This window comes from Cavia porcellus, unplaced genomic scaffold, assembly GCF_034190915.1.
Source record: "Cavia porcellus strain 051 isolate PalLab524CR breed Dunkin Hartley unplaced genomic scaffold, mCavPor4.1 scaffold_18, whole genome shotgun sequence".
NCBI lineage: Eukaryota > Metazoa > Chordata > Mammalia > Rodentia > Caviidae > Cavia > Cavia porcellus.
The window spans coordinates 50,409,178-50,481,266 of record NW_026947501.1 but is presented as its reverse complement, the minus strand read 5'-3'; the positions used below and the strand labels follow the sequence as shown (position 1 = coordinate 50,481,266).

Sequence of the window (72,089 nt, the reverse complement as noted above, 5' to 3'; positions counted from 1 at the left end):
ACATGAGCATCCAAGCTACTAAACATTGGGCAAAACAAACTTTGTGGGTTATGACAACAATCGTGAAGTCACACTCAAGAGTCCAGGGTAGCAGATTTAACAGAAGAGGATGTAAGCACAATCTTCAATCAAACAAGAATTTTTGTGTGTGGTGATCCTGAGCACCCCCTAGAAAGCTAGGCTAAAAGATAAGACAAGGAAAAAAGATAAAAACAAGGGAAAAAAACTGATGAAAGGATGTTAGAGGTGGAACATAGTAAGGAAGTAGACTTCACAGAATTGGTTGAGACAACTGACTAAACAAATATGCCAGTGTCCAAGCCAACAGTAAGACAGTGTCAGCTCATATAAAGGGGGCACAGCATCACTGTCTCAAGTCACTATAGTCCACTATCAAACATAACAAGTTTTCAACAAAATCATTATGAGGCATATAAGAGGTTTAAGAATTTCCAAGGAGGACAATATGACCCATGATCAGGAATAAAAATAGTCAATAAAAACTATAAAGAAAAATCAGTCAATAAATCTGTGAGGAATAAAAGTGGTCAATAAAACTATCTAGACCAAGATTTTACATCAGTGAGTATAAATATGTTCAGAGAAATACAGGAAATCCTGTCTAAATTATTAAAGGAGACTGTGACAATAGTGGCTCACTAAAAAGAGTATAGCAATAAGGAACTAACTTATTTTTAAAATGGAAACTGTATCACTTTCCACCCCATCCAGAAACTGCACCTGAGAGAGACATGCAATAGTTTGTTGAAGACAGAGCTTGGCCCTTTGTGATGATAGTGCATTATCTCCTAGGATACAGTGTACACTCGAAAGCCATTGCTTTCGGGTATCTTTGTATATCGAGTATCTTTCGAGTATCTTTGTATATCACCGTGTCCCCAACAGATATAACATATGACAGGAAGCCGAGAAGGTGGCCATGAGAATATCCTCACTGGGAGAATTCGTGCATCCCATCCAGGCAGATCTGAACTATGTGGCCTTAGTTGCTAAGAGGGAAAACTGTCACGGACAAACAGGGACAGATCTGTTGAGCTATAAGTAACAACTCCTGGAGCAAATTGGATTTCTTTTATCAAGAGCTCATCAGGAAGGAAGAGGGGTAATTTTTAAAAAAGAAATTCTGAAGCTGGGAAAGTTTGATAACCAAAATAAGAGACCTATGGGAAGGGTCCAACACTATTTCCAGTTGACTGAAGAAAAAATTGATGAGTATGAAATAGACCAATAGAAATTATACAATAAGCAGATAGACAGGGAGAAAGAATGCAGAGACAAGCAGTGGCCTCAGAGAAGGTAGGACACAATGAGGTGTATCAACACTTGTGTAAAGGGAATCTCTGCATGGAAGTGAGACAAAATATATTGGAAGACACAATGCTTGAAGTTGTCCAGAATTATAAAATCATTAATCTACATGTGCATGAATCTTCATAAATCCAAAATATACTAAACACAAAGAAACATGCCCCCAGACACAAAGCCAACACTCAGAAGTTCAAAGACAGAATTGAAAGAAGTGAAAGAAAAATGATTTGTCACATTCATGGGCTCATCCATTAGGATGGACAGCTGATTTCTCATCACCAGCCACAGAGGCCAGAAGGTACTGCGCAAAAGGAAAAATGACTATTGATCAAGAACATTATATCTAGTCAGACTCCCTTTCAGAAATGAAGGGAAAATAAAAGTATTCCAGGATAAACAAAAAACCAGAAAGTCCTTCCTAGAAGATTTACCTTATAAGAAATACTAATGAACAACTCTCAAGCTGGAATTAAATAATACCTATTAATAATTCTAATACACACACAAATAAAGAACGATTTATATACTATGTAGTAGTAACATAGAGGATTATAAAAGATAAAATGATTGTATGTTTCTTCTCTTAACTGATTTAAGAGCAATTGTGCAAAATGATATACATATATGATATTAGACTTACAACCTGTAGAAGTGTGACATTCTGTAGTTGATGATAAAAGTGTAAAGTAAGTGGGCAGAAACAAAACTATTGGAATAAGGAAATGATACAAGATGATTAAGTTAGGTGTCAAATCCACTGAAGGAAATGAAAGACTCAAACATAATAAATAAGAATATGATGTAGTAAAATAAATCCATAATGACTCTCTATTCTTCTTTTAACCTCAGCAAAAGATAGGTATGATATATACTGTAATACAGATAGGAAAAGATATACCATGCAAACAACAGTCATAAGATGGTAGAAGTTGCTATAATTATATCAGGAAAAATATGATTTTTAAAATAATTACTAAAGATAAAGAAAAAATTCATAATTAAAAAGAGTCAATTCACAAAGAAAACACCAAAATCATTAATATGTATCTACATAACAGTAGAGTGTCCATATACTCTTGTGTGAAACCCATACAAGAGAACTGAAGGAAGAAAGAGATAGCTCAAAAATATTAAAGATTCACAGAGCCTATTTCCCATAATGGATCAAACAAATAGAAGACCAACAAGGAACTATAAAATATGAACAGCACCATTATCCAGGTAAAACTAGCAGATACCTGTAGAATATTCCATCCAACAACAGCAGAACTGTTCCCCATCATACACAGAACACTCTCCAATGTAGACCATAAGTGGGGCCTTCAGACTATATTTAATACATTTTAAATCATTTCTACAGTGGAATTAAACTAGAAATCAACAACAGAATGACATTAGAAAATGCATAAATATGTGGAAATTAAACTAAATATCCCTAAATAACCAATAGGTCAAGAAAATCACAAAGGAAATAAACAAATTCTGTGAGATGACTTAAAACAGAAACAGAACATACCAAAACGTATAGGCTGCAGCTAACGCATGGGGTAAAATTAACAAGTGTAAATGTCTATATTAAAACAGAAAGAATATAGCTTAAATTAATACTTTAACTTTCTACCTTAAGAAACCAGAAAACAAGATCCATAAAGATTGGAGTAGAAGCATATTAAATTAAAAATAGAGAAACTATAGAGCAAATCAAGATAATTTGCAAACTTTTGGCTAGACTGAACAGAGGGAAATGAGAGAAAATTCATATTATTAGTACCAAGAATGAAAGAGGGGACATTATCGCTGACTTTACAGAAACAAAATATTTTAGGAGCAAATATTCTGATCAGTTGAAAAACAACAATTTAAATAACTTTTAAACATTGTTGAGATAAATTTGCAAATAATAAAAACATAACTAACGTTAATGAAATAATCTGAAGATTTAATATTTTTAAGACTTCATCCCAATATGCGCATAAAAATTCCATTCATTTTGTTTTGTTCTTTTTTAGCAATAAATGTTACTCCTAAAATTTACCTGGACTGGCAAGGGACTCAGAATAGCCAAAAAACATGAAAAAAGAACAAATTTACATGAGCCATGTTCTTTTATTTCAAAACTTATGATAAACAGGATGGGGTGGCACATGCCTGTAATCCCAGCTCTTAAGAAGCAGAGGCAGGAGGATTGATGCAAGTTCCAGGCCAACCTGGGCTACACAGTGAGTTCAAGGCCAACCTGAACTGCATAGTGAGACCCTGTCTCAGAAAAAGAACAAAACAAAACCAAAAAACCCTACTATAACAATACAATAATCAAAACAGTGTAGTATTGGCTTAAGAGGGGGCAAAAGATCAAAGGAATAGAACTAAATAAACTTCATGTTTATAGGCAATTGAAAGAATGCCAAAACCATGTCATGATAAAAGAATAGTCTCCTCAGCAAATGTGCTGGATGCCCATAAGCAAATAGTGAAGTGAGACCTTTACCTCACACCATAGACAGAAATTCACTGGAGATGTATCTTAGATCAAATGTAAGAGCTAAAAGTCAAACCCTCTTGTCTTGGTTGCTTTTCTCTCATTGCTGAGACAAAATACCTGACACCCAAAATGAAGGAGGAAAGGTTTCTTTACTCACAGTTTGTGGAGGTTTCAGTCCATAATCAGCTGGCTCCAAGGCAGAGCGGCATGGCACTGGGGCAACACTTCAAGGCAGCAGAAGGCAGCAAAACAACAAAGCAAAAAGTGGAGAAATAAACCTCTTCTCCTCCCTTATATGGAGGCAGGCCACTCCCATCCACACCCCACCTACCCCTCCCACCCCTGACCCAGGGCGAGTGTGCCCTCCTCTTGCACTGGCTCAAAATGTTTACAAAGTAAGGATCCTGGCTCCTTGCTGAGTCTCTTAGTTCAATTTCTAAATTTCTCAAGTTGACACAGTGTATCAACCATGACACCTCAGAAGAACACAAAGGATTAAATCTTGGGATCTTGAATTAGACTATACTTAGCTGGGAGTCCCCGGAACCTCTGTTATCCTGCCGGTCAGTAAATACTGTGCAGCTTAGCAGCCTAGACTTTCAAGCAAAGAAGCTGCAATCAGTAATTGTTCATTTTAGTTGTCGCTTTGACTGGACTGAGGATTGGTAAAAGGTTCTTATGGTTCAGATCTATGAAGTCCCCCCCAAAATCTCGTGTTTGCTTTGGGATTTTGGAAGGTGATTGGACCGTGTGATCCTAAACACTCGTCAGCAGATTAAGCCACAGAAGAGATGTGGGATAATGTGGGATATATGGTTGGGAGGTGGGGCTTGCTCACTGAGGGTGGGGCCTGGAAGGGTGCATCTCCCACCCAGGCTCCTCTCCCTTGGCTCTCGGCTTCCTGGCTGCCGTGATGTGAGCAGGTTTCCTCTGCCTGACCCTTCTACTGTGCCTTTCCTGCCTTTGAACCTGCCAGCCAGCTATGCGCTGAAGCCTCTAAAATCAGTGAGCCAAAGCAAAGCCCCCCTCCTTCAAGTTCTGAGCATTGGTTTCTGGTCCCAGTGATGAGAAAGAGGTTAAGGCAAGCTCACTCTGAGGGTGCCTACAAGGGCGTTTCCGGAGAAAACTGGTGTGTGAATGAGGGACCCGAGCGCGGAAGACAGTCCCTGTACGTGGGCAGCTCTATCCAATAGCTGGACCTGGTGGAATGAGGAAGTAGAGGGGGAAATTTGCACACACACCCTCGACTTATCATGGGCAGGGGAGATTTTTGCTGTTTCACGGCCATCAGACTCCAGATTCCTCAATCTTTGACACACACTCAAATCTGCTGCCCTCCAGGGCCCTTCCAGGCTGCATCCTTGGTGCCTCTGGTCCTGAGACTTCCAGTGTCTTGGACTGAGCTGGCTCTGCAGCCATGTCATGGCTGTGGGACCAGGTGAGCCAATCTAAAGTCCGCTGTTGGAATTACGTATTCATTCTGCTGAGGCCGTTCCTGCTTAGAACCCTGACTAAACCAAAGCCAGGGGGCTGTGAAAACTCAGCCTTACAAGGACAGAAGGATGGACTCCTGCTTCCAAGGGGAGTGCTAAGGGTCAGCGGCGACCCTCCTCCCTCCAGTTCCTACAGTGTCACCTTAATCCCAAGCACCTCTTCGTGGGGCCCAATATGGAGATGGGGTCTTTGGAAAAATAATCCAGTTAAACTGAGGTCGTGAAGATGGGGTCTGACCCAGGATGACTGGTGTTCTTACTGAGAGGGAGTCTGGATACAGGAACTCACCATATGACACGAAGATACTGTCCATAAGTCCAAACGAGAGAGGCCTGGAACATATCTCTTCCTTAGGAGAAATCAACCTCGCCAGCACCTTAACTGGGGACTTCTGGATTCTAAAGTTGTGAGAGAATAAATTTCTGTTGTCTGAGCTGCTCATTTGTGGTGCTTTGCTACAGGAGACCCCAGGTATGCATATCATCTACCGTCTGTTCTGAAAGGCCGGAAGATTCCTGACACGGGAGCCATTTTCCCTCAGGCTTGGCCTGGCCATGTTGGCTAGGCCTTCCCAGAGTCCTTCCCTCAGCAAGACCCCTGTGGGCTGAGGCGGGCTTCTGAAGTAGGTTCCTCTCCACAGACTTTAAAATCCTAGTTATGGGGTAACCAGACTGAGGTGAATAGAGTAGCCAAGACCCTCACCCAGTTCAGCTGCTTCTTCCTTAGACCAATCCCTTTTGGCATCCAGGCTTTTCCTAGCTTGATTCCCTTTCTCGGAGAATCTCTAAGATTCTGCTTTACGTTTCTTAATGTTTGGACCCTGAGGCCAAGGAGCGCTCCTAACCGCACTGCTGTCCACACAGTGGGCCCTTCCATACCCCAGCCTTATCCTGCCTGGGGACCTGATCTCCCAAGGCCTCTTCCCTCCACCTTAGCTGCCCGAATGGATTTCATGCTTACCAGGAGCTTCTCCTGGCCTGGCCTGTGCTTCCTTACCATGGCCTTGTAGCCCTCTGGCTCCCCTGTGAACCTGTCCTTACCACCTTCATTCCTCTCACACTGCTAAACCAGCATCTTACAGAATGGAAGTCCTCTGAAGTCCACTTTAAAATTCTGAGTCCTAATTCCCTGGTGGCCACGGCTTCTCACCCATCATCCTGGTCCACGTCCACCAGGACCCCGTGCCACTCGGTCCTGCGTACCTCTCACCCTGCAAGGACACCACAGATTCAGCTTGTGTGGTTTGACTTTGACCCTCTGACCACTCAATTTTGCCTGCTCCTGGAGGCTCACTTCCTCCCAACCCTGCTCACCGGTCTCTACTTGGCCCAGGCCCAGCCCTGTCCATCCACACAGCCACCTTCTTTTAATGTGTGGGATCAGTAACTCTGCTCTCTCATGTCCTTCAGACCCCCTCGCACACTATGAGCTCTACCCTCCTCGCACTACCCTGAGCTGATTTAGTTTCCCACACACCCTAATGCAGCTCTGGCCTCGATCTGCTCCATGAGGACAGAGCCTCGCCTCCTTCCCAGCTGAGGGGGGCATGCATGTGCCTCCTTAGCGGCCTTTCTGAGAGTTGGAGGGTGACAGACTTCTGAGCAGGAAAAGCAAGACAACAGGGACCTGCAACGGCTGTTCCCACCAGGGGGGTCCTTCCCGGACCAGCAATTTGGGTGTCCACTCACCTCTTGAGCCTCTGCTGCAGGAAATAGAAGTGCAGGAATCCAGAACTCACCCGAGAGCATGAAATCTCGACAGGAAAACAGAAACTGTCGGAGTTAGAAAAGAGAAAGGTGGGCATCAGGCCAGCCATGTGGCACTTCAGGAACCATAAATCCCCAAGGGGACATGCGGAAATGCATGTGGGATCTGCCTTAGCATTGCTCGCCTCCGGGGTCAGAACCATGTCCCAAGGGCTGTGGACAGCTGGTGACATTCCACATGGCCTCAAGGAGAGGACCATTTGCCCCACTTGTGATCAGATCTCAGCTCTTCTGGTCCCAGAGGGAGGAGGCTCAAGGTCATTATTGTCACCCTCACTACGCCTGCCCAAGTGGCCAGAGTGGTATCATCATGCCCAGAGACAGAGAGCAAGACAGTAATGGTCACCACTGCAGCTGTGGTCCCCGGTCCCCTCCTCCTGTTTCACAGGCTCCTGCCCTGTTCAACCCTCCAGGCCCACTTCCAGGGTTTCAGCCTTGTTTGAGGACATCCCCTCGAGCTGCCAGGTCTCCTCTATGGCAGCGCTGAGTCCCAGGAGACCTTTACAGGTGGGTCCAGAGCATGGGAATTAGGGCAAGGGTCAGGCATAATGGGATAGAGTTAGTTCTTGAGAGCAGGTTGTTATAAAGTGAGCCACTGCATGCTCCTGGCCCCTTCTCTGGATTTTGTCCCTTTCTGCTTGGCTGTCACCTTGTGATATAGCTTAGGAACTTTGGCCAGCCTTTCTAGGCTATCTGGGCATTTCAGCTATCAGAAGTACTAGCTGAATAAACCTCTCTGCTTTATAAAGTACCCAATCTTAAGAAACTTTATTATAGCAACAGAAAATATTCTAAGACACTCATGCACCAACACACATGCACACTTACACTTCCACACAGCCTGGACAGGCTCCTCTTCCATCAGTCACCACCCTCTTCTCATCTCTCCACACCCCCCACCCCGGCTGTGTTGCCTCCCTCGGCACAGAGCCAGGGCACAACCACCTGTCAGTATTGCCTTCCCAAGGGACCGACAGCCCTCCCCACACCTCCCTCTCTCCCACACAGGCAGGATTCTGACCCCACGTGGTGCCCTAGGCCGCACCCTGGCAAAATCATAGCCAAGCCAGGTCCTCACATCCACGATGCCCCCTGGCCTGAATCCGAATCCTCATCTGACTGGGTCTTGCAACTCCAGCCCCCTTACTCTCCACAGGACTCTGTGTTCTCTTTCTCTCACTGTGGTGACCTGCAGTGACACGGCCTCCCCAAATCTCACCCCTCTCTGCCCTTCTCCTTTCTGCCAAGGTGTCTCCTCCTCCTGAAGCTTGAAGTATGAACAGAAACCCCACTTATTTATTTCAGGGCTTACGGGTCAGAACGCCAACCACAGACAAGTCACAGGTGACATCTCACTCGGGTGACACTGCTCTAACATCCGTGTGGAGAAGTGGGTGGTTTGATTTCTTGCTCCTGTTAGGGAAGTAGGGAGGTAGAAATGTATTCTCTTACACATCTTAATGCCTCCAGCAAAAACCAGCGTAACAACAAAGGAAATTCATTTCCTCGCCCCACTTGGTGTGTGATCTGTTTATTCACGGAGAGACATGCATGCTAGATTGAATATAAAAAGTGAAAGCCTGCAACAGGATTTAAAAATGGTGTTTACAGTCTTATTAATGTTCAGTCTCAGCAGGAAAGCAAAATCATAAAAGTACATAGTGCATTTTAGAGATAATAGAGCTGCCACTGAGTGAATGAAAGATGGGAACTTTCTGAGGGCTTGGGGAGAGGAAATACAGACATTTAGGGAGGAGGGGTGAGCAGGAAAAGAGACCGGGGCTGCTGACCTGGGCTCCTTTGGTGTGTGTGTGTCCCCCAGAGGATCATCTTCTGAAACCCTGGTCCAAGTGTGAAAACTGAGGCAGTGGACCCTCTAAGGGCTGGAATGTAGTGGGAAGCAGTTGGGTCACTGTGGGAGAATTAATGCCAGTCTCAGACAGTGAATTAGTTCCCTCAAGAATGAGCTGTTACAAGAGTGAGCCTGGCCTCCCAGTCTCCCTGGAGACTGGTCATGTGATGCGTCCTCTCTCATGTGATCTCTTCCTCCTGTGCACATCCCTGCCATGATGCTCTCTGCCATTTTGTAATGCAGCTGGGGCTCCTCACCAGAAGCCACCATGATGTGTCCACCCTCTCTTGTACTTTCAGCTCCTAAAACTCTAAGCTGAGTAAACATTTTTTCTTTATAAAACACTCAGCCTTAGGCATTTTGTGATAGCAACAAAAAAGTTGAATGAAATACCCTTTGTGTGTACTTTCCTGACATGGATACAAACATTTCAAGATCTACTATTTTTTTCAGAGAGTCTTAAACCTCATGACCAGGACTAAGAAGAACTGAGCCAGGGAAGGATTCACTTTATGAAATAAGGGTTGTGATGGACGTAAAATAAACCCTCTAAAACCTGGCAGGTTGGGAGGCTGAGGCAGGAGAATCAAGCTTCAAATCTTGCCTGAATGACTTAGCAATTTAGTGAGACTGTCTCAAAATAAAAAATAAGACTTGGCTGGCTGTGAAGCTCAATGCAAAGGCCTTGGACTCCATCCCTAACACCATGCAGAAGAAAAAAAACTCCAAATGGTTAGTTGCCACATCCATGGTCAGCTAACCTGGACACCTCCTGGGGATGGGCCAGGGAGCATGTCAGTGCTCAAAGGAAACACATTTGTAACATTCAGTAACTACCAGAAAGTGTCTCTAAGGCAACAGTCACTCTTCGAACTGGGAAAACTTTAGGCCTAACTAATACGAAAGAGGTGATGTTCCGGCAAACTGAAGCCCTTAGCTGAGCCCAGAGAGCAGGGAACCTCATGCTCACTGTGGTTGGGGGCCTGGGAGCTGCTCTGGTCACCACCTGCATCTGGTATTGGGATCCCGGGTTCAGTTCCTAGCTCCGTCATAACCGCTTAGCAGGTCTGAGTAGGCACACACCGCTCTGGGCCTTTCCCCGCTCCTCTGGGGCTGAGGAGGATTTGGAAGGCGAGAGGGAACACAGCTGGTATGAGGAGGAAGCCAGACTGTGTCAACCTGATTGACTTGGGGTCACTCAGAAGAGTGGACACGCTTCTGGGTGTGCCAGGGTGGGGAACAGAGGAGTGGCCTTGGGTATTATATCTGGCTCCTGGCTTTCCTCTCTGTTCTCCTGCTCTGCTTCCCAGCTGTCATAAACAGAGCAGTTTTGCCCCACTGTGCCTTCCACCGTGATGCTCCTGGGAGCCTTGGAGCCAGCTGAGTGTGGACGGAATGCCCTGCAGCTGTAAGCTGACTGCGCTCAGTCATGTCATAGGTGCCGGTGTTGTCACCGGGAGAGTTGATGAATACTGGTTATGAGATTATTAGTAGCATTTTAAAATAGTATGTGGGAAGAGCTTGTCTAAAAGTGCCTGGGATGTACATAACCACCCAAGTGCTGAGGAAAGTTGGCACGTTTCCTGTGGCTATGACCCTCCAGTTCCCGGCACAGACTACAACTCAGTTTCTGCCTGTTTTCCATGACAGATCCCTCCCACCATAAGTGGCCTCACCTTATCCCATCCCAGGGTCATGGACCTGCTCCACCTGGCCAATCAGCTCATCTCTCCTGCAGCAGCATAGACATGAGTAGGGGAGCACACAGCTGTCTTCAGTGATACTCCTCTCTCAGGAATTACTCAGTGTATGATGATATTTGGGGGTCACCTCTGCCTCTTCCCTAGAGAAAATCTTCCTGTGATCAAATCCCATGGAAGAAATAACTGAGAATGGAGAGAATCATGATGGCCCCTCTGAAGTCCTAGGGTCTAGTCAAGCCAGGAGCAGTGCTCCTATTATAGAAGCTAGCAGGTCTTCCCTCTAGCTAAGGTAACTTTAAATTGGATTTCTGTGCCTTACCACTAACATGCTAATCTACGTAGGGTGGAGAACATAAGTAGTTCCCATCAACCATGATGGGCAGAGTCAGGCCTAACCGTGACCCCAAATCACCTACCAGGCCTTAAGACACATACAGCTGATGCCCCAACTCTGCGGGTTCTGATTCAATATAACTGGAGGGAGCTGGGTTTGCTTCTCTTTCAAACAATAAAGAATGGGAAGCCAGGTGCTTCCAGGAAACCCAGGACATCTCAGTTACTGTGGGAAGAGGAGACTCGGTGTTGTCAGGCCGAAATTGCAATGAAGCACATCAGAGTCCTGCGAAGACGCTGGAGAAGAGCTGCAATATTGTTCAACGTGGGAGGAAAGGACTCTTTCTGGAAGTCAGTGTGACCTTCCTGAGATCACTCTGCATCTGCCAGTAGTTACCGCCTGCTACTGGTGTGGCCACCGGCACAACCCACAAGTAGCTCTTAGGTGTTCTGTCCCATGCCCAGTCCTGGAAGGATCTGGCCAGCCATACAGAGCCACAATGTGTTGGTGTCTTTCTCCACCCGATGGAGTCTTTCCCCAACTCCTCTGGGCTTTTCTTGTCTTTGTTTAGCAAGACTTTTCCCTGTCTGAAGGGGAAAAAGTGATGTCATCTTTGCTGTGACCCAGTGTGGGATGGGAAAGGCAGGCATCTTACTATTCAATTTGGGGTCTGTTTAACCAGTGCCCTCTGCTAATGGCCACAGTCGTCCAGCCTGCAGGCCTCAACCTCCAACCAGGTTCCTGCCCTCTGGATTCCACAGCCTTGCCCTGCGTTACCTCTCAGCATCCAGTCCTGCGGATGCTGCCTCCTTGTTCCCCACATCTCCTCTGCACTCATAAGTCACAAGTTCCCTTTGTGGGTACACTGGCATGAGACAGCCCAGACTCTTAGAAATAGTTGGTTCAGGGCGGGGAGTCCCATCTAGATTCCTAAGCTTCTCTCTGACTGATGGAATCAGACCGTGGAGCTGGGACAGGATTTCACTCAGGCCCTGCAACATTCGGGACACTCTCACGTCTGTGGCTCTCTGAGCAGGGAGCCGAGCCCTAAGCAAGGCCCAGGGAGGACGCTGGCTCTACCACATTTCTGTGTTGTGTCCCCTTCACAGGTCATCTGTCTGGGGATCACCACGCAAAAAGAGGAAAATGAGTCCTTCTAGGGTGCATTTTAGAAAACTGTTCAGACACCCTGGATTTTGAGGCCTGAGAATAGTGCTTTTGTCCTCCTTACCTTCTTCCCCTATTTAAAGCATAATCACTGTCAGAAGAAAACCAGCTATCCACATCCCTGCCACAACCTTGCACAACAGACACTAAAAATAGGGCTCTGCTGTGAGCTCACGAGGTTCTCCAAGACGACAAAATATACCCGCACCTGTGACTGGAGGTCCATACTGGCTTGTCTACCGACATCCGTTTTTGCCTTGTCTTCACCCCAAAAAGCCGTGCATGCTTCTCTTAATGACCTTTTTTTCTGAGGGACACAGACTCCGAACACTGGTCAGGGAGCAAAGTTGGCTGGCCCCCAATTCAGCCTCACTCCTTGGCTTTTCTATTTTGACTCACAATTCCGCCACCTCTGGAGACAGGAGAGATCCAGAACCTTCTTGGCAAATGTCAAGATGGGATGACATCATCCCCTTCCCACCCACACCTGGCATTAACCCAGCATGTAAAAAGCACTCAGCTCAGAGAGCAGGGACAGCCAGCCCAGGTGGGAGATGCTGTTGCCAGAGCATCCTGCCCGGGGACATTGGAAAAGCCATGGAGGAGACCCCAGCCTGGCTTCTCACGAAGCTCCTTGGCTCCTGGAGAGTGAGGGGATGTGGCACAGAGGTGACAGGAAAGGGATTTCTCATGGGGAGACATATTGCTGCCTTGGCATGACAGCAAACCCTCGCACCCTAAATAGCACAGCTTCTTTCTAAATCCCTCCTGGCATCTGCCCAGAGCACCCACACCCAGGAAATGGTGGGCTGGGTCTGTTTGCACCCACTGTGGTGAGCTAGAACAATTTCACTCACTGGAGAGAAGAATGTACACACAGGAAGTGACTGCGAAGCAGAGAAGGGCCCAGCTCTCATGGAAACGTTCCATCCTCTCGGGCTTTGCCTTCTGTGGTGCAGCCCGGCTGAGGCTGCTGCCTGTGCTGCTGGTGGGTGTATTCACGTCAGCCGTGTGAAACCCCCTCCACCAGCTGCTTAGCCATAGCCATAGCCTCACCTGCTGTCTGGAGACCAACATGTCCCTGAAATGCTGCAGGCTTCCTCTGGGGCCAGAGCTCTGACCTTCTGCAGCTACCTGGAATGGGCCTGGCTTTCTTCTCGCTTCAAGGCTGCCCTGAGTGATTCATTTAGGCACAGAGCACAGGTTTGGCAGGTAGGGTCGACTCTACCATGGAGCTTCATAGCCTGATAAGATCAACCTGGATTACCTTTCGTCAACTAAGGCCTTCCCTATGTCCCCTTTCCGGGTATCACTGAGTACGCCATCCGTCTCTTGGATAGCTGCCTCCACGTGATAGAAACACTCCAGTAAAGTTATGAGTCTGTTGTCTCCCTAGAATCTGAAGCATTGTTTAAATCTAGTCTTGTGCTGAAAGCAAATACTTAATGTCTATAGAAGTTTTGTTTTCATGGCAAATTCTCACCTGTGGTTCACCTGCACTGACTCTCCAGAGAGACCACACAGTCATTCCTGTGGGCTCTGGGTTGTTGACTCCTGTATAAGAAAACCCTGCCTGTTTGCTTGCATGGAATTAGCATTTACTCTGCAGGTGTGATGGACTGAGGTGGCCTCAGCAGGAAGCTTCTTCTGCTGGTGTGGAGTGGTCCATGGACCTGCAATCAGGTGACTGGGAGCTCCCGGATGACTCCATTCATATAACTGATACCTTGCAGGTGGATGGAAAGTTGGGCCCCTTGTTCTTTTCACATGGTCTCTTCACCTGAGCAATTCTCCAACATGGTGGCTAGCCCTGGGAACAAGCATTCCTAAGCACCAGTCCCACTGTGCAACTGCTAATCAAGCCTCTGCTTGCCATCCTCTTGCTAAGGTCCCTTTGCCCAAAGCCAGGTATGTGACCAACCCCAGAGACAGAAATAATTTTATGATGTCTGGAATGTGCCTCAAAATTATGGGGGGAGGGGCTATGGGACACATCTGGGTTTTTTGTGACTTTTCAGATGTAACAGTACCTCAACACCAATCATTCCATGAAAGCAGCCCACTTAGGGACAGCCAAGTCTGGTGCATATTATCTCTATGTTCTAGTTACCTTTTTGTTGCCAGAATAAAATGCTCAGTAACTACAAGTTAAAGGAGGAAAGGTTTATTTTAGTTCACAAGTTATAAAGATTTTAGTTTCTATCTGGCTGGTTCCAAAGTAGGGAAGAATGGCAGGAGGGAATCACAGAGGAGAAACAGTCCATGGCAGGGCAAGCAGGAAGAAGCATGCTATCAAGGCAGGATAAGTATGTACACACCCTTGCAAGCCATGCTCATACTGACCCGTCTCTTCCCAGCAGGGTCCACCTCCCAGCATCACACCCAGCCACACATCCATCATGACTAATCCAGTATTACCCACCCAATGGTCCAATCCCTTTCCAAAAGCCCTACCTATGAATGCATTAGGCTTTGGGTGGATATGTAGGTATAAGCTATAACACCCTATAAGCAAGTGTTGGTGTCACATTTTTTCAAGGAAGACACTCGGGTGGACATATTCAGTATAACAGAGAGAGCTGACCAAGTTTCTTTAAAACCAAAGTTTCATTAGCACCAAAGGAAGTCTGAGTAAAATTTTGGTTCTGTTTCTTCTTGTTTGGATTTTACTAATACTTTACTACTTTTTTAATTAAAAAGTAAGGCACACCTAGTTCACTGTTTACATTCTTCATATCCCTGAATTCGATTGACAGTAACCAATTACATGACCCTGTCACCCCCTCACCCTCCCTTCCAGACCACCAAGTTCAAAAGTGAATTCGTTGGCTTCCTGCAAATACGTCGCCATCAGAGGAACTTTCACCATCAGAAGTCTTACAAAGAGCACCTGGTCAGTGCACAGCCCCTTCATTAGGCATGGATATTTATGATGCCCAGCAACTGAATTTTTAGAAGCTTAAAATCAAATGGAGGCTTTCTTTTGTTTCCCTTTTAAATAGAATCAACCCATTATTCTAGTGTCCCATAAAAAATAGGGGTTTGAAATCCTCAAAGAGTAACTCTGAAGGCAATTATTTTGAGCAGCAGTAGGTGCGAATTAAGAATTCAAGACAAACCATACAACAACGTGTTAAAACAGCGTAAGAGGAGCATGGTGGAGCAGAAGATTTTGAAGAGGTTTTTCCTATAGAAAGTTTCCTATAGAAAATTTGAAACATTTATGTAAATAAGTAGTCAAAACAGTATAATAACTCTTACGTCTGCAATCCAGCTTCAGTGTAGTAATTACCAATTACATCCAACGACAGTTTATCTTTAATTCCGCCCACACACTCCCCCCCCCCGTAATTTTGAGGCACATTCCAGACATCATAAAATTATATCTGTAAATATTGCAATGAATCTCAAAATAATGAGGCTGAGTGAAAGGAGCTAGACAAAAAGAATATATGTTTATGACTATTTATTCTAGAACATGCAAACTAGTCTATAGTTACAGGAAAAGTGGATCTGAGATTGTCTGGGGAGAGGACTGGGAGAGACAAGAGCGAGGGGGTTGCAGGAGCACAGGAGCAGGTCTGGGGGTGTCATGGGGCCGTGCATCCCTCGATGCCCGGACAGGTCCACAGGTGGCCCCACGGTCACCTTCACCAGGGCAGTTCACTGAACATCGCTCTGCCTCCACATGCCGATTTCAAAACAGTACACTAAGAGTAACAAAGGCTTTAGAAGTTGAGACAGATGCTTCTTTTATCCCTCCTGTCTTACTGACAAACATCTGAGGATCTTCATTCATCTTGAAGTGCGGCTGCTGGTCTGCCACATGTTTTTCCACTGCCACAGTTTTCTGAACTCTTTCCCTGTCTCCCAGTTTCTCTTTTCTGACCTAGCAATTATTTAAGAGAAAGTTATTTTGTTGAACCATGTTTTTAGTCAGAAGGTACTTTTTCTGTTTCTTAATTCTGTTATCAAGGCCTAACTTGTCAGATGATCAAGGAGTTTGGCTTGAATTATTTGGACATTGGGAAATTTGTGAAATTCTCATTATGGATGTAATCAGTTTGCACGGAGATTTCAAAGACTCTTGCAGAGAAGGCAGCTTCTCCATTTTCCAGATAAAGGTTTTGACATCTATCAATCAGACCAACTTTCTTAGTTTCTACTTTTTTATGTACTCTCATATGAATTAACAGCTTGGAAAGTTTCTCCCTATGTTTCTATTCCTCCTTCTATTGTCTGTAATTTCTACTTTATGAATTTTGTTGCTATGTGACTCCACGCCTATTCACTGACATTATTATAGAATGCATTCTTCAGCATAATAATGTTCTCTTCTTTGTCTTTTTAAATTCATTTCTGCCTTGGATTTATTTTTCCCCACTAAACTGGCACTCTTCTTCGCTCGCTTCGGTCTGTGCTTGCCTGATACGCCTCTGTTCAATCTTTTTGTATTCAACCTTTACAGCTCGCTTGTTTTAGAAACATCTTTTTTAAATCACTTAGAGTTGGATGTTGCTTTACGTTACCATATGAAAATCACTTGTCTTAATGGATGAGTTCTCCTTTTGTGTTTATTGATATGGAAGATGAATTGATTTTAGATCTGTCATGCTTCTGTTCTCAGCTACACTTACTTAACTTCCTTTGGTACAAGGCCCACTTACTTCCTGGAGGTGGGTGGGCTGAGAAAGAGAAGATGGTGGAGGAGAGGAGGAAGAGAACAGACCAAAAGGAAAAATCCTCAGGAGAAGAGAAAAGAGAAAGAATCAAGTCCTGGTGTGCAGGAGGGTTTGGAGTGCTGTTCTCATCATTATAATTATATTGTCACACAACACTCTGGTTTTTCAAGGGTTTGCGACCCTTTTTCAGCACTGCTGGGCAACTGCACGGTTAGCATTTTATTTCTCATCTCCTATCTCTGCTCTGCTTTCCAATTTAGATCAGTAATGGTGTCTTTGTTAATTTCTACTTTGAATTTTCAACTATATTAATGTTTTGCTACATGGCAGGTGTGTCTTGTCCCCAAGGATTCACGTGTTGGAAGCTTGGTCCCGGTGTGGTGATGTAAACAGAAGGTGGGAATTTTAAGAGTAGAGCCTGCTGGGAAGTCACAAGCCCCTCCTTGGTTTCCTGTCCTGCAGTGTGATTTCTCCCCTTCAGCTCCGTGTGTTAGTTACTACTACGCCATGTCCTCTCACCAGAGCCAAGCCAAGCTGGCTGGAACCACGCCCTTGAATCCCCGGAACTGTAAACTAAGTAAATCTTTTTCCTTTGTAATTTACCCAGCCTCCAGGACTCTATTAGAGTAACAGAAAGTGGACACTTACCTATGTCTACTATTTGATTATTTTATTTGGCTTCCTAATTTTATCAATTTTATGTACTTCTTGCCATCTTTATCCCTTTTCTCATTCCAATTTCTGTTAGCTAAGTTTTTTGCTAGTTAATTGTTTCTATGCTGCCAGGGTACATGAGGTTTATATTCTGTCACCACTTTACATTTAGTCTGAGATCAGAGCCTAAATATAATCACTGCTGACAGTCATGCTGCTGGCTAAAGTTTCCTTAGCCGACTCTCAGTTGATCAAAGTTCATCTTGTGGTTGTTTCCTCAGAAGGATTCAGAAGAACTATACTTTCTGAGTTCTTGTACGTTTAAAGCATTTTTTTTCTGTAGCCTTTATAATTTTTGAACAGCTTGTATGATATAAAATTCTTGGTTTGCACTTTCCTTAAATATCTCCTAAATGTTTCTCTATCCTCTTCGAACATTAAATGTTGTTTTGGTGAAGTCTGAGCTCAACCTGATTTTTTCCCCCTCCTTGTACATGACTTAGGTTTTGGTGCTTTATTGCCCAAGGGAGACTCCTAAGCCTCATACTTTACTAGACGGACCTAAATCAGCTCTTCCCCTGAAAGTGCTGTGTAAACATTCAATAAGTTTTTGATTCCAGGACATGTTTTAAGATACATTTTTAAACATTTGTTCCCTTCTATTGTTTTGGTTTCTTTGGAGCCTCCAATTCTGCGTATGTTGGCTCTCCTTTGTCTCCCAGCCATCTCTGTTGCATACCCTCTGATCTTAACTCCTCTCTGGTACCTGGATTTTTTTATTTCCACCCCCATCTTTTCTTCTCTCACAGTGTTTCTGAATGGACTTCACTTCCTATGTCCTGCTTCTCTCCAGTCTGTCACAGTTCATATCTAGATGTCCACCCAAAGCTTATAGATGGGGCTTTCTGGTGCCTGGATCATCCATGCGTGAACTTGAATGAAGGCTGTGTGGTCATTACATTAGTCCACTGATCAGTTTATCATAGTCTTGGACATGGACAACAGGAAGCCCCACTCCATGTGGGTGGCACTGCCCAACAGGTTTGTAGGGAGGCTTGTTGCTACTCCACCTCACTGCCTTCTGTCTGTCACCCCATGAACTGTTATTCTCTGTGATGTCCCTATGCAATGCCACCCACCCTTGGAGCCAGCTGACAATAACTGAAACCTCTAAAACCTGTAAAATAAGCCTTTCCTCCTTTGACTTGTGGGCATCAGGGGTATTGTGCCCCAGAAAGAGAAAATAATCAAGACAGATTCATCTCACCAACCTCTTCTTACCTTGCCATCTTTCATTTCCTGGGTCTGTATTTTGTGACTGCCCTAAATAGATAGAATTATCATGATAAAGTGGTTCCTTTTGTTTCTGATTCATGTTAGATCAGACCATGTTAGCTTTATCTGGTACATGCACTTCTATTGATGTGATTTATTGCTCATTGTATCTCGGTATGTTTATATCAAGAATATTTGGTCTCCTTTTGAATTATTTCTAGATCCTATGAGTTGAGCTTTTTTACATTAGCTTTTGGATGGATGCTCTATCCAGGGCTAAGGCAAGAACAACCTTCTAGAATTCTTAATAACAAAGGACCTCTTTCCTTGGTTCTCCAGAGACAAATGGCTTTCTGAAATTATTGTGACTCTTCCTAGAGCTTGGCCTTCTCTGCTTCTCTCAGTAACAACAGGTTCTGGAGTGTTTCTGCCACCAGCCCCAGGCCCCCTTGTCCCTTCCCATCCCAGGAAAACAAGGGACTAAAGAGCACCTCACCTCCAGGAAGAGCCCTTCTGCTTGTAGCCTCTATGTCACTGCCCCCAGACCATCCTGCACCTCTTCCTGTGGACTTCCTGCTCTCCCTGCATGCCTTACATGTGTTCTGAAGTCCACAGCTTATTTATCTGTCTCCAAGTTTCAATGCCAACAAGATTCCTTTAGGTCACCTGTGATTTTTATGCAGACAAGGAAGCCCCAGTGCAGTGCTTATTCCCAAGTCTGATGCTTTGGGAGAACTGATGCCAAAATTCCCGGGTCCTGCCCTCTACAACCTTCCTTCCCATCATTGGTCCAGCAGGCAATGGGTGCTCTGCAGTAGGCAAGAGGTCGGCAGGGACATCTGGGAGTGGTGGCAGCTGTAGGGAAGTATTCAACACACATACACACACGCGCACGCGCGCGCGCACACACACACACACACACACACACACATACACACACACCCTGTAAGCCAGCTGGACCTCACCCACCACCCACTGGTGTGCCGTCTCTGCTCTTGATCACCTCTAGAATTGCTCCCTGTCATCTTGTGTTAATAACCCAGCCACTCCTCCCCAAGTTAAAAGGTTTTAATTGGGACTCTGTTAATTCAGGGCAGCTTACTGCTTCCAGTTCCTACAGAGAAAACCACAGTCCAGTGTCCACAGTGAAATGAGCTAGAACCTTTGCGCTGCCCTCCCAGGGCTTCCCACCCTCAGCATCTCTCGGCCCCTCTCCCACGTAGCCTGTTGAAGTTTTGCTCATCTGAACTTTATTCAGTTTGTTTTGTCTCCAGTTTTTCTTTATTGTGACCTGATTGTGAGTCACCTCTCCCAGTCCCTCAGACTCTCGGGGGTTAATGTCACCTGAATCACCAGGTGTTTGTGGGGGAAACACTGTTCTTCATGTATTCCCTGTGGCCCGGCTGGACTTCACTGGCTGGGCTTCAATCCTGGCCCGGTCTGACTGCTTTGCTGTTGGCAGCTCCTTTCCTGTTAGTGGTTCCAGACAGGCTGCAGTTAGCCTGGGCTTGAGTCCCACGCACAGGGAGCCAGGTTGCCTCCAGAGTTAGGCTTCAGCCACCAGTTTCTGCACCTATACCCAAAATGTGGGGACCGTTGGGGCAGAGAGACAGGTTGGGTGGGTACATGATGGCGTAAAATTATGCCGTCAAGAAGGGCAAATCTGAGTCGTCTGTAGGAGATGGATACACCAAATGTTAAGTGAAACAAATCAACAAAGAAGCTTCAGTATCACATGGTTTCTCTTATATGAGAAACCCAGAGTATAAATAAATTAAAGAGAAAAATGATAAACAATAGAGAACAGGGAGCTAAAAGTTTTGCAAATGGAAAGGGGACCAAGGAATGGAAAGAAGTGGAGGGGAAGGAAAAGGGACTATAAAAAGAATTAAGAACATACACCAGCTCCCCACATTGAATGCAGTCATTAGTACCACAAACACGCACTAATAAAAAGTAAAATGCTAAAAATAAAGGAGAACTACTTGGGGAAGCTGAGCAAAGGATACTGGTAAATGCGCATGTGAAAGATAAACCTGGGGAGCCTAGAAACCAGGGGTGGCAAGCCCCAGACAGGGATGCCTGCCCCTGCCTGTCACCTACCTGTCACCCAGCCATGGGTCACTTATTCCTGGACCACTGGGGCCTCCAGCTGCTCCAGCACACAGCAGGAAGTTTCTGGAGAGCAGCCTCAGTGGGTCGGGGCCAAGAGCTCTGGACACTTCCCAGAAATAAACAGACTGCAAGGAAATAGATCAAGAATCTCTTCCAATTAGGACAGTTGGGTTTAAAAATTAGGATTTTAAAAAAATTTTTTTTCCTGAAATAGGAAAGGGAACAAAATGCAAAAATCTGTTCTTTTCTTCCAAAAGCCTTTAAGTAGCAAATAAGCAAGGTGTCAGGACTGGGAAAGCCTTCTGTCTAGGCTCCGAGTAAATGAACTCGCCTTTTGGTAGAGAGCTCGTGTTAAAATTAAACGGATGCATATGCATAGCTTGCAACAGGAACGATCCTACATGCACCGCCTTAAAAAGAACTCTGAACATTTTTCTGAGTAGGGCGGCAAAAAGAATAAGACAATCATCCCTCCTCCAGGAATCCATCAAGAGCTACTTTGCTTCCACCAGGAAGGAAGCTTCTCCGTGCAGCTCACCAGATGTCCAGGTGGTCTAAAAACAGCCTAGAGGTCTTTCCCTGGGTTCCCTTGGACAAAGAACTAAAGAGCCCCTCATGACAGAAACAACACCCACATAAAGGACAGCACCACCTGCCTTCACATCCATTCCCACCCCCAGTGGAGTCCTTGAAGTCTGCAGAAACATCTCCAATCCTTATACCAAAGCCATGCTATTGTCCTTATCTTGTGTCTATGCTGTCCCATTTTTATCTAACTCTGAATCCAGTTCTAAATGTGAATTAATCCAAATTCTTAAGCCCTAGAATAGTGCCTGGCTTGTGGTCATTGCTTAGCATGTCTAACTTCCTCTTTCTCTCCTAACTTCAGCTATAGCTGACTCTTTAAAAACTTGACCCCAAGACCTCACTTATCTGGACAGAGCAACAGATCCTGCCCAGTAGGTGCTGTCTAGGATCTTGGGAGGACAAATTGCAGTACTTGGGCGACATCCTCAAATCTTTACTTCTGCTAGAAAAGTGACTGGGTCATGTTTACTCCTGAGGTGTTGGTAGACATGGCCAGAGCAGTGCAGATTTAGCACTTTTAGAGTGAGCTTGTCCCAGAGGTAAACTGTCTAGAGCTGCTGTGGAGCGAGGTCATCTGCTCAGAGACCCTGGGCAGGTCCATCTTGTGTTGTTTACTTCTATAGGTTTACTTTCCAGGGCCCCCAAATTCTCCTCCATTGCTCCTTCAGATATATAGACCCGTTGAACTTCACTGTAGGCAGTGAGGGTCCGCTCTGACTTCACACAGGCAAGGGGGGCACCATGGTGAGACGCCATACATTCTCATTTACAGAGCGGAGGCAGGAGAAGACCCAGGGCCATTTGGCTGGAGCTCAGCTTCTGCATTCTCAACCTGTGCAGTGGAAGTAACTTTCTCCCAAAGTTAGCAATGCATTCAGGACCCAAAGAAAGCCATCTCCCTTAAGAGCATTTGGTCAACTCAAGGACACCCAGCACCATCTTGGGTACTGTCTCTCCATCAGTGTTCCCAGCTCAGCCCACATCCTTCTCTCAGTAGTGTGCTTCCTACTTCTGGTGTCTGACATTTCTGTCAGAAGAAACACCCACCAGGGATCCCAGCTACAGGGCATCTTCCCTCACAGCTCTTGCCCTCCTGGGAGTGCAGCGTGCGTCAGTGATGCCCAGTAATCACTCTTCCCATGGCTTCCCTGCCACCAGTGTAGAAGCAGCACTGGGGCAGATTTCCACTGATTTCCTGCCTTGCTTCTCAGCATACACAGATGAACTTGTTCACTGACCACCCTACTCCAGTCCTCACTCCAGTCCCAGGAGAGGCGTTTACTCTTGCGCCTGCCTTCTGTCTGAGGGCTGGGTGGGAACCGTTTGCAATTTTCATGATGCGTCTACTTCAGAAAGATCTGCCTGAGGGTTTGGAGGACTAGAGTTTTGACCAAATTTGATATTTAAATTCCATTCAATCTACCACCTTAAAATAAAACGCTCTTCTTTAAGACTATGCACAAGGGATTTTAAATGGATTTCAGTGCATTTCAGGGGTGCTATTAGGCCAAAAGCAGGAGCTACATTTTATAAAAACCACACACTACATACAATGCAGGTATTATTTCCAACACTAAAACTTTTCTCAGTCTCGCCAAAGGGAGAGCACTTAAACATTGCCAAAAGGAGGACACAGGGTACAATTTAGCTCTTAAAGACAGAGCTTTTATGCTGCACAGCCCAGATCCCTACTTGTTAATGTGAAAATCTCACACTGTTCCCATCTCACCCTCAAATTCTGAAGATCCTCTATTGAAAATCACTGTATCTTTTGCACAGTCACTCAAGAAACTTCTGTTGAACTTTAATTTGGTAATTTTTGCTATGAAAACATAAATAGCTTTTTCTTCCACATTAGAGCTCTAGGACTTACGTAATGTTGATTGTGCTATTTTGCACCGCCTTTGCCTCCTTGAATCTCTGATTAAGGGTGAAGTCTGAAGGTAGACCCCACCTCCACCACTACCGTTGCTCTAGAAATAACTTCCTAAGAACGAAGTGTTCCATGTTTTTAATGTTGGTCTGACAGATGCTTAAGCCCAGACCACCTGTGCTTTCTGCAAACAGGAAAAGGCAGTGAGGGAACAGACACAGGGAAGAAGCATGGCAGCAAAGGACTGATCCAATCCAACTGGGAAAATATCGGCCACTAAGCTGGAATACAGCTGAGTCACCATGGCCGATGGACTATCGCAGTCCACTCCATCTCTCCTTCTGCCTGAGTTTTGATTTCAGGATGAAAATAAGGGAATGCGTCCAGATGTTAACATGCTGGCAGCAACTTTTCCATTTATAGGAACTAGCTATGGTTGCATCACCAGCCCTCCCAAGACTCAATGGGTTAAAGCCATCCCTTCTCCTGCAGGCCACAGGGTTACATGCAGTTGTTTTGGGCTCAGCAGTGCCTGCCATCAGCTATGGATCTGTTATCGATTAAAAATTAATGGCCCACTTAATACCAGCTAAATTAAGTCAACACGGTGCTGAGTGTAGACGGCTCACCTGAAGACTGTTGCCAGCCTAAAAAGTGATGTGGAGGGGAAGAGTAGCATTGTGGGTTCTTCTGTGTGGCTGTTTGGAGTTGTTGGTTCTCTTGGAGGAGCTTGTCATGCTAGCTTCCTTGACATGAATTTGGCCATTATCATCAGAGAAGTTTGAGACCTTGTTACTGAGAGTGGCCATGGTTCACTTTGGGAGAGTTCTGGTCCCTTCCATTGAACATTGCTTCCTAGCTCCAGAGGGGAAGATGTGTGCTGTTTAATCTCCAGGAGAAGCTTGTCATGCTGGCTTCCTGACATACTCAACTGTGCTCATCATCAGAGGAGTTTGGGACCTCATTGTCACTGAGGATGGCTGTGATGTTTTTCAAGGGAGCCCTGGTCCTTATTTTGAGCGTCACTTCTTGGCTCCACTGCAGAATTCTCCACCTTGTGGCACAGATCCTTCACCCTGCTGGTATAGACTTTCTAGCTTCCACCGCTGACCTTTGGACCTTCTCAGCACAGATCCATAAAACAGACTTGCATGAGTCATTGTCATTGGTTCTAGGCCTCCAGCTGGACTCATGCAGGACATTTCTGTGGGATCCAGGCCCTCTACTAAATTTTCCTAGTGCTGTGGACTGATTTCTTGCACTTTTTTGTATTTAATTCTGGGTGATCACCATAAAATAATATTAAAAACTCTATGTCCTGTATGTAATTGTTCTCCTCGCAGCCCCTGCCTATGACAGGCTTCAAGCAAAACTCTGCTGAGCCTGGCCCTTCCCCCTGGTTTGCTGGTAGTTGGTCTCTTTATGGCCACAGACTCCCAGCACTCCATGACTGGGACAGCTAGACCTTCCCTCATGTGACTCCTCACCCCAGGCTGGCTAGGCCTCTCACAGAACAGTGTCAACACACAATGAGTTCAGTTCCCTTCTGTGTACTGTACATGGGTCCACCTCCATCCACTTAATCTATGGTGAGTTGAAAATATTGAGAAAAAATAGCAACGATAGAAATGCAAATGTAAAATACAGTATAACAGCTATTTCTATAACATCCACATTATGTGAGATATTTTAAGTAATCTAGATGTGATTTAAAGTATATGAGAGACTATATGTAAATACTTTGCCATTTCATAGGAGACTTGGACATTTTGGTGTCCTAGGAGTAGAGGTATCTTGAAAGTAGCCCACCTGGAACCCCCCAGGCCACTGAAGCACCCCTTCCAGGTTCAGCTTTCATTGCATCCTGTTGGCCAGGCCAAACCACAGCCAGCCCAAATTCAAATGGAAACAAAACAGACTTTATCTTTGGATTCAAGAAACTGCAAGATTGCATTGCAAATACTACAGATAGGAGGGTAGAAGTAAAGAATTTGAGACATTCTCGCTCCTTCTACCATATTCTTTTATTCAAGAGCCAATTACCTAAATCATAATTTCCCCCAGGATTCAATAGAAGTATTTCTATTTTAGTGTTTTTTTTCCCAAATAAATTTGATGACTCTAACAGACCTAGAATTAACTGTAATGTTACTATCTCAGCAGGTAGAATAGGATGCACAAAAATGACTAGGTCAAAATACAGCATTCAAACCAGGCATCATAGGGACCTTGTTAATACACAGATCCTTGGTTCCATACAATCCAATCAGTAAGCACCAAGACAAGGCCCAGGAATCTATATGCTAGCCAGTACCTCAGGGTATGAAAGAAACCTTACTTGGAGAAACTCTAGTATGAAGTGTGTATGTGTGTGTGTGTGTGTGTGTGTGTGTGTGAATAATAACAATCTTATTTTGCAATCAAGGCTATTAAGGCTTCCACTTGTATAATACCTTTGAAGATCATTCAGAAGGCCAACTTCAGAGCCAGGATTAACATCCACCTCTCCTGAGTCTAGAGCTATGATTTAAGGGTTGCAGAGAGCCCTCTTCTTCCCCTCATGACCAGACCCCTCTTTGGGCTTGTTTCAGTGTCTACAGGTAGACACCTGTGATCCCCTCTTCAGCACCAGCATGGTTATCCCTGGAGTCTACAGGAGCTAGAGTTACTCAGGCTCTGGGAAAGGAGAAATGTACTAAGCACAGGGCAGGGTGGGAGAATATTCTAGAAGCCTCCTGGCCCACAAGTCTCATTCCTTAGCTCAAATTGATAGACTTCTTTGGTTGCTGGCTCCCAGCTTAGCCATGAGCAAACATCTTCCAGCTCCTGAGGGACACATAATGACAAGAGAAGAGACAGAGGTGAAGAATGAAAGAGAAAGAACTTTTATAGGGTCCTCTCTCTCTCACTCTGTCTCTCTCACTCTGTCTCTCTCTCTGTCTCTCTCTCTCTCTGTCTCTCTCTCTCTCTCTCTCTCTCTCTCTCTCTATATATATATATATATATATATATATATATATATATATATCAACTCCATGAGCACTTGGATCCATTCCATGATCCTTGACCCACAACATCAAGTGGCTCCTTAGTATTTCCATGACAACGCAATGATGTGATGCTGTTGACAATGACCATCTCAGTGTCTACCTTGCAGATGAGAAACCAGAGAGGAGAGAGGCTGCACCACTCTGCCCTGGATCCTGCTTCTTCTTGTCTTCTACCTACGAAATGACTATTTGACAAATTAGCAACTCCCAAGTTGCTTGGCTTTGATGCAGTTCTCAAATCCTTGGGAGCAGATACTGGTGTGCAGTTTCCTCTAGAACATGAAGAAAGAGAGGAACTAGCTCACTTTCAGGAGAAATTAAGTTTTTAAGACACCATGATGCACCCTCACCTGGGAGCTGTAATAAATGACACCATGAGGTGCCCTCCCCTAGGAGCTCTTGACAGCACAGACCCTTGTCTCCTGCCCTTAGAGGCAAGCGAGCTGTCACCAGGAAGACAAAGATGTACCCCGTGCCCAGGCTTCCAATCGCAAGCACCACTATCAACCAAACTTCAGGCTAAGCGAATAATACTCACGGGTTTGTCATCAGCCCTGCCTGCAGGTTGTTCCCCATTGGCTCTGTGGCCACCTTAGATGGTATATGAGTCAGAGCTCTCAAGAGAAACAGAATAGGATGCTTGAGGGCACATTTCATGATGTCGCTGTATACATAATATCTAGCCATAGACATTATCTACTTTTTCTATGTCTATTTCTACATATCCATAATATATATTTGCAGAGAAATGGAGACAGAGAGTTAAGGAACTGGCTCACGTAACTGTGGGTGCTGGTAAGCCCAACTTTTATTTGCAGACCAAGCGAGCTGGCAGGGGACAGGGAAGAGGCATGTGGTAGTGCAGATTCAAAGGTGGTCTGCTGCTAGAGTTTCCTCTTCTCGGGACACACCAGGTTCTTCCTGCTAAGGCTTTCAGATGATTGCACAAGGCCCACTCATGTTGTGGAGGATGATCTGCTTTACTCCAAGTCCCCTGACTACAAATTTCCATCACTTTCAAAAAGTACCTTCACAGCAACTTTTGAACTAGAGCTTGGTCAATAACTGGGGGTCATGGCCCAGCCAAATTGACATAAAATTAACCACAGGGCAGGATCTACCCAATCATGAGGACAGGGAGCAGGGTTTGGAATTGGCTTGTTGCTGAGCCAGATAGGAGGAGCCCAGTACTGAGATGTCCACATGAAGCCCCAGGGAGCACTGATTCCAAGCCCTGGCAGGGGCCAAGTGGATTCATCCCAGCTGTGCTGCAGCCACCTAGGCTCCTGCTGCAGGTATGAGGTGTGGTGGGGGTGATTTTACGATTGCGCCCATCCCCCTTCGCATGCTGTGCCCTCTTCCAAGCTCAGGTCTGAGCCTGTCCCACCAACTCCTGAGACCCACAGAGGGAGCCCCCTTGTTGACAAGGGCTCTGTATTATGCTTCAGGCTGCTTTTTGACAGCCGCACATTCAGGCAATGTGATTGCTCTGAGCTCTGGATCTAAATATGTCTGGTGAGCCAAGGCAGGTCCAGCAAGGGCAGCTGCAAGCAGCTGAAAGTCCTGGGCAAGACTAGAGTGACCAATAAGAAAGCTGCCATTGTATCTTCAGTGAGATCCACAGACATCTGTGGACCAGAGAGAGGGCAGGGGACTCTGAGCAGGGACAAGAGCTAAAGAGAACAGGGAAAAAGACACAGCCCCGAGCAGCAGTGAATTCTAGCTCAGGCTCTAGGAAGACAGGAGAGGAGCAGAGATGCCACAGAGAGCCCCGTGACCAGGGCGGCAAGGAGGCAAGGGCCTACGCATGACACAGCACTGGTGGACATCGTTTGTATGTTCCTGAGAAAGCCGAGTAATTTTTTTGAGTAGCTTCCATCAGAGGTCAAATTTGACTGGAAAAAAAGACAAGCAAAGGCCTAGAGAAGACATTCCAGGCATCACCAGAGAGCAGAGAGCCCCAGAGGGGAAAATGATCAGCTGGAAGCTGGTATCAGCCATGGTTCTGCCCTTCTTTGGTGCTGTATGCAGGGCTACTGTCCTGCTGGCCTCAGGGCTTTCTGTCCTTCCCTAGGGCCCCTGCTACTAGAGCTACCATAACAAAGTACCATATATTGAATGACTTAAACAACAGAAATAGATTTTCTCACAGTTCTGAAAGGTACAAGTCCAAGATGAAGGTGCTGGTAAGGCTGATTTTTGATGTGGTCTCCCTGCTTAGCTTACAGACATGGGTTCTCAGTGTGGCTTCTCATTTTTTCTCTTTGTGCATTTCTATAAGACATTATTGTCTTATAAGGACTCCAGTACTAATGGATTAGGACCCATAACTAGAACTTTATAACCCACCTTTAAAAGCCTGTCTCCAAATATAGTCTCTTTTAGGGTTAGGGCTTTAATGTATAAATTTTGAGAGGACTTATAACACTGAATTTAGTCACATTCTAGGATGTAATGTCAGTACACAAAAATCAATCATATTTCTGAATATTAGTAATAAATAATTGAAAACAAAAATTACTGTATACTGGACCTCCCTTTAAAGAAAATGTGTTGGTATAATTCTAACAAAATACATACAAAATGTATGTGCTGCAAACTTTCCAAAGCTGATGAAAGAAATCAAAGAAGTAAAGATATGGAGAGATATACCATGTTCATGGATTTGCAGAATCAATTAAAAAGGGGCCAGTTCCCCCCAATCTATGGAGTAGATACAATTTTAATCAAAATTCTACCAGAAATTTTGTAGATACTTGACAAGCTGACTTTGAAACACACACACACACACACACACACACACACACACACACTTTAAAAACTTAATGTATTTTAAAACTTTGAGGAAGAGGCTGCATTGGCATTTATGTAGGAAAAACGGCCATGGTCCTGTTTGTCACCCAGTGTGGGGTTTGCAAATGGAAGGGATATTTTGCTAAAAATTTTTATTTTAAAACCCAACTATTTACCAATAGAAGTATTTATGAACCAAAGTATTACTCTGTGTGTGTCTGTGTCTGTGTGTGCTTGTGTTCACACATATGCATGCATGCATTGGCTGATGGAATTTTTTCTGTATCCTGATTGTGGTGATGCTTAAACACATCTTTAGATATGTTTGAACTCAAGGAAATTTCTATACAAAAAATCAATTTTGGAGAATGCTAACTAAAAATAACTTTTAAAAAATCTGATTTCTTCAAGTAAGAGATGTTGCAGCCCTGCAGACATCACAGCAAATTTTTAGAAAAGACATTTTATGAGGGCATTAACCTCCACATTTATTTTTTAGGAGTGATGGAGACCACTTGGAAGTAGTACTGAGCAGGCTTTAGAATTAACCCATCAGCTTTCTAAATTAACTGATGAGTCTGTCCTACACCTAGGTAATTTGCCCAAAGAGCAGCGCTGGTGTGTAGAAAATAGAACTCTCCACACCAGTGATCACAGTGGAGAACTACAGTGGCCTGTGACATTATGATGCCTCTGAAGGCAAAATAAAATTGCAACAGAGGTCAGTAAACCTCACTCAGAGCTCAGGGCAATGCTGCCAGCCTTAGAGATCGAGCGGTTCCTCTTAAGCAAGGACACACTGCTCGGGATGTCTTTGTTCCATTTCCTCAGGGCCTTGCTCAGTATTGCACCTTTGCCTCAGCTATTCCATGCACTTTACTATACACCCCCTGCTGTGATACCCAATACATAGCGGTCAGTGCAGAGAAGGCCTTCAGCTCAGCCACGAGGGCTCTGATCTTCCTGAGCCCCCATAAACCATACTGCATTGTCTGCTATTTTAGTCTTCAACATATGCTCATCTATATTTGGGAGAAAGTCCAATTCTCAGCATAGGAGTATGTCTATTGATGAGTTTTATGATATTAAAAAATGTGACAGGAAAACAAAGTAAAATAAAATATTACATTTTACAGTATGTAATGAGTGTATAGAATAAACAGTAGCATTTTCAACACCAACTGGTTACCTGCTTATAAGATCTAAAAAAAGAAAACCAGCAGAAGTAAATTCCTTTGTGAACTACAATAAGCATACCCCAGAAATAATCTTTGCTTCAGTTCTCACACCCCAGGCGGTCTTCACACATGACCGCAGCCTGTTCCATACACAGTCGCACTCACGCTGGCAGCACCCGTGCTCAACTTTCCTTTCCTGTTTGGCAGGACATCCCTGCCACCTCTCTTGTCTTCCTCTCTTGTGCTATTATTCCTATTATTCAGTGTCCACTTAGCAGGAAGATAAAATATCAGTAAAATTAAAGTGGCAAATGCGTACTGAGTGTTTTGAGTAAACATCAAGATTTCCAACATCAACCATTTCCATGCTTACAAAATCTGAACAGTAGCAGCAGAAATGAATTCCTTTGTGAGCCACAAGGAAGATACAAATAAAACCTTACCACAAGGATAATCTTTACTTCGATCTCAGCCCTTGGGAGGCTGAGGCAGGAGACATGCTGGGAGTTCAAGGCCAGCTTGTATTGCAAATTAAGTTCAAGGCTAGCCTGAAGCAGGCAGTGAAGAAGCCCTGTCTCCAAAAGATAGAAAAAAATTCTTTGTGATCACACCTAAGGCAGTTTGCACACATGAGGGCAGCGTTTTCCTTACACAAGCATCACTTACACAGAAGCACCTGTGTTTTGTTTTCCTGTCTTCTTTCAAAGAATGTACTTGACATATTGCTGGTCTTCCAGTTTTCTTCAGGGGTTCTTCTGATGTTTTACCTATCTGGTCACTGGTTTGCTCCAGAATTCTTTTGTGGGGTTCTTTGGGCAGATACATACTGTTCTTCCTGTGTTGTAATTGATCGTTTATCAGTTCCAGTCCCAATCGTCTAAGAAAATTTCTCTGTGATATTTTGTCCTTGTTATTCTCTTTGTAAACTATGGAACTGTACCTGACATGTTTAAGGTCAACACACAAGCCAATGCTTTGTGTCTCAAGTGACATCGTAGTTGCTGCATAACTCATCAACAACATGTACTGAACCCTTCATTTCATTGTAAAATGGGACCATTTCTGTTGCAGATTCACTGTCAATCTTGTTTTGTTCTTTGTTTATTTTGAGACAGGCTCTTGCTATGTAATCCAGTCTAGCCTTGAACTCAATGGGTAGCACACAGACTGACCTTAAACTTACAGGACCCTCATACCTTCAGCCTCCCAGGTGCTGGGATCACAGGTACATACCACCATGCCCAATCTCATTATCAATCTTATCATCATGCTGTAATGTTGGCAGAATCAATACCATTTTGTTTTTCTTCACCATATAGGAAGCTAGTGTTAGCTTTTTCTGAAATCCAAAGATTGTACTATGCATTTCTCTATTGTGAACTTGGAACAAAGTAAAAGATACATGACAGGAAGCAGGGAGATAAATCTTTCTCAAATAAGATCAAGAGGTGGACTGAAGGAGGGAGAGAGAGGAGGGAAACAGGATGAGAAAAGCAATCAAGATGTTATGTACATACACCAATATCACATAAGTAATGTAAACATTATGCAAGCATACAATGATAAAAATTTTAAAAAGGAGAAAGTGAGGTTGTGTACGATAAGCAAAGCACATTTTGTAATGTTTTTCTGTGGGGTTGCAGACTCCCACACCACATTTTTCTAATGAAAATAGATACTGTTGCATAATAGTAGCTGGCGGTACATCTCCTTAGCTGTGCTGGAGGAATACAGGAAGCGATCCTTGTGTTCATCTGCTTGATGTGATGAATGACAAGATGTACACTTGGCTGTCAAAGTGTAAAGGGTAAGTTTCACTCACTTTATGTATGATGTTAAATTCTGTGTATTTATACATTTTTAAATTAAATGTTTTTTTTTTTTACTTTTCTTGTAAAATTAGCCCAATTCAGTACAATGCTGAATGAAAATCTGCTTTCAATGTTGGGAGGAAGTTGAAAGTGGGTCAGCAATGGGCTCGGTTTACTGATGGTGACTTGGATCACATAAGTCAAAGAATTAGCAAGAGATGACAGAGAAGTGCAGAAGAAGACCTTGATTCAGATGAGGAAGGAAACAGAAATATAAATAAATATTTGACTGATCAAAATGCTTCAAAATGCATAACTGAATGATCTATTAGAACTAGGTCAGTAAATGTGGTCAGGCTCTTGCCAGGGGTGACGCCTCTTGGATGACGCCAGGATTGTGATTAAATGCTGGGAATTGTGTGTAATGGATGATATGCTGCAATATGTTTTGAAATACACTAATAATGAAATACAAGAAAACCCCAGACACATCAGTAGTAATACTCAAAAATGTATTTATCCTGATCCCTCACTATCTGAACTAAAAGGCTTCATACAGAACTTTATTATTCTAATCCTCAGAATTTGAAGGATTTATGGAAAAGGGACAGAATGGTGGTGTGATTTTTAAGACAGTGATGACACTCACGAGGTTTGGTTTCCTTCAAAGTTGCCTAGACTTTGATGAAAAAAAAAACTTATCAAGAGAGAAAAAAAAACTTAAACAATTTGGCTGTTATTCACTGATCGTTGAAAGCCTTATTTTGATCTGTTGAGCAATTTATATATCATCCAAATACATGACAATGAGGAACGACTTTCATAACTCCATAGTTGCTGAAGTCTTGGGAATATATACCAAATAAATCTTCTAAATATGGTATAAAAATATAGGCCCTGGTAGATTTGAAGACAATTTACACCTGAAATGTAGAAATTTGGGGCCAGGGATATCGCTCAGTGGCACAGTGCCTGGCTAGCAGGTGTGAGGTCGTGAGTTTGACCCCCAGTAACACACACATGCAATAAAATAAAAAAATAAAATATTTTTAGAAATTTATCCTTGAACTCAGCTACCAGGTCTTCCTTTGTGCAGTAATAAACCACATGGCATTGTGAGCAGACTTGCACCTATTTCCAAAAATAACCCAAATGTCACATTTGACAATTAGTTTACCAGTTACCCATGAGGTTCCATTTGCTAAAATAACACCAATCGACAGCCACAGAAACTATTTGCAAGAAAAAAGCCAAGATTCCTAAAACATTATGCTTGCATAATGTTTACATTACTTATGTGATGTTGGTATATGTGCATAACATCTTGATTGCTTTTCTCATCCTGTTTCCCTCCTCTCTCTCCCTCCTTCAGTCCACCTCTTGATCTTATTTGAGAAAGATTTATCTCCCTGCTTCCTGTCATGTATCTTTTACTTTGTTACTTACTTATAATTTGGGTTTCTCTGATAAAAGAATCCATACAATCTCAAGCTTGTGTGCCTCATTTCTTTCACTTAACATATGGTCTCAAGGTGTATCCACATTCCTGCAAAGAACTCAGGTTTGTCTGTGTGGCACAGTAGTACTCCACTGTGTATGTACCATGTTTCTATATTTATTCATTTGTTGATGGATATATTTTTGATCATGGAGCTTTCCTGAGTGTCAGTTTTGGTAGGACATCTGGCTGTTCAGCTTCCCTTGCAGCTATATACAGTCATGCAGCAAGAGGAGTGGAAAATAAGCACCTTCCTAAAAATGGAGCAGCCATTTTCTCTATCCTCCCTCCTCTCTCCTGGAGGTGGTGCTGGTGAGTTACTTTCAACCACAAGGGTAGTTCAACTAGATGAGCTGTACTGTAGAAAAGGGTTGACCATGTTGCAGAAGGCAGACATACTTGCATGCTCAGCTTGTTGGGAACCTGGATGACCTGAAGCTGAGCTCACTTTTCTGCCCTGTGCTGTTATGTGGGGGAAAGGGGAATTCACTTTGAGATGTCTAATGCATTTGGAGATCGCTTCTTTATAATTAATATATACTCACTGTAGAAAAGCATAAATGGTAAAAATAAAAGTTAAAAGTCTTATCATCAAGAAAGATACATTTTAATATCCTGTTGGTTTTTCAATGAGTGTTGTGGTCAGGGTTTATAAGGGAGTGGATTTAATACAGAACACATAATTTATAAGATTATTTTATAATATTCACCCAAAGAGTCAAATGAAAAAGAGTGCAGAAGATCTGTCTACACACTAGAGACTCAAAGAATCCAACTGAGGGCCTGGGTCCCATGGTGATGTCCTGCACAAGTCCAGCTGAAGACCTGGAGCCCATAGCAAGGTTTCATGCAAGTCTGTATCAAAGATCTGCACTGGGAAGGTCCAAAGGCCAATAGGAGAAGCTAGAAAATCTGCACCAGTGTGATGGAGGATCTGTGCCAGCAGGCTGAGGGATGTGCACTGGAGCCAGGAATTGATGCTCAAGGTAAGGACCAGAGCTTCTCCATGCAGAGCTCCAAAAATGAGAACAGCTAAGCTCATATCTTCAAAGCCAGTGTGACAAGCTTCTCTGGGAGAATCATCAGCACACATCTTCCCCTCCAATTCTCCTTTTTTATGTTGTTGGCAATAATCTTCAGATGGGCCTTCCGCACTCTGCACCACGGTGATTCAGTTCAGCTGGGTGTTACAAGATGACCATTAGTTAATCCCCCAGAATGAGCTACTAAGGTAATACTGTATTTAAAAATAATAGTCATGATTATGTCAGTCACGATAATGGATATGAGCTTGTCTGGTGTTGTGGTAGATTTCTTGAAGAACTGAGGGTGTGGGGAGTGGGTTACCAGGGTATAAGTCCTCATTAGCTCTTAGGCTGCAGTAAGTAAGTCCCCTTGAAGACTGTGCATCAATTCCTACCACCATAGTATTCATTGCTGAGTAAACCAGACTTCAGCCACTTCCTGCCAAGGACACATTCTTGTACCATAACCATTTACAAGAATTAGTGGAGATAGTTAGAGCTTGGTATTTGGGACTGAAAAGCCACACCCTAACTCTGTCCCTCACTGCCTGTGTGATCAAAGGCAAGTGCCTTATATCCTCTGAAGTTCAGTTTCCTCTTCTTTGCAATGGGAATAAGTAATGATATCTCTCTCTTGAGTTTGTTATGAGGATAAATATAATATTACATGGATGCATTTCATATGCTGATACAGTTGCAGTGCCTGGCACATAATAAGCACTCCATACATGGTATTAGTCAGCTATCAATTCATACACCACACATTGATCAAACACCTGCTATATGCCAGGAACATTGTAAGGTATAGGCGACTTAGCAGTAAATGAAAAAAGAAAAATATTTCTGCTCTCATGAATCTTCCATGACACTGGAAGAGATGAATGACAAAGAAAGTTTAAAAAGTAACAGATCTGAAAATAAAACAGATAAAGAGTGAGATATTTAGGGTCACAAGTATGCTTTGGCATTTATGAGAATGCTGGAATCCAGTTTCCTCAATCTCATACCAGTGTCTGTGCAGAAACAGGCAAGTGTGGGCATAGGCAGTGCAGACATTACAGGACAAGGTTTAGGGGACATGTGTGGTACACAGCTTTGTGACTGTGTCGTGTCCTGTTCTGGATATTAAATACTTTCCTATGCTGAGCATGTGTGATGGTTAACCTTGATTGTGTCAACTCGACTGGCTTGGGAGCCATACACGTGAGGGGTAGAGCACATTCTGGGTGCGTCACAGGAGCGTGACTTTGAGTCTCTAGCTGGCTCCTCACCGCTTCTTCTCTAGCACTGTTTCTCTGCTCTGCTTCCTGGCCGCTATGAACTAAGCGGCTCTGCTTCACCACGCCTTTCTCCATGATGTTTCTGCCTTGGAACCAGCCAACCATGGACTGAATTCCCTGAAAGCATGAGACAAATTAAGCCTGTACTCCTTTAAATTGGGGGTATTGCATACTGTGTCTCAGGACAGAAAAGCTGACTAATACAACATGACCTAAACCACCACCTGCCAGAGCCCGGCTGTTGCTGTTTATATCTCCATGTTCCCCCAAAACCTCAAGCACTCATGTGTGGGGCTGGGGAGGTGCTGGATACTCACTGTTGGATTAGTCCACTGATGTGCCGATAGAGATGAGGCCTGATCAGAAGAGGTAGGTCACTGGAGGCATGGTCTGGAAAAGTGTATCTCCCTCTCCAGCTCCTCACTTTGCTTTCTGCTTCCTGTCCACCATGCCGTGAGCAGCTCTCCTCCACTACGCCCCTGTGCCATGGCATCCTGCCTTGGAGCCGGCCAACCATGCACTGAAACCAATACCCCAAATAAACCTCTCCTCCTTTACCTTGTGGCTGGTGAGTATTGTGTTCCAGTGACAAAAAAGTGAAGATATCTGTGATAAAAGACGAGGAGGGCAAGCCCAGAGCTCCTAGGGCTCGTACAGGAGGCAGAAGTGTGGGGGCACATCAACAAGACCTGAGACCTCATAAGTTCTCACAGGAACCCAAGAGTGCCCTTTGGGGACACTGTCCAGCACTCAACTCTTTCCCAGTGAATGGCAGTCTGTTTCCATGGAGAAAGAATTTCTCAATTCATGCACCAAGAACTGAACAGCAGTTCTCACCCATTTTTCACCAGAATCTCTTGTATGTCTTTAAAATCGACAGCACCACCCAAGTCCTCAAGCCCTCAACACGTCCACCTCCTTGCAGCCCGGAGATGCAGCCTCGGCCTTTTCACAGTGTTGTAAGGTGACTTGGATGTGAGCACAGTACCGGGACACGCTTGCTCTAGCTCCATCTTTCATCTCTAAACTGAATCACCAAACACTTCCTGTCCCTAGGAAGGATGACCCAGATGTTGTGCTACTTTAGGTCTGGTCTGTCACCTCCCTCCTTTGAGTGTGGAGAAGGGTGGTCAAGATGGTAGTGGAGGAAGAGTCCCACAGGGAGAGCAGGCTGGTTGGTCCCAGCATGTGCAAAACCCAGTCACACTGTCCTCCAGCCTCTGGGGGCACCTCTCCTCTCTGTGGCCTCTCCAGTCCTTCTTATCTTCAGGCTCTTTCTAACGACATCACCTCTGTGGAAATAGCTCACTCAAGAGCCTTTGTTTTCTTTGACATCTAGCCATTCCTAATAATAACAGGAATTTACAGTTTATAAAGTTGCCTTGCATCTATTTAGGCATTTAATATGCATGGCACCCTAGGAATAGATATTATTATAGCCACTTTACAAAGAGAGAAACTACAACATTAGAATCCTAAATAATCTGCAAAGGCTCCTTAGTCTGCAGCTGGCAGTGAGAGCCTGGGCTTCTCCCTCCTGAGCTCTCCCAGTGCTTACCTACCAGGCAGAGTCCCTTAGCCAGTATTCTGCCCACTGACCATTTAACCTCTGTAGGTGTGAGGGCAGTCAATCTTCCCAAATAGTTAATTATAAAAATTACATTGTATTTTCCTCCTCTGCTGCCCATTGGGTAAAAATAGTTCACTCAAGAATGTATTCATTCAGATGAATTTATTAAATACATATTTTGTTCATTTTGGCAATAGAAAATAATGTTATTTATCCAAAAAAGGAAGAGGAGGAGGAAGAGGAAATGGAGGAGAAAAAGAGGAAGAAGAAGGAGGAGGAAAAAGGGGGAGGGACGGAAGGATAGAAAAAGGAAAGAGAAGGAAAGAAAAGAATCAAGATTCATGTTCTAGAAAAGAAACACAGAGTAAGGCACAGTTTTCTAGCCTTACTTCTAAGTTGTAAATTTAGGGTAGGATAAAGACAGGCTCCTGACTAAGTTGGTGTAACCCAAATGATTTCCTGCAAGGCAGGGAGGTGCAGGCTCGGAGGGTAGCGTATGCCCTTCATGAGTAGAGTTGCACCTTTCCCCACTTCAGCTCCTTTGTTGGCTTTCACTTAGTACAAGTGCTGAAAAGTCTCAGAATAGTAGCAAAGTGCTTATTCTGGAAAGTTGTTGGCCTCTTCACTTCAATATTTTTTTTGGATGAAAATTACAAATAATTAGTGGAAGAGACATTTAAATAATGGGCATATTGAACAAAAAAATATTGCCTTTGCTTTCTCCAAAGATGAATTTTCAAGACCCATCCCTTTCAAGCACATTGGCAGAAGTGGTCAGAACCCAGTTCATTAGGCAATTGCTAATCTCAGTCAAATCCCAAGAACAGTGGCTGGGCACACAGACTTGGCAAGGAAAGGTCCTTATTTTCCTCTCACATAGCTCAGATTTCCTCATCATTCACAGCCGTCAGGTGCAGCAGCTCTGCTGCACAGAGGGGCCTGGTGTGCTGCCAGTGTGTGTGGCCAGGAGATAGAACCAATTAGATGAGAGCAGAAGACACCTCTGTAAGAGAAGAGAAGGTGAGTACTCCCTTTGGGCTTCGAAAGGGAAGATTGCTGGCTTCTTAGGGAGCATGCACAGCCGAGAATCACTGCATTATCATGCTTTTTCTGAGAGGGCTTCACACAGCTGATCAGAACACTGACGCTTCCTATGCACAATCAGGCTGCATACACCCCTGTGGTTCCAAGAGTGCCCTTTACTGATCTCACCTCTTCACACAGTGCCACACACTGCCCTGAATGGACTAACTGCAGGTTAGTCCCTGGGGAACATATGGTCCAGGAGCTAAAAGTGAAGATGCAACAAACCACCCAAAATAGAGACCACAGAGTAAAGACTTTAGAAACAAACATCAGGGACTTGAGAAGCAAATCAGGCAGTCTAACGTACATGCAATTAGAATCTTTTAAAAGGGAGAGAAGAAAGAGAAAAATATGAAGAAATGACGTTCTACAAATTTTATAAAAACCATAAATACAAGAGACCCGTGAAGATCCACAAACTTCAAAGAGGATGTCTTGGTTATTTTTCTCTTGTTGCTAAGACAAAATACCCAATACCTAAAGTAAAGAAAGGAAGGGTTTATTTAGCTCACAGTGTGTGGAGGTTTCAGTCCCTAATCAGCTGGCTCCAAAGCAGAGTGGCTCATGGCAGAGGGCAACAGTTCATGGTGGCAGATAACAGCACAAGGGCAAAAGGGGAAGAGCAAGGAGAAAAGACTCTTTCTGTCCCTTGTATTGTATGCAGGCCACAGGTGACAGCTGCACCTGGGTGCAGCACTCAGCATTGGACCATGAGTCATTCACAAACTCTAGAAGCCCGCTTCCATGACTGCATGAGGCTTTGTGGGGACATCCAGACCCAAACCATAACAGCAGATATGCACAAAGAAAAGCAGTCTGAATCAGCCCACACCAAATGTCTGAAACTTGGTCATAAAGAGATCATCTTAGGAGCAACCAGACCAAAATACGAAGAAATAAAGATAAGAATGGCTATCAATTTCTAGAGAGGAATGGTAAAAACGTGACAGCAGAACAAAATAAAGCAATGTAATAAAACAGGATCAACCTAGAATTACATGCCAGGTAAGTATCATTAAAATGGAGAGAAATGGAAGACTTTCTGGATACAAGAAAGCAGAGCTGATTTTCATCAGCAGAGCTGAACTGCGAATAATGATAAGGAAAGTGAAGAAGAAAGAAAACAACACCACATGGAAACTTAGATCTACACAAAGAAATGAGAAGCAACAGAAAAATTTTAAATATAAGACAACTTTTCTCTTAGTTAAAAATACGTCCTCAAAAGACATCTGACAATTTAAAGCAAAATAATAACAAAGGATATAAGACAAATGGAAGTAAATGCAAACCCACAGCACAAAAGAGGAGATGAGAAAAGAAAGGGTATTTCCAGGGTTCCCCTATGTGGGAAATATGATGTCATCTAAATGTAGAATTTGATTATAGAGTCATTTATAGGAAAGTGGATGCACCAGAGACCATAGCGTTAAGTGAAATAAATCAGATACACAAGCATCAATATTCCATAGCTTCTCCTGCATGAGAAACCCAAAGTATAGATAAATTAAAGAGCAAAATGAAAGCTAGGCAAAAGGAAACAAAGATAGAGGGAAGGGAACAAAGAAATGACAGGAAGGGGAAGGGAAAGGAGGGGAGGGAACATAAAAAATAAGATGGGTTATGTACATGTACCAAACACCTACACGGAAGTAGTTACTATGCACTGCAAATATGTACTAATCAAACAAGAACCACCTGGAAGGAACAAGGAAATGTTCCTGGACTACAGGCACAACTGGGAATAGTGCTTGTCCCACCAACTAGATAGGACAACCTCATTTTTGTGACAACATTATACAGGATCCTATGTAGGGTCTCATCTATTTTTAAGCTGAAAAATTTCCCTGTGTTATCTATAGACTCTATACAATCCCATTCAAATTCTGGATAGACCTCCTTTGTAACTAGTACGTAGTTCTGAAACTTGTATAGAAATGAAAAGCACCAGGGGCTGGGGATTTAGTTCAGCAGCATAAGCACCTGCCTTGCAAGCAGGCAGTCATGAGTTCGATCCCTGGTACCGATAAAAAGGAAAAAGACAAAAAAAAAGAAAAGAAAGAAAGAAATGAAAAGCACCTACAATAGCTCAGGAATTTTGAAAGAGAACTGAGCCTCTGTGTTGAGAGAGTTAAAGACACAACAACGATCCTAAAGTCATGAGGGAAATGTGGTAATGGAATCAAGACAAACAGGAACCAGGGATCCACACACATCGGCTGATTTTCAACAAAGACACTAAGATAATTTAGTGAAGGAAACACCTTTCCCATCCCGGTACAGAACAACCAGACTTCATACTGGAAAAAGAAAAAGAAGCTCAACTACTTCTTTGCAGAAACAATTCACAGGAAAACCCAAAGTGGATCAGAGACTTAAATATAAAAGCTGAAATCATAAAGCCTTTAGAAGAAAACACCTTTCCCCACCTCAGCTCCTGATTTAGAATTAGATCATTTCTTAGGAGATAGCAGTAATGGCAAAAAGAAAAACATATATTTATTCAAAAATTTAAACTTCTGCTTATCAAAAGATATCATTAAGATGAACAGAAAAGCTACAGATTGTGATAAAATGTTAGTAGAAACTTAATCTGACAAAGAACTTGAATGCATATAAATTTTTAAAAATCTCTTTCATTGCAAAAATGAAAAATAACTCTATCTTAAAAAAGATGGGTGTAAAAGAGATAAACATAAACTTTACAAAAAAAGATACACAAATGGCAAATAAGCTTGTGAAAAGATGCCCAACATTAAAAAATCAAGGAAATGCAAATTAAAATTGCAACACAGTAGTACACAACTAGAAAGGCTAAAGCAAAAAGACATGATGTGGAATGCCGCAGGCAAGCTCCCCATGACCCCCCAAGACATCTGCCTCCTGAGGTTTGTGCCATGGCACTGCAGAATCCACCTCCATCCTCTTTTTATAGACAAGCATGTTAGGTACCATCACAGGCAGCGAGGGAGGAGCCAGGGCCAAGGTAGAGTCAGGATGGCCAGGCCTTATGCAGATAAGCCAAGCCTGAGGTCAAGGGTTAGCAAGAACCAGAGGTACAGTTTAGTCCAGGGATGTGACATGCAAGGAAGTAAGCAAGGCGGTGGACAGCTACCGGGAAGTGTCTGCCATTATCTAGCTGGAGAACGCTTTTCCTTCTGATGTTGTTCTTTTAATAAACCACTGAGATAGACATAGGCTTGCTGCATACCTCAACTCATCACAGCCCATTACCAGCTTAAGTAAGCTTGTTCTTGTCCTATAGGCTGCCCTTCGTTTAACTCAGAGTCTTCTGACCTCCGATCATTTTTTGGTTTAAAAAATCCTAGGCAAAGAGTGCAGATATAACCCACTTTCAGGTCTCCTCCTGACCATCAAGAGCTATTTCTCTCCTTCGTCCTGTGTACCTCCTTTGTCTTCCACTTCACAGGATGTGAACCCGGATTAGACCATTTCCCCACAGGTGGGACCTCTGCTTACATCTGATCAGTAGAATACAGCAAGGGTGACTGGGTGTCACTTTTGTGCTTACATGACATTGTGGCTTCGATCTCCCCAGTGAATGCTGTGGAACAGTAATCTGTCTTGCTGGATTTGAAGAAGAGGTCCATCAGACGAAGCACCACTGGCCCACATCCAGCAAGGGGCTGGGGCTGGTGAGTTGTGAGGAGGTGAACCTGATAAACCCCCTTGCTGGAAGTGGACCATTCTTAAGTGAAACCTCAGAGAAGTCCCCCTTTTGGCTGTAACATCCAGAGAGGTCCAGAAGTGGCCAAGGCAGTGGACCTGCAGACACTGTGGCATCATACACTGTAGTATGTTGTCTCAAGCCTCTAAATTCATAGTCATAACTGTGAAACAGTAGATAAATAATAGATGGAACCACTGAACTATTACACAATTATGGTGGAGCTTAGTGGTTTCCTACAAAATTTAAAATGCAGTTATCATAAGACTTAGCAATTGCACTCTAGGTATTTATCTAAGAAAAATAAAACATAAATCCTTGAAAGACTTACATGTGAATATTCATAGCAGCATTAGTAGCCCACAATCAGAAAGAACTCGCCAATGTTCATAATGATCCATTAATGAATCAATAAAGTATGGAAGGCCTATAGGGTTTAGAACACCCATACCTCCTCAGCAATAAAAGGAATAAATTTTAATACTTGCAACAATACTCAAGAATGTCAAAAGCATCATGTTGAGGAAAACAGGTAAGACATGAGAGTATGTTCTATATAAGAGCATATTTTACAGGACATAAGTGTATTTTATATGACCCCATCACAGAAACACCGACTTGATCAATGGTGATGGGAACAGACCTACACTCATCTAAAAATAGGGCTGTGGGAGTCAGTAACAGAGAGGGCTGCAGAGCTGGGTTTTGGCAGGATGGACAGTGAAGCATCTTGACAGTCTCAGTGATAGTCAACTGTCAAAGTCTAGGGACAAACAATTCATTGAAAATTGGGAGCTTACATGGTTTGTAAGTTATTTCCTCATCAAGTTATTTTTTTAAAATTGATGTTTATGTGGACTAAATCCTTAAACTATGCAACTCTCAGGGAAAATCATGACATCAGCCTTGGCAATGATTTTTTGGTTCTGACACCAAACGCACAGGCAACAAAAGTGAAAAAAGTGAGTGGGAGTTGATCAAACTAACACGCCTGTGCACAGCAGAGGGACCGTCAGCGTGGTGGACGGTCAGCCTGTGCCACAAGAAGCACTTACAAGCCGCGTGTTAGAGGAGGTGTCATCTCAATGTATAAGAAGCTCATACACCTCCAAATGACAACGTTTTGTCTGATGGTAAAGGTAGCTGTTTTGAAGACAACAAGAGGCATTATGGTAACCATTGCTGACTTCCTATTTTCTTGTTTTGAAGTCCTGTGTCATTGCTTTATTTTGCTTAGTTTTATTCTCTTGGAAATAAAAATTACAAAAAAAAAAAAAAAAAAAGAAAAAAATAACAAGACTTTAAAATGGGCTAATCAGTTGAATAGACATTTCTTTCAGATAACCAGTACTACTCATCAGACAAATGGTAATCAAAATTACAGTGATTTATGGTCTTCTAGCTATTAGGATGATGATTATTTTAAAAAAGATGTAAGAATGTGGAAAAGCTGCAATACTTACAGACTGTTTGTGGGAGTGTAAAATGGCATAGCCACTATGGAAAACAGTACATTGATTCCTTAAAAGTTTAAAATACAATGAGAATATAATCTGGTTATCCCATTTTGAATATTTAGCCAAGAGAATCAGGATCCAGAAGAGTGATTTGTATTTCAGTGTTTACCAGAACATTATTCACAGTAGCCAAGACGTGGAAACACCAAGTAGTTCAGGGAAAGATAAATGGATACAGAAAAGATGGAATGTAAGGCCAATTACATGGAAGGAGATGCGACAGAAGGTGACACACTGGGCGAACCTTCAGGTCATTAGTCTTGGTGAAATAAGCCAGTCACAGGACAAAAAAGTTTCCGCTAACACAGTGCGGAAGCAGGATGCTCTTTGGCAGGGCTGTGGGAAGGAGGATGGAGAGCCCTGGCTGCTGCATGCCTCTAAATTTTCCATGATGCAGGTGAGCAAGTCTAATGACCTGGGTGCAGTAGCGTTTCAGGCGGAAGCTTCCCCTTGGGCCTTCTTGCCAGGCTGTTGGTGATCCAAAGAAAATATTGGACATGACACACAGAAAAGGCATTGAAGTGTACATTTCCTGAAGGCAGAAAAGAGCAAAAGTGTTGTGGTGAAGACTCACAGCAGCCTTGAGAATAAGGATAAGAAGTCTTTGTACCCAAAATTCCCAGGTTCCCTCCCTCTAATGTAAACAAAGAAATGGGGCAGGCGCGTTATCAAGGCTTCCCTGGCATCCCGCCATAGGTAAGGGGCCTATCAGAGCTCTCCTCAGGCTTCCTGTACATAGAGCATACATGCAGCATCTGCAACGGTGCCCATTGATTGGCTGTGCCCACAGGCAAAGGAAGGCTTGAAAGATCATCTGATTGGACCTGTGAGCAGCACCAGCTTCAAATGAGGGGCCGAAAACAGCAGGTTTCTAATTGGTCCAAAATGCACCTTCCTGCTTGGTTCTGTGCACAGTGCGGGCACTCTCTTGGGAGTGTGCCCTGCACTATTGCCATTAGCATTATGTCCACAGTAATCTGCACTGTTTTACATTCCACGCTCATAGGATGTCGCTTAAACACAGAAAGCAGCTCTTCGCAGTGGTCATCCTCTTCTGAACTTGGCCCACGCAGGTGAGTCCCTGCTGCACAGCTCCAGGGTGTGAATTCCCTCCCACAGCCCTTCTTGCACATTTGGGCCAATAATTGGTCCCCTGCGTCTGCCCACCTGAGCTCCAAGCCCCTGAGCCCAGGACTGCAGATCTGATTTACTTTTGTCTCCTAGCCTGGCCCTGAGCAGACAGACGCTCCCTAAAATGCTCGTGGAATAAACAAAACTGTACCGCCAGTGTGCAGCTTGGCCAGACCTACCCAGGCTATTTTGTGGTCTCCGCCGAATTCCTCACTGAAGACTACACATTCCATCCCGCCTGAGCTTGCCACAGACCTATTTCCATGCCTGCTGCACTCCAGCAGATGAGCGAGATCACCGTGACGGCAGAAGAGCCACAGGGGGAACCATCCCCCTGGGTCCCCTTTGGTCTCGAGAACTTCCTTGTTATACCTGGCTGTGTCCAGCCTTGATTAGGGACAGCTGCACTGTCATGACCCTGCTGTAGGGCACTGAGGACAGCTCTCTCCAGGTCCCAACCAGCATTGGGCAACTGTTTTTCTGCGTTGTTCTCAGGTCTAATCTGACAGTGGCTGTGGTGTCCTTGTTACTGTTTATGTATCTGACTGCTGCTCCCCTGACCTCTTTAAGGGAGTATCAGGATTATCTGTGAACCCTCATTGTGTTGCTGTTTGCCAGCATTCCTGAGCACTTCCTGGTTGGCTGGTGTTGAGTAAGTGTATCCCCAGCAGTTTATCAAGCACACAGCAGGCCTTGACTATGCCTGCTGACTCTACGCTCCTGGCAGCCCAGCACCTCAGAGTTGGGCTCACACACACGTCCTCTCTCTGCTAGTGACCGGGCCAGGACTGAGCAGACCAGGCTTCTCCGGGGCAGCTGCAGCTCCACCCCTGTTCCCCACTGCCTGGCTTCCTGCTTGTAGCACATCTTGCTCTCTAGCTCAGAAGCAGTGTTAGTTGGTGAAGCGAGTGATTCCTTTTAGGCCTAACTCACATAAACCGATTGCTCTGCAGTCCACAGGTATCTAGATACAGAGCTACATTGCGTAGAACTGTCACAAATGATTTAAACTCATTAATAGTCAGTTTATAAGATTCTTTTTTTTTTTTCTTTTTTCTGGTGGTACGGAGGATCGAACTCACGACCACCTGCTTGCAAGACAGGTGCAGATGCCACTGAGCTAACTCCCCAGCCCCTAGTTTATAAGATTCTTTCCTGATCGTAACTCCCGTACCCAAGAAGTGGGTATGGGAGAAGAACTGTTGAAAGAGGAGCTGAAGTTATGGACAGCTTCATCTTGGACTTGCAGCCACGCAGTCTATTTGACAAACGAGTTTAGTAACATGCAGCAGAGACACCAACTAACTGCCTGTGACCTCCTTCCTCCTTGTTCCACCATCTCCAGGTGACACCCCCACCAGTGGGGTCCAAGACAATTCATCAGCATTACAGCCCTCGGAAAGAAAGGAGACCAGGCATCATTTGCCAAATGTACCCATCTGCTCATGCACCATTGGTCAGAACCTGGTCACATTGAGCTGCAAAGGCTGCTGGGTAGGGAGTCTTTTTGTGAGCAGCTCTATGACTAGCCAGAAATCAGCAGGCTCCACTAGAATAGAAGACAACAGAGATGAGATTGATTTCAGGCAGCCTCTGCCTCATGTGTGATGTCTTGGCTGGAAGGATTTTTAATGAACAGATTTTAAATATTGGTAGGCTTACAAAAAAAATACATAAAATATCCCATTTACATGTTCCTGCTACCCTTTGCTTTCCTGTGGAATCTAAGTTGTTAAAATAAAGCAAACCTCACGGCTGTACTCACACAGCACCTCACTCCTGCTGGGAAACAGTGCTTCCCAGGAGCTGTCTGGGTGTTGGGACAGGAGAGGAGTCTGAACCTTCACTCATCCACACCCTAAGACTCTAAAGCTATAGGTAGAGCATGAGCAACCCAGAGCTTTATTTTCAATGAATCATGAAAGTTCAAAGTGAACAAATATCAGTCCCTTTTGTGCTTCAAACAGTAAGTAAGACTGCCCTCTCCTCCATGTTCTGATTCCTAAACAGCCCTTCCCCCCACATACCCACACTCCCCATTCTAGAGTGGAAAGTTATTCATTTTCCCATCAACAACCATTGGGATTGGGAAAGGAGTTACTTTAGGGGTGTTGAGGAGCTTATGAAGGCTGAGAGGGCCCAGGAACAGACACTGTCATGTTAAAAACCCACCTCTCTCCTTGCCTCCCTCCCTCCCTTCCTGCCTTTCCCTGTGTACAGCCTGGCACATGCAAAAAGCCACAATACACCCGGCCATACCTCCCACATTTTTAATAAATGCTGCAAATCTCCCCCAAGTTTAATTCAAGTCAGAGTGTGTGTTTCCTACCAACCTTGAGGGGGATCCTAGATACATGCAAAGGCAGACCACAGATCTTGCTAAAAGTGTCTACACTGCAGATTTTCTTTCTTCAAAGGCTTGTTACTTGAGTTCTCTAACCTACTGCAGGACACTTCATACCTCTGTGGAACTCAAACCTAAAAGGGTCATTTGATATAACAACAGCCACTAAACACTGAAAAGCCCTTCCCAGAAAATATGTAGATCCACTAAGCACACAGGTCAGCAGCTATGAACACCCAGTCTTTTCACCCCACAGCCTCATGCTTGTCCCTGTTGGCAGCTGCTGCCTTTTAGGAGCAGAATGCCTTGAGCAACCCAGGCTCAGATGATCACAGTGTTGGTTCATTTTCTGTTGCTGTAACAAAATACCAGGGGATGGATACTTTGTAAAGAAATGAAACTTTGCTCAAAGTTTCAGAGGCTGAAGCTCCACAATCAGGCAGCCCCACCTATTTTGACCTGGTTAGGGCCTCATGATGAATGCTATCACAATGGCAGGACCATCTGCAAAGGAGATGCTTGCTGGGTAGGCAAGACAGGAGGCCAGAGAGCAGGGTGGGGCCAGTGTTGCTCTGTCTATAAGAACTCACTACCAAGAAAAGTTGTTCCAGGAGACCAGCTTACTCCTACTAGGGGCAGCATCCAAATGACCTAAACACCTCCCACTAGGCCCCGCCCCTTAGAGGTCCCTCCACCTCTTCACATTGTCACCCTGGAGGCCAAACTTCCAACACATGAACCTTTGGGGGACAGACCACACCCAACCATAGCAATCACCCTGGCTCCAAACGCAGGCCACTCAGCAGGAAGGGGTGGGAGAGTGGGGAACTCGGAAGCAGTGTCTTGTGCAGGCTGCCGCCATAGCTTCCACAACTGGGACACTGTGGCTTTCCCAGGAGCACCTGTGCACACACACATGTGACTGAGCAGTGTCTCACAGGCTGCAGCCTGGATAAAACAGACCTTTGGTGATGTCCAGGGAGACAGTGGCAACCCGGCTTCTGGTGACTCAGACACAAGGGAGTAGTAGATAAGAGCACAAGTGAGCAATGAGTTATGCAAGGTCTTGCTAGTGCTTCTTCAAAGTGGGCTTTTGAGCAAATTAGGCTCGGCCAGCCTCAGTCTCCTCATCTGGAAAACAGGAGTTGTATATCTACCTCACAGGGGAGTACAGCATGCCCACACAGAGACTGACACAGGAAACCCTCAGCAGACACAAACCCTCAGGTGCTGCACTGTGCTCCGCCTGCCAGGCTTTGTCCGTGGCCACCCCACCTCCCTAGGCCTGAGGCGTTTGCTGCATGAATGAGGTGTGCAGAGAAATGAAGCCTGCCTTCCGGCATCGGCCACTGAAAGTAACCTTCAGTAATCTCAGGGAAGACAGCAACACACCAGGCTTTGCCCCTGGAGCTCTGAGGAGAAAGTGACAAGGACACCATCATCCCATTGCCTTCTGGGAGCACAGTGCAGTTCCATGTGTGCCTAACAAAAGCTTTCAAAATGGCCAATTCTTCACTTGCACTTCTAGGAATTTCCAGTTCTGAAATAATCAGAGATGTGTGCAAACACACCCACACAAAATTGTGAAAAACAGCATTGTTAATCAGAGTGAGAAAGCAGTCAGAGAGTAAGTCCATAGAAAAGGTGCCAGCACCACAGCCAGGCCGAAAATCCAGCACTAATGCTCCCTAGCTGTGCGATCCACTAAGCACTTCACATCCCTGTGCCCCTGTAAGGAGGGAGGCTTAGAAAGTCCCCAGTGTGCAAGCAACATGTTAGATCTTCAGTACAGAGAAGCTACAATGGCTGATTTCCTACGATCAGATTTTGTGGGGCAGGAGGTTGATGATGCAAGGTGTTTTCACAGCTGCGTTAACTTCACTTAAACCACACACAGTGGACTCTGCATATCTGAAGATTCTGTATCCATGCAGTCAACCAATTGCAGGTCTGGTATTATTTGAAAAAAAAAAGTTATATCTGTGTGTAGGGAGCCCTTGAAGATGGAAATTGATCACATGTGTGGGGCTAAAGCAAGGCCAGCCCTGAAAGCACTAAGTGCCCAAAACAAGCCTGGCTGGAAAGAGAATAATAACCCTGTTCGGACTGCTGAGGAGATGAGCAGGCATAGAACACACAAGGTGTTCCTGCTGGGTCCACTTGGGTGTAGGTACCTGGCGAGAGACCTGGCTGTCACAGGCTCTGGAACCCTCATTCCAGCAGGCAGCGTAGCCTTGGCGCCCCCTCATCTCCTAGCAAGCCAGTGAACTTCCAGACTCAGCAAGCCCCACTGGCTCAGCACTTGTTGGAGACTTGGCTTCTGGTTCTTCCTGTTTTCTTCCAGAAGCTTCCCATGTGTCTCTATGTGAGGGAGGGCCTTTAACTTCCCCTCAAAGATGTAATCCTTTCTCTTGCAGATGCTCTGGGCAGAGCTCAGTGAAAGATCAATACCTGAGGCCATGCCCACCATTATGGTTTGTGTCTAGGTGTCCCCCCAAAGCCTTATGGAGTCATAGGACTTTTTCAGAGGTGGCTGTTCAATGCTGGGAATACGGGTGCTGGCATTAAAGATGGGTGATGGCTGGGTCACTCCACTGATTAGATTGGCACTGCCCTAATCCTGGTAGACTGGAGACAATATAAGAGACAGGGAAGCCAGTCTCTTATTGCTTTTGCTGTCTTTCATCACCATGTACAGTTGCCCCTCTGTCATGTGCCACCCTGCCTTGGACTCAGTTGATGGATTGAACTCCACAAGCTGTGAGCTAAATAAACCTTTTCTCTCTTTACTCAGAGTGTCAGGTATTTTGTCTCAGTTACAAGAGAGAAGTAACGAAAACACCCCACTCTTCACAGTCTCTTCCTGAAATACACACTTGAACCTGGAGGAGGATGGTGGTTTTGGTACCCACCCAAGGGCTGGGGGCTGCTGGGAAGCCTAGGAACAAAGGCTTTTGTGGACTATGTAGCTAATGTGAGTGCAGAGTGTTTGGTCAGCTTTAATGCAAACCGCAGGCAGGCAGCGGTGAGGTGGTCTCGGTGCTTTTGGCAACATGCCTGCCTGGCTGTTCTAATACTCACCATGAGCTATGCTTTGAATGGGTTTTAGTGCACCCCCAATGGTTCATGTGCGGGAAGCGTAGTCCTCAAAGTGGCACCTCTGGAGAGGCAGAACCTTCATGAGGTGGGGCCTCAAAGAAGATATTACATCACTTGATGTGCTGCTCTCAGAAGGATAGTGTAGCCCTTGCGGGATGCTGACCGGGTCTCACAATAATAAGTTGTTGCAGGAACCCTGGCTTCAGGCACATTAATCACATAATCTACCACTGAGCAACACCTCCCGCCTTCACTTGATTTTTTCTAACTTTTCTTTGCTGAGATTTAAACACATTGTCTTCCTCATTTGTTTCTGGAGAGCTTCTGATTGGCTGCTGAAATATTATGGTCAGAGTGACTTTGAAGTCTTGATGGAAGCCCATCCCAACACCTGAGACCTCCAAAAAATCAGTGCCTGGTCTTCAAGCACTGTAGCTGAGGTTCTCCTGGATCTTGATATAAGGGGTGCTGTTCCTTGCATCTGGGACATTTTGTCCATTCTGTTAGGAGCTCCAGGTTTCTGTTTGCATCCTGCTTTTAGTAGGCAGTCACTGTGATCCTACGGGGGATGTGCGTCCTAGCTTGGTTCTAATGCTCCTGTTTCCTGGAATGGCCAGGTTATGTGACTTGTGGTATAATTTTGGTCTCTTGGCTTAGTTGGCATTCCTGGGGCTGCCTGAGCAGCCTACAATTTAAAAGAGGAGAGGTTTGATCGGTTCCAGGTTTCAGTCCATGATTGCCTGGTGAAGACATCACTGCAGAAGGGCCTGGCAGAACACAGCAGAGTGAGCTGATCTGTTCACTTTGGCAGGGAAGCAGAGTGGAGTAGACAAGGACCAGGCAAATACACTTGGGAGTATGCTGCACCACCCTGGGGTGGGTCCCGGAACCGAGCAAGGAACCCCACCCTGAGCGTCTCATTGCTATAAACAGTGGTGGCGAACCTCTGGATTGCGTGCCACAGCGGGCCATTTGTATCACTGAAAGCTCTAAAAGGTTCACCATCGCTGCGATGACAGAGCACCACAGACTGAGAAATGCAGAAAGCATATTTCTCCTGGGTCTGGGGTGTCCCAGACTGAAGAGGGGCGTCCAGTGAGGGCCTCCTGGCTGCATCATTGCATGGCAGGATGGAGAAAGACACGGGGTTGGGGGAGAAGCAGGGGAGAGAGTTCAATTTCATAACACAGATATGCTCAGCCCTGCAGTAGCAGCCTTATCCCGTTTGTGAGGGCAGGGCCATAGGACCTAAGCACCTCCCAGTCTTGTCACGGGGACAGTGAAATACCAACATGCCTTTTGGAGGACCCATGCAAGCCACAGCTATTACCTATGGGGAGTCTGAGGAACGGGAGATGGAGATGGACCCAAACTTATGGACTTTGAGTAATGAGTCTGTTCTCAGTCCATGACTCACCCTTCCTGGCCCATGGCGTTTGCTCAGAGGGTAAACAAACTGGTCCACATGGATTTGCTGGCGATGCTTCTTCAGGAGGTCTGCGGGGCTCAACTGGCCCTTGACCCACACCCTCACCTCCAGGTTTTTGTGTGGCTGCCTCATCCTTGTCACAGGAGGCCCAGACCAGATGCCAGCTCCTCAGAGCAGTTGACCCCAGTACCCTTGATCAGCCAGCGCCCTGCATGGAGCAGGCCCCAGGTATGCGTGGTGAAATGAAGGGGCTATGAAGACTGATGTGTGTGCAATCACATTGGTGATAAAATTTCACCATAGTAATGATTAAATTTCACCATAGCAACTGGGGTGGTGACGACATACCAGGCCGCAGGAGTAAATCAGGACTGAGACATACAGGCACCTGAATTAGAGGTGAATTACGCATCATAATTACATTAGAATGTCTGTTTCCTCTTCGGTAATGAAACCCTACTTAGCACACTGTAAGTACTAATAAATATATGCATGGATGGGCGGATGGATGAAGGGAGTAGTATGCCTTGTTCACCACCCTTAGTTGATGGAAACGTAGCTAAGCCTCTAGGCCGCTCAGCCAGCATAGGCCACCTCACCAAGTCATCGGCCCACTGGAAGCCACACAGCGTATTGTTCCATTCCAGACTCCAGGGCCCCTCTGCAGTGAATGCCCAGTACTCCTCCGAAGTGGATGGTCTGCTGCTTGGATGGCACTTTCCAATTTAGAAAGCCCCTTGTACATTTCACTCATCCTACCCTTTATGGGCACCCCAGGACCATTTTTACTCCTGGGGTATAGGTGAGTGACAGCCAACTAAGTAACAGGACCAGAGCTGAGGATTCAGGAGACATCATCACTGTCCTGGCCAACCCATCCATTCTCTGTCTCCTTCACACTGCCAGCTCTCTATTGCAGGGATCTATAGCTCACGGCTAGGGGCGTTCTCAGGCAGGCTATAACCAACAGGATAAGAGTCAGTGGGTAAGGGACTCTAGGCCCCTTGGTGGGACAGCTCTGAGTCAGGCTTGACACTGTCTCTGAGAGGCTCCAAGAGGACTGAGCCTCACGGCCTACAGCAGTAACTGCTCATTAAAACACTTCCCACTGGCTCCTCCTCACATATGTTCCCCAAAAAGGCCAAAAGGAAGTGCCAGTAAGGATCTGGGGGAACTGGAGCCCTTGTGCATTGCTCTTGGGAATGTAAACTGGCACAGCAAATGAATAAACAGCCTGGAGTTCCTCAGAAAGTTGAACACAACCAAATGCAGTGGCACAGGCCTGTAATCCCAGCATTATGGAGGCTGAGGCAGGAGGATCATTGCAAGTTTGAGACCAGCCTGGGCTACAAAGTGAGATCAAAGCCAGCCTGAACTGCACAGTGAGACCCTGTCTCAGAAAGACAAGATAAATGAATAAATAAACAATAAAATTTGAACACAGAGTTACTGCATATATAACCCAGCAACTCCACCCCTGGATTGATAGTCAAGAGGTCTGCAAGCCAGATCTTAAACAGATACCTGCCCAGCAGCATTGCTGACCGTACCCAGAGATGGAAGCCACCTGTGTGTCCACTGATGGACAAACACGAGGTGACCATCCACAGGATGCAGTTTCTGTGCTCCAAACGTTTGTGTCCTCTGAATTCATTTGTTGACATGCTGACCCCAAAGGCCACTCAGTGGTATTAGGAGGCGGTGCCTTCTGGAGTGGTTAAGTCCCAAGGGTCGTGTTCTTGAATGCAACAAGTGCTCTTCCAAAAGGTGCTCAAGAAAGACCCCTGCTGTGTCCCCCACGTGAGGCTACAGTGAGGAGGCAGCCACTCGTGACCCAGCAGGGGGCTTTCACCAGACACCGAACCTCCAGATGCCTTCGCCTTGGACTCTCAGCCTACAGAACTGTGGGGAGCGTATTTCTGCCCTGCAACAGCTACACAGGTTACATGTGTTTTGTTATAGCAACAGACTAGGACAGAATATTATTCTGCCCTAGAAAGGAAGGAAATTCTGACTCTTGCTAAAATGAAGCTGGGCGGATAAATCTTAAAGGCATTATACTTAGTGAAATCAGTCTAATACACAAGGACAAATGTGTGCTTTTGACAGCCTGAGAATCCTACAGGAGTCCAAATCCTGGAGACAGGAAGTAGAACGGTGCTGTCCAGGGGCTGGGGAAGGGGAGAATGGGAGCTGCGTAGGGCATGCAGTTTTAGTTTGAAAGGGTGAGGGAACTGTGAGAACAGAACATGTAGTGACTGTGCAGCAATGAAAAGATGCTTATGGCACACAACTGTGTGTTCAAAAAGAGTTAAAATGGGACTTTTCGTGCTGTGTGTATTTTGCCGTAATAAAAAAAGAGGGAAAATCTCATATTGGCTTCTCTCCCACCCAGTCTCCTTTACCACAAAAGCTTTTGCATTCAGATCCTGGCCTTGCCATCTGCTTTATGGGAGAGTCCATCTCAGACAAGACAGAGCCGGCAGGTGAACCCCAATATGGAAACCCAGATCTCTAAGCATCGAGTGCGCACTCCCTAAGCTAAGGGAAGCCAGCATTCGTGGGGTGAGCCATCCCTAAATTTTTCCTTGGCAGCCCATGTGTCTTGCAGGCTCCTTTGCTGGTTGCAAAATAAAATTTCTTGATTGTTGGGAGAAAAACAGAGGCCGACATTGCCTTTGATAACCAGTACCCAGCTCATGGTGCCATATTATCCGGACCTTTGGCCAGCAGCTTCTGCTCTTCCTGGAATGCACAAGAGAAAGCCAAGGCCTGGAAATGTTTCGGAGAACATGTATCCAAATGCCATGTGGATTCTAAATTTTGCTTCTCAAACAGGTATTTAGAAGTATTTCCGTTCCCAGCACAGCAGCCCTTTAACCTATCCAGAGCCCAGACCCTCAGCAACCTCTTCTACCCTCCGCCTCCCCAAGAACGAAGTCAAAGTGACAGCAACAGAGAACATTGTCACTTGCCCTGGTCTCTCTGATCCTGATGGAGAACAGCAACTGGCAAACAGATCCCTGGCCCTCGGGGTCTTCCATGGCATCATGGAACAGTGCTGCTTGAAAACCATCCTGAGTGGGCTTTGCTGTCATTTTTGCTCATGCACTTAACATACTTCGCACACTTTTACATTTTCCACTCTCCCTTCCTCTTCCCTAACCGTCTCTGGAAGTGGATGTTCCAGCTGGGAACATTGCTGTCTTGAGCAAAATCGAGGGGTTATTAGGAAGGAAGCAGGGAGCAATGGGTATTGGGCCATTTGCACCGGGGTCTGTGCTGTCTTAATGGCACTTAATGAGCCACTGTGCCCAGCATAGCGCCTGCCAGGGTCCTGATCGCACCCTCACCCCGACCCAGCCCCAGGAACGGCTGCATTTACAGTGGTGTCTGTTGTCTTGACAATCTCTGAGTGCGCTGGCTTCTTCCTATCAGCCCTCCCAATTTATTCATCTCTCCGTTCTCAGTAAACGTTCTCTTCCTGGCTTCTCCAACCACACCCCCACCTTGCTTGCCTTGCCGTTGGTCACCATGACAACCACCTGTATTTAATGAGCTTAAGTCCCCCCACACACACTCACACAACTGCACTCTGAAAACTCACATCTTCCTACGCACCAGTTCCCGCAAGCCTCTCCTTGGGGCCCATCCCATTGACCTCTGGGGTGCATTTCGGTGTCACTGAGCACTCCTTAAAATGCCAACCTGCAGCCTGACATCGCCTTCTCTCCCTGCTCCCTGCCTGCCTGTCTAAAGCCTTCGCCTTTGGAATCAAACTCAAACCAGACCTTGCCCTCACATCTTGCTGGCTCTCAGGCCTTGTACTTAGACTAGGTCAGCATGTCTCTCCAGCCTCCCAAATGCAGATCCAGGGGCGTCTCAAGCCTCACACCCATGTGAGCCAATTTCTTATCATAATATATGCATGACATGTATCCCTTGTGTTGTACAAACAGCATATTCTATTGATTCCTGTTTCTCTGGAGAATCCAAATTAATATAAACGTAAGGGGCACAAACCAATTGATACAGTAAGCACACAGCTGAATCCAAGATCTCAGGGCTAAGCTGAATGCCTGACCCTGTGATTACAGCTCTTACTCCAATGCATTCAAGTTGAAGAAATGTTTATTATGAACAAAAAAAAAAAAAAACATAAAATGAACAAAATGAACTTGCATAAGATTAGGCAAAATCGAACAAGAAGCCAAGCCTTCTCTTCAAATCACTGCCATGCATGGGCCTCTGGGGAAGATCCAGATGCTAGCCTTTTCCTGCAAGCCAGCGCCATTTGTCGACAGTGGGAGAGGAGAACAGGAAGCCAAACCTTCCCTGCAAGTCAGTGCCACATTTAAGCCCACATGTGCGCTGGGAGGCAAGAAGAGCCAATCTCCCCTACTCCGTAAGCAACCTACTGACCCAGAGAAACACAGGCTGTGATGATAGCTATTGAGGTAAAATACAATTTAATGCTGTAGTGTTTAGTGTTTCACTGACTTTGCAGGCCTAAAGCCAGTGGTCTGATCATCTATTCAGAGGATAACAATACGCAGTGTAGCATCTATGGGGAAGATCTCCTTCTGAAGGTGGTGGCCATTGTTAATTCCCTTTTATCTTGTTTTAAAGTCCTGTATCATTCTCATTGTTTTGTTTTGTTGGGTTTTATGCTGTTTTGTTTTGTTTGATTTTATTCTATCTAATGGCATGGGCAGCTATTTCAAAGACAGTAAGACATATGCTGATAGCCTTTTGGATTTACTGTTATCTTGTTTTGAAGTCCTTTACGGCATTCATTGTTTTGTTTTTATTGGTTCTATTCTGTTCTGTTTTGTTTGATTTTTTCTATATCTGAAGATATATGCAGCTATTTTGAAGACAACAAGAGACACTATGGTAACCATTATTAATTTCCTATTATCTTGCTTTGAAGTCATGTATTGCTTACACTGTTTTGTTTTCATTGGCTTTATTCTGTTTTATTTTGCTTGGTTTTAAAATAAAAATTTTCAAGAAAAAAAAGATTAGGCAAAATCAGTATAGGTACAAATACTACTGTGCAGAATAATACTACTTCTAGCAAGTAAAAGATGAAATATATGAAATATAAAATGTTTGTGAAATACCTATGAAATATGAAATATAAAATAAATATATGAAATATGTGAAAATCATCTTAATATTCACTGAGAGTTTTCTAAGTATTAATAAGTTTTTAAGGGAACTGTTTATTCCTTTCTTTTATGACAGTTCATGAACAGAACAATTTTGCAACTGAATAAAACATTTTTAAAATTAAAACTAATTTAAGACAAATCATAGTGTGTTAAGTTTTAACAAAGTTAGTATTGAGCACACAAATTCAAGCAGGTGAGGAAAATGGAAGCAAGAACCTTACTGATGGATCTGCTTATGCCAAATTATTGAAAGATGTGATTGTAATTTTCCTCTTCCCAGAAACCTTTGGCAAATCCCCATTGTTTACAGGATGAAACCTGAGCCCCATAGCAGGGAATGGGAACAAGGTCAGCTGCTCTGGACGCAAACGAACTTCCTTGATGCTCCCTTTTTGGTCTCCACATTGATCACTGGGCTCGAGTCCAGGCTTCTCAGTGTCCTCACCTTCATCCTGGGCCCTCAGCAACCTGGACAGCCCAGCCTCGAGGGTGTCTGAGGCTGTCTTCAAGGGCTGCTTCCTCCTGGAAGCGGCTGCCTTTCTCTCTTGTCCAGTGTGAATAAACGACCTCCTGCCCAGCCACTGTGCACATTGTCTTAGAGCACGGGGGTCCTATTGGAGAGCAATCATCCACTGTGGGAAGGCTTTGCTTCCTGCCTGTCTGCTTGCTCGGCACCTGGATCAGAGTGAGAGTCATCAGTGAGTCACCCTGAAAAGCTGAGGAGCCGAAGGTAAGTGCTGATTAAAGAAGAAAGGTACAGGGGACTGCAATGTCCTGTCCAGTCTGCACGCATTAAGAGCAGACTTTTAACCTCTTGCCAGGTCAAGGGCTAAAGGTGTCAAGATAGGACTCCACATGGATTCCAGCCATAAATTGCTGCCAGGGTGAATCTTCTGCCTACAAAAGGAGCAGGCATTGCCTCTCTTGTCTCTGGATAAGAAACATCTGGGTCCTGTTGCTCGTCATCATAGCATCCTCCTGGGGGACCCGCAGCCAGAGACCCTCATGGAGGTCCCTGCCCCTCTGCTTGCAGCCCCGCTGTTCCTGCACCTTTGCCCAGGGAGTCTGGCCGACTGACAAAGATAGCCTTTGTTCACAGCATGGGCAACATCCCTGGTCCTGGGAACAGAAAGCAAAGCCAGATTTTTCAGTTGTTCCTGTTGTTTTAAGTCTTTCCCTTTACAACTGGCTGCCCCATCCTCTCGAAATTGGCCTGCTTTGTGGTTCACTCATACTGATTTCCATTCTGTGAAAAACTACAAAGAAATGAAAGGCAGGCGTAGGGTCTTGCAAAACACCCTGCAGAGGCAATGGAAAGTATCGATACCCAGCATTGCAATGGGTCCTTTCATCAGTCAGACTCCCTGCACCTGACACTTGTCAAATGCGTGTGGCCTGAAGGGTGTCAGGGAGGTAGCAATGCATATGGTGGCACCTCCCTCCTGGAACTCTTACCAATGAACCCTGTGGGCTCAGGAAGATCAGATGCATGGGGATTTGCAGTATTTGTGGGGTGAATGAACAGAATCTGATTTCCCATCAGTTACAGAGGGAAGAAGCAGCCCGCTAAGCTCTGAACTATCCCCTCCTGGCACAGCTGAGCCAGGACAATCACTGTAAACACATAAATTTCAATATTCAGATTTCCACCCCCAGGGCTATAAGATCTACATTGTGAGGGGAGAAGAGACCTGTCACCAGTGAGGTCCCATGTGCATCTGAATGGCTGTTACTAGTTTGAAAGCTCTTCACAATGTTCTATCTTTACTTCCCTGGATAAAACCAGGAAGTGTGGTTTTAGTTCCATTTTAAAGTTAAAGAAACTGAGGCTCAGAAAGCTTGACTTGCTGTTGATTGTGAGTCAGGCCCTGCCTTCTGCCTCTCAGCTCAGAGGTGCCACAGGGCTCTGGAGCAGGTAGAGGTGCCAACTCCCTTGTCTGGAACTCATACTGCTTGCCAGATGGGCAAAAAATGGGTGCTTCCTCTTTGATTTTTGAAGTTTGAAAGTCACACATGAAAAAGTAAGCAAAATAAACCTCGTGATCTAGTAGTAAATACCTTCTCCAATGCTAGGGGCATTGGGAGCCAGAAGCCAGAGAAGAAGGCTAAGGAGATGTTAAAACAGTCAAGAGGCAAGCACAGCGTTAAGTGCTTTCAGCAGAAAGAATCTTAGAGGGCCTGAAATTCAGGCTCCTGCACAGGTAAAGAGCACTGGGCAGGAGGCCTTTCAGCTCTTGCCTCAGCCCGGATTTGGGGACCATTCAGGCAGCTCCCACTGTAAGCCAGCTGGAAGTAGATCAAAGGCTGCAGTGTGGCATGGGCTTCCACTGCCCTCTTTCCCCACAGCAATCCATTTTTAGGCCACTTAAAATTAATAAGCTGTCCCACAACCTCTTCTTAGCTTGATTTCCCCACACAAAATGGAGAAGTTTCTCTAAAAAGTATATGGGGAGCCCTCCGCCACATCCACCCTCCCTGGTCACAAACGCCCAGGCTGGGAGACAAGCAACGTTCTGGGCTAACATTGGCTGACACTCGCTGGCCAGGACACTTCCCCGGAAGTCAGCAGCAGTCCATCCAAGGTAAACGTCTTCCTGTTCCTGGGCTGCACAGGGGAACAGCAAACAGGATTCCTATCAGCCACCCTTAGCTGAAACCCTGGGTGGGTGGCTGGGATTCTCCATGCATGCGGATCAGGGGCCTGCTCCCTGGGCAGCACCCTTCTATGGGCTCTTCCAGCTGCAGTTTCCATCTGAAACCCTGACAGCGCCATTGCCAGAAAATATCCTCTTGCTTTTATCTCTTCCGACCCACTTGAAATAATTCACCAGCAGTGGATGTTACTGCTGTGCGATGGGGGAAAGTTTTTAAGAACGGACTTTCCGCTAAAAACACAGGCTCATCCGCTCCTTCGATTTTCCAAACAACATGGGAGGATTTTCTCTGCACTTTTCTCAGATTTATGACGAGGCTGTGGGTACCCAGGAAGGAGGCTGTGGTGGCGAGGCTATAATTTATCCTCTGTTCAGCTGGACGGTGCTAACCTGAGAATACTGATGGGAAAGGGACAGGGAAGAAGCATGTGATCGAGATGCACAGGAACTAGTTGGAACTCCTAACAGAGTTTTCCGGAATCTCAGAAATACCAACCAACAAGTGATGGGAACAGGGCATGTGACGCTATTGCCACCGAGACAGCGGTTCCTCTGTCTTTAGGAACATGCGATCAGCGCTCTCCTCCCGCCTTATAGGCCCCTTCCTGGCAGACAAGGAGTGAAGTGCATCGACGCCAAGGAAGAAAACAGAGATGGTAAGTCCTGGCTGAGCCACCCCAGCCACCCTGCCCCAGGTGTCACAAGAGCTGGCGTGTTTCTCAGGTCCCCTCCCACACCAAGGAAAGTGGTTAAGAGTTGGGGCAGGGGAGACAGATGGGTAGAGTTCAAATCCCAGCTCCGTCTCCAAGCTGTCTCTTGCCTCAGTTTCCTCCATGGAGAAATAAGGACAATCACGGCTTGTCCCACAGGGTACTGTGAAGACTCCCTCAGATAGGAGGGTCAGCTGTTAGGACAGTACCCATAAGCAGGGACAGTGGTCCCCCTGTATCTAAGGTTTTGCTTTCCAAGCTTTTCTTGACCCATATCCAATCACAGCCTCAAAACACTAAACAAAAAATTCCAGAGTTAAGCAATCTAGCCATGTTAAATTTTTATACACCATTCTCAGTAGGGTGAAGAAATCTTGCACCAACCGCCTGGGACACATCATTCCCATGTCCCACGTATCCACGCTGTCCACACTCCCCTCCCACAAGCCCCTCAGCAGCTGCTATATCATACCTAGATTCCCCCTACACTCTCACGCCATCCCTAGGCAGGATCTCTGGGTGAAGGATCTCTGGGTAATAGGAGCTCATAGCTGGCTTGCTGTTAACAGGTGGGATCTGATAAGAAGCATCGGTCAACTGTGGACGTGGCCACAGTTTACTGTGTCCTCCCTCCTCCTGTGACTCTCTACTTCCTATCCACCATGCCGTAAGCAACTATCCTCCACCAGGCCCCTCTGCCATGCCTTCCTGCCTCAGCCATGGATCAAAACATGAGCCAAAATAAACCTCTTCTCCTTTAAGCTGCAGCTATCAGGCATTCTGCCCCCGCAGTGAGGGAAGCAGGCATCCTGGCTATCAGATCCCCCGCCACAGTGTCACAGTGTTTGTGCTAATGTCACCTTTGCAGTGTGGCCTAAGGCTATGTCTCAGTGCCTGTGTGACCCACCTCTCTTCTGCTCATCACGTGGGCATCATGGCTCATCTTGCACTGTCACAGGAAGGGGGAGGACAGGAAAAGCAGAAAGAGGCCAGGTGTGGTGGTGCATGCCTGTAATCCCAGCACTTGGAAGGCTGAGGCAGGAGGCCCACCATGAATATGAGTTCAGCCTGGGTTACATAGTGAGTTCAAGGCCAGCCTGGACTACATGGTGAGACCCTGTCTCAAAAAAACAAAAAAAAAAAACAGAAGAGAGATCACAGTCACACAATGCTTATACTGTTATCACAATGTGTTGTTTTAATTATCCTATTTTATTATGTTGCTCATGTTTTACCATGCCTCGTTTATAAATTAAATTTCTCATACTTATGTCTGTATAGGAAAAACATACTTTACACAGAATCCAGTGTTCTCCACAGTTTCCGAGGTCTTGGAGCCCACCCTCCAAGAATAAAATAGGACTGCTGTATTTAGATACTGTTGGATTTTTGAGGTAGACTACTCATTTAACTGATTTGGGTACAGATTTACCTTATAAACTTTCTCTTCCTAGAAAGTATGAAGTTCAAATAATTCAGATCCGAATAAATGGAAATGTTTATTTGGGGTTCCCATTTCACCTGGCTTACACACGGGAAGAAGGAAGGTACAGCACAGCCACACGCCACCAACAGGCTGCTTTTCCACAGGCTCGGTCTGCTGGTTTTATTTTTATTAGAACAATAAGTGAGCCTCCTCAGGGAATGTGGGAAACAGGGAAAAGAAAGAGAAAGGAGAGGAGAAACTGCAGGTGACATTGGACTTTCTCCAATTTTGCTTTTCTGTGTCAACTGTTGCTGTCCGCAGACCTTCAGAGCCAGCATGCTGGCTTGTGTGGAGAGTGAGCCACTTAGTCCCAAAAAAGGGGAAGAAGGAAAAGTCGAAGCTGGCCTTGGCTTGAGAGGCAGAGAGGAGCAGGAGGGTGTTCCAGACAAAGAAAGCTATGTTGGGGGTTTCCATCGGGTGTCTGTGGCCAGAGCCGGGTAACTTATACAGAAAGGAGGCTTCCTTAGCTTGAGTTCTGGAGACTGGAGTCCAAGACTGGGTGGCCACATCTGCTGGCGTCCAGTGGGGGCCTTGACTGGGTGTCACCGTGACCCATGATAGAAAGCTGAGGGTGACACAGTAGAGACAGAGGGGGCTGAGGACCCATGACACTCCGGCAGTTCCCGTAGGCAACATGAGCCCACCCACAAGGCTGGATGTAGGGAGCCCCAGGCCCTTTTGAGGTTCCCGCCACTGCTCAGCACTGCTGTGCTGGGGACCCAGCCTCAGTGTGAGTTTTGGCTGGGACACAGCATAGCTGGAGCATGGCACAGCACAGGGGACAGAGGCAGCCAGGGCTGAGTCCGAGGAGGGGCAGGTGGCAGGGAGAATGGAGCTGGGGCAGGGAGGAGCCCTCAGACCACCCGCCAGTGACACTTGGCCCTGGGGGAAGCCAGGAAAAGCTCTACCTGACAGCATCTAAGCCAGTTTTCAAAAGCGCATCTGGCTTTGGGGAAATGGGAAGGGTGGGGAGAGAGGACAAGCTGGCCCTGCAGACCCAGCAGGCCCTGCAGGAGAAAGCGGTGGGCCCATTCCCCGCAGATGGCAACATGAGGGGATGAACACCTTCATGTCACACAGGTGTTCGCTAGGACTCGGAGACTGTTTTGCTGTTGGAGGTGGTGTTCAGTTCTATTACGGAAGAGTGCATCTTGTCTGTGATAAAAGATCCGGAGACAGGAAGCCATCACAAGTACATAATAAGCTGCAAGAGAATGCACTTCTCTGAGTCCCCTGAGTGTCACTTCTGCAACACATTTGAAGATTCTATTGTTAAAACAAGCTGAGATTCTGAGCTGGGAACAAATGTGGTTTTCACTGCTGCGTTAATGGAAAGGCTGGGCTCTCTGACAATGGATGGGGGCACTGAGGTGCCTGTAACAGGCAGGGAGGCTGCAGGGGCTGAGGTGGCCTGCAGGCTGGCCAGGGAGCTCTGCAGTTCCAGAGCTCTGGAAGCCCCGGGCCTGGGCTCGGCTTTGTGCCTTAAGTCTCCCCTTTTCTAAATGCCAAGTAAACTGGGGACCCCTCCCGCCCACGATCAGTAGAGCGGTGAGGACCGATAGACTTGGGCAATGACACATTTGTGTAAGCAAGTCGATGGGTCTGGAGACCCTAAGTGACATCCAGCAGGCGCAGCAGGTGAAATGCCACATGGTGCCTCTCATGCGAGAGCCCCAAAATAAAAATAAGTTACAGAGCAAAAGAGAGATGGCAGGAAATGGGGAGTCAGACTCTGTGGTGATGGGAAGGGGCTCTGTAAAAGGGGGACAGGGCAGGCTGGTGGAAGAATGGAAGTGAAAATGACGGAGCCGGGATCAACGCAGGTACCCGTTCCCCAAGATGAGTGCCCTTATTATGTTGTACACAGATGCTAATAAAAAATTAAAAAGAAGATTGTGGCCAACTACAGCCAGTGAGATTCCCAGGGAAACAGCAAAATTCGCTGGACAGACTACACGGACATGGATGGAAGCATTCTGACTGCCGCTAAGCACGGAACTAAGATTTGGGGTGCACTGAAGCGGGGATCAGCTGTCAGGGAACTGCAGCTACAGTCTGTGTGGGTGAGGAGGGGGAGCCCTGGGGCTGAGCAGGAAGGACCCTAATTTCCCAATAGGAACCTTTGAAGGAGGAAAGGGCTGCTGGCATGAATTTGCGATAGCTGCACCCAGAAAACCCCTGGAAAGACCCTGAGAACTCATGCTGTGGAAGAAAGGTGGTTCAGTGAGACAATTCTGAGCACCAGTAGGGCTGAGCTGTTCCAGGCCATGTCTCTGCTGAGCCCTGACAGTGTCCCTATGAACTTGACAATAGGACTGTCCCCCTACACCATGAGGAGACTGAAGTCTGGAGAGGTGAAGGGACCAGCCTGAAGGTACATGGTTTGTGTGGGATGCAGTCAGACCCAAGGACAATATAGAGACCCAGAGGCTGACCTCTAAATGACTTGATTAAGATTAGAAAATGCAGGCACCCCTGTCTCCTCCTCCCCACTCGGTCCACACTTCCCAACCCTGTACACCAGCCCCTCCTCTGTCTCACGACCCTGGATGGCATCCCTGGCCCTCCTGCTGTGCCTTGGTCCTGGGCCTCCAAACTGTGACCTACACTCCCTGTCCTTATGAATTATCTGGTGTCAGCTATTTTGTTACAGCAACAGAAAGTGGACTAAGGCAAAGCCCAATTCGAAATTGCTGTGAAAGGAATCTATGAGGCCCAGCTCAACCTTTTAAGCCAAGTCCACATCAAAGCCTCAGGGCAGCAAGCACCAAGCTGTCCTTGGCCTTCGGTGTGGAGTCTTAGGAGCAGAGCAAAGCCACATGGTGACAGGGACTGGGGTAGGGTGGGAGCCCTGGAAGGAGGAGGCAGTCATAGGTGAGCACACAACAGACCTCATCCCCACTCCTCCAGGGGTGAGGACTGAGACCCTGTGTTACCCACAGACCACCAGGCGGCCAGGAATCAGGCCAAAGAGTAGGGAGGCTCCTCAACGCTCGCCAATTCTAGCGCCAGCACACACCTTGACATTTCCTCCAGCCATGCAGACTGGAGACCTTAGTTTTCCCTGTTCTCTTCCTTCACTTAGCCTCCACGCCCAGTCCCAGCTTGGTTCTCAGTTCTCCTTAACCAAGAACAAAGTCTCCCTGTCTTAGTTTCCACATTTTTAGCTCTCATTGAGCTGGGCTGCTCTCAGGTAGCTGTTGTACACTAGAAAAAAGAGCTTCATTATATTTGTATTATACCAAAATACCTGTAACATGACCCTAACTGTTCTGTATATATGTTTCCCTTCCCCCTTCTCCCTTCTCCCTTCTCCCTCTGGGTGACCTAATTGATATATTAACCATTGCTGCCCTCTACAAATAACAGATGTGGTGCTACAATCAGGTAACAGAAGGTTGTTAATTGCCACTAGACTCCTCTACTTTCTGCTGAGGAAAACAGAATCTTCCCCATTAGCCTATCTCCTGATCCACGTCCAAACCCCCTTACTTTGTAAATTGTGATATGTACTTAAAGGTGGCAAGTGTAGAGGGACACACACACACACACACACACACACACAGCTTTTGCAATCTCCAACTGCACTGTGTTGCTGGGGCCAAGATAAAATAAATCAGTGCTGCTTTTTTAAAATATGTTTTTGCTTCATTTTTGAACTTGAGTTTGGGGGCTCGTTTGTGGATTACAAGATTTGGGGGCTCATGCGGAATCAGTGGGAGACCCCCCCAAATTATTTTTTCACTGATCGATCGGCTAAACATTTTTAAGTATTTTGGCTTTTTTTTTTTGCCTGTTTATAATCTGGGTGCACACATTTATAACTGCAGATAAAATGAGACAACTTCTGGGGGCCTTTTTTCTCTTTTATATTTTAGGGCTTTTGGGGCCCATTTGTAACTTTGTTTGGGCTTTGGCCCATGTCAGGTTTTTGCCCATTTGTAATTGGATGCACGCAATGACTGCAGATGAGCTAGGGCTCCTTCTGCACCAAATCCGGGGGCTATTGCCCATTTGTAATGTGTGTGACTTTGGCCCGTTTGGGGCTTTGGCCCATATGTGTGGGTCTTTGGCCCATTTGGGGTTTCAGCCCATGTGTGGGGCTTGGCCCATTTGGGGTTTCAGCTCATTTGGGGTTTCGGCCCATGTGTGTAGTTTTGGCCTGTTTGGGGTTTTGGCCCATTTGGGGTTTCAGCCCACGTGTGGGTCTTTGGCCCGTTTTAGGTTTGGCCCATCCATAACTTTGGGGCCTTTTGCCTGTGTGTATTTATGTTCAGTGTTTTTGTACTTTGGAATTGTCTACCTGTTTAAATCTGTTACTAACTTTGGGGGTTTTTTTTGCCCATTTGAACTTGTTAAATTTGTTACTAACTTAGGGGCTCGTTGCCCATTTCTGTTGCAGGATCCATGTGACTCACTGGACTCAAGGTTCATAATGAAAATTATTTCCTTTAGCTCACCAAACTATACACAAAATAACCTTTGTTTGTGTCTTTAATGTTGGTCTTGTCTTTTGTGGCTCCTTGTTTAATGTTTTAGTCCTCAACTGATTACTTGCAACCTCGGCATGCCTTTTTTTAAAAAGTATTTTTCTTTCTGGTTAAAATGTAAATATATATACACATATATATGTACATTTATGGTTTTTAAAAATCATATTAACTGACTTCCGGGAGAACATGGCGGACAGATAACAGATACTACGGAGGCTCTCTGAAAGGCTTGGTTCAGAAGTCAGGAAGGGTGCGGAGTAAGGAGACATAAGCAGGTGGAGATATGCTCTGCTGACTCAGGAACGAACTGGGCTGAGAGAAACCAACTTGGAATGCAGTCCTGGCGCTAAAGCAGGAACAGAAAAGCCTCAGTGTGGAGGCTGGACCCCGCGCCATTGGAAGCCACGATTTGGGTTTCCCGCCGCGCGGAGACTGCCTCTACAGTGGCTTGGCAAGGAGAGAGACGCGTGGAAGCTTTGAGAACGGGAAGCTGCGAACGGAGTCGAAAACAGGACGGGCAGGGAGGCATGCACTGACTTGTGGTGAGGTGAGTGAGAGAAACTGACACTCTACCACAGTTTGACTCCAGCGGAGGACTTTCTGGGCCCAGGCAGTCCTGCGGGAGCAGGGCGCAGTGGCGATTCCAGCCACACATCCCCCTCTCGGGCGGGATTGGTGAGAAGTGCCTAGCCTGCGTGACACTGCTGGTGGACTCGGTAGGCTGGCCCAACCCAGATCCCAGAGCCTGACCGTGGCTGGGAGGGGCGGACCCCACGCAGGCTGCCTGGTCCGTAATTCCCTGGTGCGCTGCGGTGGGCGGGAACACCTAGCCGACGCAATTCGATCAGGCTGTGGCTGACAGGGAGAGAAGCTGGGTCTCCTATATAAGTTTGAATATATAAGGAACAGAGAATATGGGAAGAGGCAGCAACAAGAAAGGCTCCTCGGCCCCCAATTCCGAGAAACAGGCAATAGCGGACACCGCACCAATAGACATAAAGCGCCATACAGAGAGCCTCATAGACCAATTCAGGAATGAAGTTATCAATGACCTGAAGCTAGAAGTATGCAGAATAGTTAGAGAAATGCTAAGCACCACCCAAGAAAAAACAGACGGTGGAATGGAAGAACAGAAAAAGAGGGGAGAATTGCTTGATGGAGAAAACAGAGAAAGCATAGAATACGTGAAGCAGGTTCAAAGGGACTACCAAGATACTAAGAAGTCTATCGAAGACTGGCATAACAGCTTGAAAGAAACTAAGGACAGACTATCTGAACTGGAGGGCAGACTTGTAATATGGGAGAATGAAATGAAAAACTTCTTAAAAATAACAAAGAAACAAACAGCAATAATACAAAGACAGGAAGATGATAAGAGGATCCATAACTTAAGGATTAAGGACATAAAAGAAGAAGTAGGGACACAAACAAGTGAACTACAAAAGCTACTCACAGAAATAATCCAGGAGAATTTTCCTAATTTAGCAAAAGGTAAAGATACTCAGATGTATGAGGCATACAGGACCCTAGCTACCTACAACCCAAACAGAGCAACACCCAGGCATATAATAATAAAAATTCCAGAAATTCAATAGAAGAACAGAATATTAAAAGCTGTCAGAGACAAGAAACAGACCACTTACAAGGGAATACCCATCAGAATTACAGCAGATTTCTCTGCACAAACCATCAAATCACGAAGAGCGTGGGGGGAAATAATTCAAGCTTTGAAAGATAATAATCTCCAGCCAAGATTGAGATATCCTGCACAACTGTCCCTGGAAATTGATGGAAAAACAAGGTACTTCCAGGATAAAGAGGAACTGGGGGAATTTGCAACCACCAATTCAACTCTACAGAGAGTATTGCAGGATATTCTAAAAAAAGAAAAATACAAAGAATCCAGAAATAGTGGCGGGGAGGCCACAACAGATGGAGCAGAGAACAAAATGAAGAAGACAAACTGACAGCTACTGACAGAAAAAGAGCTCAACAGAAATGAGACAGAGAAGATTGGATGATAGGAACAGCTACTTTGGAGAAAATGACATCTTAATAGGTAATACTGATTTAGTATCATCTTGTTTTGAAGTCCCATCTAGCTTTTGTTCTTCTGTCTCCAATGGTCTAAATAGGTTGTATCTTATTGGATTTTGTTATGTACGATAGTATAAGCAAAAACCTTTTAAAGACAAGGAGATTATACAGAAACCATTGTTCATTTTCTGTTAGTCGATTCTTAATACTCTATAATGCTGTCATTCTCTTAAATGGTTTTACGTTGTTTTGATATACTTAATGCTACAGTATACGAAGTTGTACTCAAGGATTTCAAGGAAAGAGACAATATGGTAACTACTTTTAGGTCAGGATTATCTGGTGGTGAAACACTATTCTGCTTAAATGGTTATGTTTTGATCTGTACTGTTTCGCTGTTATGCCCTCTTTTATCTCAATCTCCACTCCATTATTTACTTTTTTATTTTTATCCTTTTAATTAAAGGAAAAAAAATAGCAGGATACATTATAGTAACCCACTTTGACTTTCCATTATCTCGATTTAAAGCCCTATATTACTCTCACCATCTTGTTTTTGACTGATGTTCCCCTATTCTGTTTTGCTGGATAGTATCAGGTTCGAAAGTTTAGGCATCAGCTGTGAAGATAATGCGATTCATTATAACGCCCATTCTCGTTGACTTTTATCTACTTTTGAAGACCTACAATGTCTCCAATGTTTTGGTTTTGTCGGTTTTATTCTTTACTGTTTTGTTCAACTGTATTATAACTAATGATATAGGCAATTCTATTAGAGATAGCGGGAGGCATTATGGTACATTGTTGATCACCTTGTATTATGTTTTTACATTATCTATTATGTCCACCCTTTTGACTTGACCAATTCTGTTCTGTTATGTCACATTTGGTTTTACTCTCTTCCAAAAGAGTAATAAGAACCGTGGGAGCAATGAAACCCAAAATGTGTAATAGTCATTGTACAAAAGAGAGGAAAGGAAAGTGCTCTAAACTATATAACTGCATGTATATTTAAGTGTATAAGATAGAAAATGATATCACAGAGTTTTATTGGATCATTGAACAAAACTGTTTGCAGTATCATTGTTGGAATGTCCACTTTACAAGCTTTAATTTTGTGACTTGAACAATTATTTCTAAGATGACAATATGTAATCCATTAACTAGTGATTTCCTACTGTTTATTTTTTTTTCTGTAAATCTGTATAACTTGTACCCTTTCTCTGTTTTTTTTTCTTTTCTCCTTAAATAAAATTTTTAAAAAATCATATTAACTTTACCAAGTAAAATCCAGGTCATACTGTAATTGAGCCAGTTTAAAAGGTTACAATTTTTTTTTAAATGTAGCATTTTAATGTGGTAAAAAATATAAAATGATTAAATATGTTTTAGACTACTAAAACGATCATTTCAAAGATTTTGTTAAAGGTTTTAATGTTGTCTAAAAAGCAAGAGAAAAAGTGACTGATAATAAGTTTTTTAAAAAGGTGGTTTTGTGTTAAAGTAAAAATGTAAAAGAAAAAATGCTTTCTGTAGCATGACTATTGTTGGGGGCTCTTAGCCAGCTTTATGTTGCAAATCAAGAGCATAGAGCCCAACAGGGTAATTTGCAATACTGTGAGTTTGGGGAAGGGGAATTTCCAGGAATGTTATAGATTGTAAAGACAGAGTTGAGATTTTGATTGCTAAAAAAAAAAAAAAAAGGAGAGAAAAAAAAAACAATTCCTCTTGTACTGGAAAAAGCCAATCTAAATTTAAAATATAATAACTATTGTGCTAATGTGATTGGTGATTATAGAGATAAAAAAACAAGTTCTTGCATGTGCTGTGGACATCTGAGAGATTATATGGCACAATTATTTTTGTTACCTATAAGAAAGCCCTTTTTTGTTAAGTATGTAATTTCAGTAAAACAATGGCCTGCCACGTGGCACCCTAGGACAAAAAGCGGTGTGCCATCCAGATGAAGCCTGCTCTCTGATCCAGAATGCCAGAACCATGTTTTCCTTTTGTCCCTCCCTGATTGAACAACCAGAGGTAAGGAGTTTCCCCAGTATCGCCAGTTGTTCTCGTTGTAACTCAGTCAGCCCCAGACATTAGACAAAAATTGCAAAAGTTTGAGAGATTTTTAAAAATGCCCTTCAGCCAGTTATTAGAGTTTGCTTAAAAGAGATTTGACAACCAAAAGGACCCTAAAGACCAGGCTTAAGAGGTTTCTGCTGGGCAGAAAGACTACATTGGTTGTTGGACTCTCCATAAAAAAAATAAGACTCTTTCCTCCCAGCAGATGCAAGCCATCCAACAGATTCCAGTCCCTGTGACTAAAAGACAAGTGCAAAAATTTCTAGGAGCCACAGGATTGATACAGAGTTTGGGACCCTGGCAGAGGCCTGTTGCCTATCTTTCCAAGAGACTTGATTATGTGGCAGTCAGATGGCCACCTTGCCTATGAGTAATTGCCTCAGTGGCTCTCCTGGTAAAGGAAGCCCAAAAATTGGTTTTTGAACAAAAACTCTTTAATTGTCTTGTCTTATTCACTGCAGACACTCATTAAGGCCCTGCCAGACCGATGGATGTCTAACTCCCAAGTCACGCACTATCAGGCACTACTTCTGGATTTGACTACTATTAGTTTAAGGAAAGAACAGCTTTAAATCCAGCTACTTTGCTGCCTGAGGACGACCCCTCATTGCCTTACCACAATTGTACTGAGGTCATTGATCTCCTCAGGGACTTCGACCTGATCTAACGGATAAGCCACTATCTGGAGTTCCATCCTGCTTCTCTGATGGAAGCAGTTACATCTATCAAGGTAAGAAGGTCACAGGAACTGCCGTTACCATGGACTCTCAGTTTCTATGAGAACAAACTTTGGAGTCAGGGACATTGGCCCATGAGCTGAACTCATTGTGCTCACTGAGGCCCTCAAGCTGTCAGAAGGTAAAGATATAAATATCTATACTGATAGCAGATATGTGTTTGCTACCGCCCACGTTCATGGGGATTATTGACTTCTGGGGGCCAAAAGATTAAAAATGCTCCTCAAATTTTGAACTTGGTGGCTGCCATCTAGATGCCAAGGAGAGTAGCTATTATCCGCTGTATAGCCCATTGGGCAGAAGGTGATCTTGTTATATGGGGGAATAACTTGGCAGACATCACTGCCTAAAAGGCAGCTATAAAATCAGTGAGGATTGAGACAGTCTCAACTCTACTGCTGGTTCTCCCTACTCTGTCAGAACCTGTCTATACTCAAAGAGACTTGCATCTAGCCGCACAGCTTCAAGCAAAGCCTAAAGTCCCTGGAGGCTGGTACCAACTTCCAGACAATTGAATCCTCCTCCCTGAGGCATTGGGCCATGAACTTATCTGACAAGCCCATCAATCCACCCACCTAGGAGGATCAAAACTAGCTCCCCTTTTTGGGAATGTTTCTTTATTCCTCAATTATCAAAGCTCACCCAGTCTGTGAGCCTCAGATGCCCTCAGTGCCAATTCGTAAACCCAAAACAACGGCAACATATAGAAACCACTTGTTATCATGGGACTATGCCTAGAGAACACTGGGAGGTAGACTTTACAGAAGTGGGAAAGCCTGGACTTCAAGGAAATAAGTACTTATTAATAATGATAGATGGGTTAAAACTTTGCCTACTAAGTCTGAGTCCGCCCTGATAACAGTTTCTCCGATTCGGCCTCCCCTGGGGTCTGACAATGGC

General features: G+C 45.0%; 2 long non-coding RNA genes across 2 annotated transcripts in view; one reads left to right on the top strand and one right to left on the bottom strand.

Annotated features, from left to right (window-relative positions):
• Positions 1 to 5,719, bottom strand: part of LOC134471516 (uncharacterized) — a 22,870-nt gene extending 17,151 nt beyond the window's left edge. Inside the window, exons 1-2 of the long non-coding RNA XR_010040967.1 lie at positions 5,594 to 5,719; positions 3,969 to 4,035 (exon numbers count right to left, since the gene is read on the bottom strand). This is a non-coding gene — a long non-coding RNA (uncharacterized LOC134471516). The remainder of the gene's footprint in view (positions 1 to 3,968; positions 4,036 to 5,593) is intronic.
• A 39,095-nt stretch (positions 5,720 to 44,814) lies between these two features.
• Positions 44,815 to 50,074, top strand: LOC134471515 (uncharacterized). Its single transcript, XR_010040966.1, has 2 exons — positions 44,815 to 44,883; positions 45,035 to 50,074. It is a non-coding gene; the product is annotated as an uncharacterized LOC134471515 (long non-coding RNA).
• The last annotated feature ends 22,015 nt before the right edge of the window (positions 50,075 to 72,089 follow it).